This window comes from Coregonus lavaretus (genome assembly GCF_964263955.1).
Source record: "Coregonus lavaretus genome assembly, chromosome: 2".
In the NCBI taxonomy this organism is placed as follows: Eukaryota; Metazoa; Chordata; class Actinopteri; order Salmoniformes; family Salmonidae; genus Coregonus; species Coregonus lavaretus.
The window spans coordinates 36,051,668-36,123,756 of NC_139989.1; the positions used below are offsets into that span (position 1 = coordinate 36,051,668).

Consider the following 72,089-nt stretch of genomic DNA (forward strand, 5'->3'; position numbering starts at 1 on the left):
CAATTACCTTCAGAAGTCACATAATTAGTTAAATAAAGTCCACCTGTGTGCAATCTAAGTGTCACATGATCTGTCACATGATCTCAGTATATATACACCTGTTCTGAAAGGCCCCAGAGTCTGCAACACCACTAAGCAAGAGGCACCATCAAGCAAGTGGCACCATGAAGACCAATGAGCTCTCCAAACAGGTCAGGGACAAAGTTGTGGAGAAGTACAGATCAGGGTTGGGTTATAAAAAAATATCCAAAACTTTGAACATCCCACGGAGCACCATTAAATCCATTATAAAAAAATGGAAAGAATATGGCACCACAACAAACCTGCCAAGAGAGGGCCGCCCACCAAAACTCATGGAACAGGCAAGGAGGGCATTAATCAGAGGCAACAAAGACACCAAAGATAACCCTGAAGGAGCTGCAAAGCTCCACAGCGGAGATTGGAGTATCTGTCCATAGGACCACTTTATGCCGTACACTCCACAGAGCTGGGCTTTACGGATGAGTGGCCAGAAAAAAAGTCATTGCTTAAAGAAAAAAATAAGCAAACACGTTTGGTGTTCGTCAAAAGGCATGTGGGAGAGATGGGGGGTTGAATAGTTTTGCACACTCACGTTTTCTGTTTTTTTGTCTTATTTCTTGTTTGTTTCACACAAAAAAATATTTTGCATCTTCAAAGTGGTAGGCATGTTGTGTAAATCAAATGATACAAACCCCCCCAAAATTCATTTTAATTCCAGGTTATAAGGCAACAAAATAGGAAAAATGCCAAGGGGGTGAATACTTTTGCAAGCCACTGTATGTACAACTGTTTTTTTTACACTAAGTTTGTTGTTACAGTTGCTATGCTAAATTGTTTTGACCCATATTTTTAGTTTTTGAATTTATTTTATCATTGTCATTATAAAATGTAGAACTATTGTGATGTAAAAGCATAAAAAAGTGAATGTAATCAGAATTTAATGTCTACACATCAATCTTACTCTGATGACAATCTGTGGGAGAAGATAGTCCCCCACACTTAGGAAAAAGGGTTCCAAAAGGGTAACTTCTCTGACTGGCGCAGACATTATTACCACCGCTTCATATAACATATAGGCCTAACCAACCACATCCACAAACAGCTGCTGTACAAAATGTTCTAAAATGAGAGGAGCACAGCAGTTTGACTCAGTGCGCAGACTCGCACTCACACTCACACACATACACAGACGCAGGCACACCCATACACACTTTCCAGGAATGTACCCTATCCAAGAAGGGGAAATCAGTTTGACAGTGATGGAATACACATCTGCAGAAGAAACGCATTATGAAACCATCCCAAGTTACCTGCTGTTGAAATAAAAAAAAAGGAAATGTTAAAAAATATGGTATGGCGATTTAATTTTGTACTGTACATACTGTACATATAACTGTATAGTGTATTAGCAACAACTGAAGGCACAACATTCAAATTCTGTAGATTTGTAGTGAGTCCCACAAAGACCCTAATTCAACACTCATGAGGTGCCTTTGAAAGCAGTGACTGCATCAGAGAAACAGTACTTGACATAACTCAGGTCTATATCTCCATGCATGGCTGGCTCCTGGCTCCTACACTTGTTTTTTCTCTTGAAGAGACAGTTACATAAAGCTGGGCCGTGCTCTCCTCTCTGATTGGTTACAAGGGCGCCGCCTGACAGGGGTCAAGATGTATTGCTTCCTGCAGCAGGCTCTCTCCATCCCGCCCCCATGTTCTCTGATAGTATGTATATGTTTGACTGTTCTAGGAAGAGCAGACTGTAGAGCTGAAATGCTGAGACTGACTCTGGATCAGCACAGCAAGTCGCAGCGTTGACCTTAACTCAGTCATAAATGCTTACGCTGGCCAGAAGGCTGCTTATTTAGCAGTTATGACTGACCTTAGTTGTGAAGTACAGTATCGAACTACTGCCACAGTTGTTGTTCTTTCATGTCTTCGTTTTTTAATCAAGACAACAAAGAAAAATAACTTCATGATTTGACATTATTTATTTTACATAATCACTTTCTTCATAAAAATAAGACATTCGAAATGTACTTTTTGTTCAATTCAAGTATAATACAAACCAAACTAGCCTTCTGGCTTGATTAGAAGATACTCAGTTGACTGGGTGAACTATAACTAGGTATGTGCACACCTGGACCAATAGTGTTCATACTATTGCAAAGCAGGACAAACTGTCACTACGTTGGTACCAGTAACAAACTTCTATAGAGCAGTCGTCCATCTTAGGAAATGCATCTCCACATTTTCTTCTACCTGCTACATCAAGCTATTCACACAGGCAAGGAATTCCATCCAACACAATTACAAACTATACATTCGGCTGTCTGTACTTGCTGACATTTTGTTGCAGCTAATGGAAAGAAAACAATGTTGCGTATACATTTTCCTCACTGACCAATCCACACAAAAGTAGGTCCATATACAATAATGGATTTTTATACCAGACAAACAATGACTAATTGGCTAATATTTGTGAACAATCTGTTGTCTACATGCATTGGCACTTATCAAGGACATCAGAAGGACATTATAATGTTTGATGTTTGAAATGTGGGCCACTTGGCAATAGGCACTCATGAACTTTAATACATGTTTGACATACTATGTGATACAGTCGAATAGTTATGTTGCTACAACTTCAACCTTCATAACAGGTTATAACCGGACATAGCTGCTCTGACTAACAAAGGGAGGTGCCAACAAGGCTAACCAGACGCTGGCTGTCACCATGCTTTACAACACTGATAACTGCTAAGTAACACCCCCTTTGTGTGTCCTCCATACTCTGATAAGGATTTGAAATGATACGACCTCCACTGAAACGATCCTCAAATGAAGTGGCTATTCTTCACAGTGAATCCCATCAACTTCACCTAAACCTTCAAAACTCTGAAATTGTCGATCCCATGTTCTACTGGAATGACAAGATCTCCCATTTGCGCCTTCATTTTTCTCCTTCTCTGACCATCTATCTTTGCCAGGATCTATTTTTCACGCCTCCCCTCCTTCACTTTCAGGCTCCCCTCCTTCACTGTCAACCCCAAATCCAACTGTTCTAAGTGGGGCAGGAGGCTCCCGCTAAGGGCCTTGGTGTGGGATGGAACATACTGATCAAACCACTCATAATACTGTATAGCAATTTGGGGAGCAGGGTAGTTTTAGATCTACAATCACTTGCACTTTGGAAGATGGCCTTTCTAAGGCACTGGTTCAGTCCCCTCTCCCTGAACCCCCCTTCCTAGGAACACAACTTTAGTGGGGACAGGAAGTGAGTGGGCTTCCCACTTCCTGAAACAGGAAACCACTAGGGGCTTTAAAGCTGTGCAATCAGAGGCTTCTTCCCTTCTTGACTTCCTCCAGGATTGGTTGCGACGTCTTTCCCCCACCACCACGTCAGCATTAGGTCCCATTTAGATTTGGCCCTTTTTCTCTCTCCTTAGGGCTTAAGGTAATTGAAAGGTCAAAGTTCACTTGGCGACTCTGTATATGGCCAGGTCTAGTGGTTCCTTACTGGGAACACACCAGTCATCTGCCTCCAGGTTGACTTTGTAGTGTTTCAGAGCTGTCTTGTTGAATACAGGAAGCCTCTCCACTGAATCTGTGGACAATGCCTGAGGGAGAGAGTGGGAGATAGAAGATAGAGTTAGCGATTAGCATGTCTAGGGATGTGACAACTTGACAGGTTATTAGTATCTGAGGTGTATAAGGAGGGAGTAGATAGTTGCCTCTTACCTTCATGTGAATGACAGCGTCGGTACCATGACCCTCCATTGAGTATAACTGCAGGTCTCCCTGGAAGTAACGCGCGTAGAGGCGCGAAATGGGAAGCCCATAGCCAAAACCAGCCTGGAGGGACACACAATAGGGGAAATGTTATGGCTAATGAAAATAACTATTGGCACTGTTAAAAATAGGATATTTGGCCTCAAAGTACAGAAATACTGCTAAAGAAAACAAGGTTATCTAATTGTAAGTATTGCTTCTGTGCGGTTTCAGGTTCTGTGAGGTTATATAAGTAGATGTGTGTGTATCACTCACCAGTGGGGCCCGGTGATTGTCACCGAAGTCCGGTCTGGGAGCTGTGGAGTACATGTAGCTGAAGAGCGTCTCGATCTTTCTTAAGGGGACACCACCACCCCTATCCATCACCTAGAAAGAAAGAAAGAAAGAAAGAAAGAAAGAAAGAAAGAAAGAAAGAAAGAAAGAAAGAAAGAAAGAAAGAAAGAAAGAAAGAAAGAAAGAAAGAAAGAAAGAAAGAAAGAAAGAAAGAAAGAAAGAGAGATTAAACTTAAACTCAAACCCATTTATTGACATTATCTCAAATGTTGTATTTTTCAATCTGGGTCTACTTAAGTAGCGCTATCACTGATTAACACTACATATTGGGCAAGAATACATGAAAAAATGCCTATGATATAAACCTGGGATTAGAACATTGGGCCAGAGAGAAGAAAATGCTGAGGTCATTAGGGATAATCAAGGCATCTAGTGCAGAGGTGAGGAGATGGACCTGGTGGTGGAGGTGGATTATGAGGGGATTTAGCTCAATTCATTGAGACAGCCATAGTTTCACATTCACCACTACTAAGATTCTAATTGGGGGAAAGGTTAACGATATCAACCAAAAGCAGCTTTAGTTAATCCCTTACTAAATATGGCTTTAGATACCTGTACTTTGTCCAATCCTGTTAATGAGAGCATGGCTCGGTGGTTCTGTATTAATCATTGATAAGAATGAAGCCTTGGATAACTCAATCAAGGCTGTACTAGGGGGTGAACTAGGCAGAGGGCACAATAGAGGAGAGGTAGGATATGGCACAACATTACAGCCAGCATCATCTTTCTCTTACAAACCGTTGGGTTGTTTCAGCTAAGGATTTGTAGTGGTTATGCAATGAGGGAGTTTCAATGAATAACAGGATTGTTTTTAAGGTTACATAGGCCTATGTGTTGGTTCTATTTTGGGTTTGTTGTTTCAAGGAGTTTAACTGTATTAGAAACGTTCAGTTTTAGATATTGGTTCACCAAGTTTCCAACAGTTCTACACTTTGCCCCAATTCTCTCATCATCACGATTCTAATTCCTGCAAGGCTATATGAGCACTGTGATTGGTAGTCTGCCCTGTCACTCACCTTGATTGACAGGTCCTCTCCACCAAGGGCCACCATGACTCTGATGGGTGGGAGGTTGTGGCTGACTTCATGGGTCTCAATTGTAGCTCTCATGGCATTCTGGGGGACATCAAAAGAGAACGTTCAGGTATTTGGCAACACATCAAATCTGACCACACACCATCATACTTTGATATTACTGTACTAAAGTCATGCAGCCAATGTCCTCCCTATCATACACTTTGAGTTTTAAGATATCATTATATGGACTCACCTTGAAGAGCTCAAACAGCATGTGGTAGAGATGGGAGGGGATATAAGAGATCTGTATTGGCTCTCTGACATTGTTGGCTGAAAAGGAAATGATAACAGACTATGAAGTCTGCATAATTGCATCTGTTTAGTTCCCTATTAATAGCTTATGTACTGCATGTGATGCCATTTAGCTTTTAAGATAATGTGTTATTTTATTTTTTCAAATTCACATTAAGGGTGAGGGTGTGTGTAGAGGCCTGCTCTGCTTACTGTTCATCTCCCTTAGCTCCAGCTCAGGGGCCCCGAGGTAGTACTGCTCACAGAGCATCTTGGCACTCTCAAACGCATCTGGAGAGAAAGAGACAAGGAAAGAAAAAAATGTAATTAGCTGTTTCCAGCTCTCACTCTGCAAACAAACATGAACATGATAGCCAAATGGAGGTAGAGCCACTCTTTGTGAGTTATCGGCTTCAAATAAACAGAATAAGCACATCAAACTGGGTATTTCTATCCCCCTACCACCTCATGTTCACCTCAGACCAATTGAATGAGTAAGCCCCAAAGACTGGTTCTCTTACCTCGAATCACTTCAGTGACATCACACAGGGAGTCAATGCACCCGATGGTGTTGGGGTGGGCTGGGTTGGTGTTCCCGTTGAAAACAAGAGCTGCAGAGAAAAAGGGGTCAAGGGGAGGAGAGGAAAAGGGGGGAGAGTTAGAATGTTATGTGTGGTGGACCAAGTCCAAAATGTTTTGGTGAATGATTGAAAAAGGCAAGACTGGGCAGGAGAGGACCGGCAAGGCCCAGTTCTGTTTGGACAAATAGTGCTGAGGTGGGTGGGGAGAAAAAGTTGTCCAAACCCTAAGAGCAGTTTGAACCTGTTTTTCATTGGTTTCACAAGAGCTGACCACACAAAATACTGTACCCATAGCACAGCATGGCTACTACTTATCCTACTATAGTCGGAACATTCTAGGGGCAAAACAAGTAAAGTGAGATCTTTATTCTCTTAACAACCATATTTTCCTGTCCTATAGTCAGGCCTCCGGGCTGAGACTGTCAAAAAAGTATATCTCAGCATGTGCAAGTACCTCTGTCAGTCTTTCCATGCCAACCCTTGTATAACTGGTTGCCAGCACAATTAGAACACTACTTGGATGTGTGTCAAGACTAACAGTGTAAACATTACTCTCAGCTTCAAACGGCTTGCTCAATGCCAGGGCCAAATTGTTGCATTGCATTCTGCTTGAGTTGCAGGTTCAGTTAAGGGGAATTGGATTGGTCAAGGCCAAACTGATTTAGGCGAATCCCTTTCAACCATCAGGAACAGCTATTTTCTAAGAATTGCTCCTCTGGAATTGGTGAGAGGTTGGCAAGTCCCAAAAACACTTCCCCTAAACTATGTTTGAAAATAAACAGATAGCTTTAAATGACAAGCTTATTTTGAACTGATCAATCAGGAATGCCTGTGACCTCAGAGGCGGGACTTACTGTGCTGGTTGATGAGCATGCGGATGGAGATACGGCTCATGTAGAATCGGTCCAGGAAGTACTGGATGTTCTGGCTAGTGACCGGGTCCTGGTCGAAGTTGTCTTTGTACTCGATGACGCCCTGCGCCATAGTGGGTACCACATCATTGTGCCTGTTCCTAATGGTCTCCAGGGACTCAACAAACCTGGAGAGAGGGAGAGAAAGGGGGCTGTCAATCTGTCTTTAACAATCTCCACCCCAAAAATGTCAATAGCCTGCTAGTTTTTCAGAGTTCGTATTGGATGATTAATATATGCCATTTAGAAGACGCTTTTATCCAAAGCGACTTACAGTCATGCATACATTTCACGTACGGTTAGCCCCAGCGGGAATCAAACCCACAACCTTTGGCATTCCAAACACCATGCTCTACCAACTGAGCCACACAGGACCACAATATGGAGGAGTTAGCAGAAGCTGGTGCAAACTTACGATTGCAAGACACTGTGGTCCTCTGGGCTCTTGTCAAGGAAGTCCAAGATCTCCATAAGGCTTTGGATGTACCTAGAAGAGAGGGAAGGAAGAGTTAATTTAGTGACCTTACTATTGCCACGTTACAATCAAACAGGCATATTGTCAACATTTGTTTACATACTGAGATAAATAAAACATTGATTCTCAATAGTAAAGCAAAAGGCTATTGGGTCTCAGGCTCTGTCAATAGAGACTGTTAGTAGATATGGAAGGTACTTTTGCACTGGTCATTTTCCAGTTGGCTTTTGGACCAGCTAGGTGCCATTCCTGCATCCCTGTCCCTGCATCGCTCTGATACCAGGACACCCCTCATCCATCTTGCATTGCTTGGCACATTGTGTGTGTGTGTGTGTGTGTGTGTCTCAATATGTGTCACGGAGGCTCTCCGCACTGCTAAAGCTAACTCTCTCTCCTCTGCTCTTATCCTTCTAGACCTATCCGCTGCCTTTGATACTGTGAACCATCAGATCCTCCTCTCCACCCTCTCCGAGTTGGGTATCTCCGGCGCTGCTCACTCTTGGATTGCGTCCTACCTGACAGGTCGCTCCTACCAGGTGGCGTGGCGAGAATCTGTCTCCGCACCACGTGCTCTCACCACTGGTGTCCCCCAGGGCTCAGTTCTAGGCCCTCTCCTATTCTCTCTATACACCAAGTCACTTGGCTCTGTCATATCCTCACATGGTCTCTCCTATCATTGCTACGCAGATGACACACAATTATTTTTCTCCTTTCCCCCTTCTGATAACCAGGTGGCAAATTGCATCTCTGCATGTCTGGCAGACATATCAGTGTGGATGTCGGATCACCACCTCAAGCTGAACCTTGGCAAGACGGAGCTGCTCTTCCTCCCGGGGAAGGACTGCCCGCTCCATGATCTCACCATCACGGTTGACAAATCCATTGTGTCCTCCTCCCAGAGTGCAAAGAACCTTGGCGTGACCCTGGTCAACACCCTGTCGTTCTCCGCTAACATCAAAGCGGTGACCCGATCCTGCAGGTTCATGCTCTACAACATTTGCAGAGTACGACCCTACCTTACACAGAAAGCGGCACAGGTTCTAATCCAGGCACTTGTCATCTCTCGTCTGGATTACTGCAACTCGCTGTTGGCTGGGCTCCCTGCCTGTGCCATTAAATCCCTACAACTTATCTAGAATGCTGCAGCCCGTCTGGTGTTCAACCTTCCCAAGTTCTCTCATGTCACCCCGCTCCTCCGCACACTCCACTGGCTTCCAGTTGAGGCTCACATCTACTACATGACCATGGTGCTTGCCTACGGAGCTGTGAGGGGAACGGCACCTCCTTACCTTCAGGCTCTGATCAGACCCTACACCCAAACGAGGGCACTACGTTCATCCACCTCTGGCCTGCTAGCTCCCTACCTCTACGGAAGCACAGTTCCCGCTCAACCCAGTCAAAGCTATTCGGTGCTCTGGCACCCCAATGGTGGAACAAGCTCCCCCACGACGCCAGGACAGCGGAGTCACTGACCACCTTCCGGAGACACTTGAAACCCTACCTGTTTAAGGAATACCTGGAATAGTATAAAGTAATCCTTCTCCCCCCACCCCCCATAAAAAATAAATTTTAAAAAAGGTGGTTGTCCCACTGGCTATCATAAGTTGAATGCACCAATTTGTAAGTCGCTCTGGATAAGAGTGTCTGCTAAATGATGTAAATGTAAATATGTCCATGTGATTCCTATACACACAGAAGCAGTATATCTACTCCACTGACATTATCATATGCTGCTTAGGACAGCACTGTGAGCCTCTTCTGTCCAACTAAATCAATTCAACATGAGCCTTCATTTCTGTAAAGCTCTGCACAAGGCTTTCCTTCCAGCCTGCCAGTCCACATTAGGACAGGAGCTGCATGCTAATCAATAAGATGGCGAAACTCATTATCATTCAACAATAACAAGCCAATAGTCACCTGCAAGAAAGCACATGAGCCTTATTTGGTTTAAATCAGTCTATTAGCAAAGGGAACCTAGGGTAACCTTAAGATGTATGTTTACATATTACTCGATGTGTAACTGCTACAAGCATCCATGAATAAGAGAACATAACAATGTAGTGCTTTGTTTCGTCTATACTCCATTTCTATCTATTCCTATGAAGGCTTGTTGTCAAGGTACATTTTGAACATCAGATTAATTACTTGTAACTCTCACTTTGGGTGTGGCTCATTCCTGTTTGTGTGTCTGGGTTTAAAAAAAACTTACCATTCCCATTCTAGCTACCCCTATTCGACCTCCACACAACAAGAGATGGAAACCCAGCGGTCCCAGCCCCTCTCCTCCACCAATCAGAGGGCAGTATGCCAAGAACATTCCACCCCCAGCCACTCCCTTTACCCCTCTACAGGGAAAACAAGATTACATATCAGGGCAATGCAATGTCTTCTTTATATAATGGGAACCTACTATCTATTATGTGCTAGTTATCAAGTTGACATAATAAATTATAATACCTGTTTACTACAACTGTTAGATTATTAGATGATCAATCCCATTGACTAGATGTGTAATTACAGCTATGTGTACATGTGCATTGGAATGGTGATCTAACTATGGACACTAAATCAAGTTGTTCACCTCAGGAATCTGTGAAGTTTGTTTTTAATGTTTTTCTTTGTTAGAAAGTCTTTCTCAGGTTTCAGTGTGATATACCCTATTCCCAGCAAAGTTAATTTAAAGTAATTCGACTCCAGCAGAGGCAGACCGTTACAATTACACAGCAGTACACAGCTACATTTGGAACGCTATGTTCTCCCGCAGCCATGGCAAGAAAAACATCTTCCCGTTTAAAGCTGGGGCGCGCACACTGGAGACACGTTTCATTATTGAGCACATATCATCAACATCCTACAGAGCTGCGCACGCGTCGATGTGCTCATTGTGTTGATCAATTGACACTTCTGGTCAAAAACTTCAGTCATACCAAGAAAATACACCAAATAATACCATACAGAGTCAAATCATGTTTTAACATAGAAGTGCAATAAAATAACATGATCAAATTGAGTTAAGGCATTCCAATGCACATTCTAAAACATCAGATTTCTGCCGTTAATTTTTTTCTGTAAAGGTATTTTGTGACTTCCTTCATCAAAACCCAAAGTGCAATATCATTTCATTGGCTATTACACAAGTGCAGTGGTACAGTTTGCACTTGAAGTTCCCCTTTCGCACTCTAGAGTTCGCGGAGCTGTCGGGGACGTAGGCTATTGTACTTTTTTCCCCCTCGTTTCAACTTTTCATGCCAAGACAGCCGTTCGCAGAAAACTACGAGGGGAGGGGAGGGAACTGGGACAAAGTTCACAGCGCGAGTGAGTGGCGCACAGCTGGGACACTAGAGCTATGCTGGCCTGTCCTGTGCATTGGCCAAATGGCCATAACAACAATGTTGCTTAATCAAACCCCAGGTATGTACGCTATGCTGCAAACAATAAACACTTTTGTGCTGACACTGTGCCACAATATATCCCGATTATAGTATATTATAGGGCGACATTATAGGCTACTGTCCCGTTAAAGGTTTACGTTTTCTCACACAAAGCGTGTTATGTAATATATTTCCGGATAGGCTCCTGATTGCTCTAGCTCTTACCAGCGTTGCACGAGCTGCACGGATGGTGTGGTCAACAACCGGTCCGGCAAGAGGTTGAGCTCTTTCATGATGTTGGACAACCGGACGGGGAGTTCTTGTCTGAGGAAAGCGAAGGATGTCTTCTCGCAGGCATTTGTAGAACCTGGAGATGGTGGGTGTCAAAGTTAGATAGGCTAGAGTAAAAGTGTTTGAGGATATATCAAAGCAATTGTGTAATAATAATAGCTATTATTATTATTTATCCTCATCATCATCTGTGCATGCCAAACTATGGCCTATGCAGACAGGCTTCTGCCTATTCCTCCAGTATCTCATATTGTTACTGAAAACAATGGTAACGTTGTAGCCTACATTTAAATATTATGATTGGCTAGCTGGAACAACCACGTTTTTAAATTTTGCCAGGTAGTTTGTTGGCAAGCAAGCCAATTAACCGGTTTGCAAACCAATATTTGCATTGGTTGATACGTGTTCAGTACATGTGTCTGCTGCTTGTGGTCAAACTTGAACCAGCCTTCATCCGCAGGTAGTATTGTTTGCACATGAGACAAGTCAGTGTAAACATATTGAAAATGTTCATCTAAGTAACATATTCAGTGTTGTAGCTTAGATGTAGATTACACCCCTATGTCGTTTAGGGTTTAATTACAATGTTCTTTACAGTTGCTACCATGTGCTATTCTGCAAGCCAGCAAAACATTCAATGACATCTCTCTCTCTCTATCAGTGTGCGCGATATTGAAATTAATATTGAAACATTGTGTCGCTCCAATTCTTTGCAGTGGAACATTATGACATTGGTATTCAAAATTATGCTGTTGAGTTTGTATTCGACTCACCAAAATCCAAGAATTGCTTCATAGACAAAGGTGATGGTGAGAATTTGGAGAAATGGTCAATATGCTTTGGCACGTTGGCCAAAGCAGCGTTCTTCATCAGGAATCTGACAAACTTCATTATGCAAGGCAAATACAAATCCTCCGATAGTAAAGAAAAATAGAAATGTCCGTTCACAATACAATATGTATAGCTCCTGTCAGGTTAGGTCTGTCTCGAGTGTTTAGGTGCAATGTTGATTTTCTGAAGATTGCGATAGTCGAGGTCGTCTTGAAGTAGATTTCTCCAGCCAATAGCATTACTTTATGCGCAGGGCTGGCCAATGAGAGTGGGCGGTGGGTGCGCAGTGCTTGGAAACCCACCCCATAACATACTGTCAACAACCCAACAGTGACATAATGATGGTATTGACAGATTGTGTGTGCCTCTAATTTACATAACCTCTGTTCACAGACAATTAACCTACTGGTGGCCTACGTCTGTCGCCTGTCTGGAAATAATCTCTGCTATGCTGTTGACGACCTCAACAAGGTGACGTTCAGGGATGGTAGCCTACTGCTGTCCAGAAAACAAGGGCTCAATTTGAATGTTACTGTGAATGCAGGGCATAGGTCATTGCATTATAATTGATAGCTTATTTTAATATTTTCACATTCCTGTGATAATTTTACTTGGAAGCATTGTCACCATGGCATCAACCCAACAAAACAGGGTAACTTGTTTGATTTGGATCCCCATTAGCAGACAACTAGTCTTCATGGGGTCCGACACAACGAAAAAAACATTACAGACAAAAATACTTTACATGTTTACAGTAATGGCATCAATACTTGGTCAAGGAGCACTGAACTTCACACACCCTCCATTCACACCTCCATTCCAGTCAGAGAGGGGTAAAAAAAAGTCAAGACCATCACAACAAGCTTACATGTTTGGTGAACTAGGCTATGCAAAAACTTCCTAAGGAATTTGAGTCATTTGCCAAAAAAATTAAGTACATACAGTTGAAGTCGGAAGTTTAAATACACCTTAGCCAAATACATTTAAACTCAGTTTTTCACAATTTCTGACATTTAATCTGTCTGTAAACAATTGTTGGAAAAATTACTTGTGTCATGCACAAAGTAGATGTCTAACCGACTTGCCAAAACTATAGTTTGTTAACAAGAAATGTGTGGAGTGGTTGAAAAACAAGTTTTAATGACTCCAACCTAAGTGTATGTAAACTTCCGACTTCAACTGTGACTACTACTTTTTTTCTTCTTTTTTTTCTGCTTGTTACCATCTAGAAAATAGAACAATTATTCCCTTAGACAATACCAGGCAAATACCATCTAAAACAGGACTGTAAAATCAAGTGGTGCCATTGTATGCTATAGTAGTAAACACGCCACCATAATCATTTTATGGTGTTCATTCACAACAAGGTGAGAGTTTATGGAGCGGGCATGCCACTGTTTCCATAACAAGGTTAAGAATACAATATAGAAATGACAGAGCATGTGTTTCCATCAACAAGGTGAGGTACAGTACAGAACATACAGTGCATTCTGAAAGTATTCAGACCCCTTGACTTTTTCCACATTTTGTTACGTTACAGCCTTGTTCTAAAATGGATTAAATAAATACATGTCCTCATCAATCTACACACAATACCCCATAATGACAAAGCAAAAACAGGTTTTTAGATTTTTTTGCACATTTATTTAAAATAAAAACAGAAATACCTTATTTACATAAGTATTCAGACCCTTTGCTATGAGACTCGAAATTGAGCTCCGGTGCATCCTGTTTCCATTGATCATCATTGAGATGTTTCTACAACTTGATTGGAGTCCACCTGTGGTCAATTCAATTGATTGGACAAGGCACACACCTGTCTAAATAAGGTCCCACAGTTGACAGTGCATGTCAGAGCAAAAACCAAGCGATGAGGTCAAAGGAGCTCCGAGACAGGATTGTGTCGAGGCACAGATCTGGTGAAGGGTACCAAAAAATGTCTGCAGCATTGAAAGTCCCCAAGAACACAGTGGCCTCCATCATTCTTAAATGGAAGAAGTTTGGAACCAACAAGACTCTTCCTAGAGCAGGCCGTCCGGCCAAACTGAGCAATTGGGGGAGAAGGGCCATGGTCAGGGAGGTGACCAAGAACCCGATGGTCACTCTGACAGAGCTCCAGAGTTCCTCTGTGGAGATGGGAGAACCTTCCAGAAGGACAACCATCTCTGCAGCACTCCACCAATCAGGCCTTTATGGTAGAGTGGCCAGACAGAAACCACTCCTCAGTAAAAGGCACATGACAGACCGCTTGAGTATGCCAAAAGTCACCTAAAGACTCTCAGACTACGAGAAACAAGATTCTCTGGTCTGATGAAACCAAGATTGAACTCTTTGGCCTGAATGCCAAGCGTCACGTCTGGAGGAAACCTGGCACCATCCCTCCGGTGAAGCATGGTGGTGGCTTCATCATGCTGTGGGGATGTTTTTCAGCGGCAGGGACTGGGAGACTAATCAGGATCGAGGGAAAGATGAATGGAGCAAAGTACAGAGAGATCCTTGATGAAAACCTGCTCCAGAGCGCTCAGGACCTCAGCCTGGGGCGAAGGTTCACTTTCCAACAGGACAACGACCCTAAGCACACAGCCAAGACAATGCAGAAGTGGCTTCGGGACAAGTCTCTGAATGTCCTTGAGTGGCCCAGCCAGAGCCCGGACTTGAACCCGATCTAACATCTCTGGAGAGACCTGAAAATAGCTGTGCAGCGACACTCCCCATCCAACCTGACAGAGCTTGAGAGGATCTGCAGAGAAGAATGGGAGAAACTCCCCAAATACAGGTGTTCCAAGCTTGTAGCGTTATACCCAAGAAGACTTGAGGCTGTAATCGCTGCCAAAGGTGCTTCAACAAAGTACTGAGTAAAGGTCTGAATACTTATGTAAATGTGATATTTCAGTTGTTTATTTTTAATTAATTAGCCAAAAATATAAAATCCTGTTTTTGCTTTGTGATTATGGGGTTTTGTTTGTGATTGATGAGAAAAACAAATGATTTTAGATTTTAGAATAAGGCTTTAACGTAACAAAATGTGGAAAAAGTCAAGGGGTCTGAATACTTTCCGAATGCACTTTAGATAGAGAGAATAGATAGAGAGAGAGAGAGAGAGAACAGGCTTGGGTCGATGGTCAATGACAACAGCAGCAGTGAGGGACAGGATTCTATTGGTTAGAGTGGGCTGCTTATACCAGAGGCAGAGGGCTCGTAATGAGGACTACTGGCTACTATTCTGAACCTTGTGTGGTGATCTTTCCGGCGCCCAGAGCTGCAGAGGCATCACCCAAGTGGGTGCTACACAGAGTGGAAGAGGAGAAGTCCAGTGGCTATAAGACAGGATGGTTCCCAGACTTGCCCTCTACAAGATCATCAGCAGACTTCATCACCATCATCTACCATCCTCTGTCTAGCTCCCTCCGCTCAAGCCATGAACTGACCCTCTCGGAGGATGCAGCTTTCAAAGGCTTGGCCTCTGTTGGTTGACAAATCATGATATATTGCTTGTATGTTTTTTTGCTCTTGAAGCGCTTTGAGATTGTATGAAAGTGTAATAGATTATTATTAATTTTCACCAGCCAAATACCACTATAGTGTGTGAGCGAGTGACAGAGAGAGAGATAGAGAAAGACAGTGAGTCTGGGGATTCAACCCTCTTATCAGAGAGGGTGTGGGCATGATCGTCCAAGGAGATGGTGATGATTAATCCTAATACAGCATGTAGACATCAGGGCACAGTTAATCCAGTTGACCAGGACTTGTCTTTTGATGTAGCTACATAGCTATGTTTACTCATTGGCTAGCTTGTGAAGGGACGTGACTAGACCAAGAGACAAGGAGAGGAAGAGTCTGGGTTATTATGTGTAATTTAGAATGATTAGTTGTTGTGGTAATGTATTATAAACACAGGGCAGTGATCCAGGTAATCTGACCAGTAGACATGATGGACCATGCTCAAAATACAGGATTATATAACAATCAGTTGGATTCCATCCTGGTATTGGTGGGGTCAGTGCACCCTGTGCAGGGCATAGTATACTGCCCCGCTGCTTTGACAGTATTAGCTGTATAGCCTACTAGTGTGCTAACCATATAGCCTGGCCTACAATAGTGTCCTAACCATCTAAAGTTCACCAGTGTTGTCAAATATACACTAAAGGGGGGGAAAAGGACGTTCATATACAGTGCAATCTACACAATGTTGCTCAATAGGTTAGAAATGTTGTGGGCCCAAACAAGAGAGAGCGATATGAATATGTTGATTACATAATACAGTATATATCAGTATGGAGAGCACTAGATGCCTAATGTCCTCAGACTGAATTGCTTTACAAGCACATAGCACAATGGCCCACTGCCAGTCAATGAATACTCACTTTTCCAGGCCAACAAGCAATGCACCAACCTGTTGCTTTCCCTGTGGCCTGCGGGGAAAATGACAAAAACATTAGATCTGAGTGAACAGCTAGCATTAGACTGATTATATCACTATGCATTACATCACAGACCACACAGCATTCAGGAGAAGCAATGATTATGTGCATGGACATCAGACATTCTATGCTATATACAGTATCGAAATAACATTTTGTAGATGGTTATTTCAACCACTTTGTAAAGACATAACATAATAATGCAGAATACATATATAAATGTTAACTGTTTTGAGTAGTAATAGCTAATACTATGGACGATTGATGACCACCGTTAGATGAGATTACTTTATTAGTGTCACGACTTCCGCCGAGGCTGCCTCTCCTCCTTGTTCGGGCATGTTTCGGCGTCCGTCGTCACCGGCTTACTAGCTGCTGCCGATCCATTTATCATCACTCCACTAGTCTTGTCTAATTAATCACACACACCTGGTCCTTATCCCCAATTAGTCATTGTATAAGTGTTCCCTCTGCTTCCTTGCCTGTGTGGGTGATTGTTTGTTGTGAGCTGTGTGTAGCTCGGTTGAGCTACCCTTACCTTGTTGTTGCCAGGGTAGATATTTCCCCTGTGCCTGAGTTTTGTTGTCGCATGCTTGCACAACTGTTTATCGACGGAATAAACTTTTTGGATGCGTATTACTCTCCTGCGCCTGACTCCTTCTATCACACGCATCACAATTAGTCCTTCATCATTGAACACCACCCTTATCCTCTTGCTATAGAAACAGTTTTGTACTGGACCAGGGTTAACTGGAAATAATGTCAAAAGCCCAATCGTCTGTTCCTACGAAAGCTACTTCTCACAGTGCATCACTCAGCAGCACACATTTCAACACGTTTAATTGTCAAATTTACATTTTTTACATTTTAGTCATTTAGCAGACGCTCTTATCCAGAGCGACTTATAGTTAGTGAGTGCATACATTATTATTTTTTTCATACTGGCCCCCCATGGGAATTGAACCCACAACCCTGGCGTTGCAAACACCATGCTCTATCAACTGAGCTACATCCCTGCTGGCCATTCCCTCCCCTACCCTGGACGACGCTGGGCCAATTGTGCGCCACCCCATGGGTCTACGACAGAGACTGGATTCGAACCAGGATCTCTAGTGGCACAGCTAGCACTGCGATGCAGTGCCTTAGACCACTGTGCCACTCGGGAGACTTAGGTGATGAACAGAAACAGGTATTAATAACCTGTATTAATATATTAATACAATATGAGTAACCATGTATTAATAGACTGTAAATGGTGTACACTTATTAATCACATCTTGCTTGGGAAAGATTGGCCCAGTACCCTGATCTCTCTTCTTAGAAAGCCCCTCTCCCTCGACCTCTCACCCAGTAAAAACAACCCCCTCTCCCCCTACCCAGCCCAATATAGTTTGTTGACATGGAAAAGACTAGTTGTGGTCCCAATCTATCTCCTTAATGCTGAGTGCAAAGCAGAGATGCATTGGGTCCTGTTTTAACAATCTTTGGTATGGCTCGGCAGGGGATCGAACTCCCAACCTTCGAATCTAAGGGCGGACTCTCTAATCATAAGGCCACTAAGTTGATCTGCTAGTAGGCCTACATGTAAACCCATATGAATGTTGAACTCTGCTCTAGTGACCTTCTGCATGTAAGAACTGATTTAGGATCAGCTTAGCCTCAAGTTCCTGCGTTCGCTTTGAGCGTCTGTGCTTGTGAGACAATCTCTCCAGTACTAGCCATACCATTACCAGCAAACAATGACCTTAACACTGGACTATACAGTATTCAGATGATGTACAATATATGCAAGGGTACTATCAACATCATTGATGACAGGTCTGTGAATTATACTGAACAAAAATATAAACGCAACATGAAACAATTTCAACGATTTTACTGAGTTACAGGTCATAGGAGGAAATCAGTCAATTGAAATACATTCATTAGGCCCTAATCTCTGGATTTCACATGACTGGGAATACAGATACGCATCTGTTGGTCACAGACACCTTTAAAAAAATGGGCCTCACAATGGGCCTCATGATCTCTTTGTGGTATTTTTGTGCATTCAAATTGCTATCGATAAAATGCAAATGTGTTCATTGTCCATAGTTTATGCCTGCCCATACCATAACCCCATCACCACCATGGAGCACTGTTCACAACGTTGACATCAGCAAACCGCTCACCCACACAACGCCATACACATGGTCTGCGGTTGTGAGGCCAGTTGGTTGTGCTGCCAAATTCTCTAAAACAACATTATGGTAGAGAAATTAACATTCAATTCTCTGGTAACAGCTCTGGTGGACATTCCTGCAGTCAGCATGCCAATTGCACACTCCCTCAAAACTTGAGACATCTGTGGCATTGTGTTGTGACAAAACGGCACATTTTAGAGTGGCCTTTTATTGTCCCCAGTACAAGGTGCACCTGTGTAATGATCATGCTGTTTAATCAGCTTCTTGATATGCCACACCTGTCAGGTGGATGGATTATCTTGGCAACAGAGAAATGCTCACTAACAGAGATGTAAACACATTTGTGCACACAATCTGAGAGAAATAAGCTTTTTGTGCATATGGAACATTTCTGGGATCTTTTATTTCAGCTCATGAAACATGGGACCAACACTTTACATGTTGCGTTTATGTTTTTGTTCAGTGGATAAAACAAGGTCGCCATCTGCTGGCTATATTATATTTCGCATGCAGGACATATACCACTGAGCGGCTGAAACTTTGTAGTGCTGGCGGCTGGGAGAGACAGAGAGAGAGACAGAGAGAGAGAGACAGATAATATGACATTTGAAATGTCTTTATTCTTTTGAAACTTCTGAGTGTAATGTTTACTGTTAATATTTATTGTTTATTTCACTTTTGTTTACTATCTACTTCACTTGCTTTGGCAATGTTAACACACGTTTCCCATGCCAATAAAGCCCTTAAATTGAAATTGAGAGAGACAGAGAGAGACAGAGAGAGAGAGAGAGAGAGAGAGAGAGAGAGAGAGAGAGAGAGAGAGAGAGATTAAGTCAAGGTGATCTATGGCCTGAATGGATGAATGGAGTCTGAGAGGTGGTAGGGAAACCAGTCGACAGACCATGGCAACACTGTGCAGTCAACAAAAGCCACCATCTGCAATGGTTGCATTCTGTTAGAAGTTCCAATTGATTTATTCCCTGTGAGCAGATACATTAGGGACACTGTAGCATGTAATACATTTTCTACAAAAGTCCATATCTATTTTTCGCACAGTTGACACACAAAGAAGGTCCAGAACCCCTTTCATTTCAAAACCTCATAACTTTGCAGATCTGGATCAGAGAGAATTTATTCTCATAAAAAGAAGCAAGCTCCATCACTCAATGGGGACAGCATTCAAATTCTTTGCCATAATTGAGATAAAATGAATCATCAATCTATTTATACAACAATCTAATAAAGCTTCGACGTCAGCACTTTGTGTCAGAATATATATATATATATATATATATATATATATATATATATATATATATATTGTTTTTCTGATGCAGGCAGTTATGCAACCAGGGACGCAAAGAGATCCATGAGGCGAAGAATGTAACAATTGAACACTATCTATATTATATGTGGATGTCGTGCTTATTGTTTCCTATCATCTTGTTATATTCTTGACCATAAACTCTCAAATGTCGGTGATCTTATGATGTGCTACTCCTTAGCCATATCTGAACGCCCCTCCAACCCATTTCACCGTCTTCCATTGGTAAAAACTGCTCGGTTCATCACAGAATGGGAGTGTAAAGAGGGGTGGGGGCGTCACAAGGATCCACAATCCAACCATTGTCGATGTAAACCGCAAATGAACGGTGGCGTTTTGACCCCCTTTCTCGCAATGGGTTTTTCACAGCATCTCACGAGGAAACGTAAGTATATCGTGGTATTTGTTTGACAGTGTTAATTGTTGTACCTTTGTAGAGTCTTTTTTTAATTAAACAGGTGTTAAGAAACGCTCACGGCAACGTTTTATTTATTTATTTGTTATTTAAAAAAAGAGCAAGATATGACGAGGAAGGGCAAAGCGCGAGTTCATTGTTTTCGTTGGGCGAGATGGAGAGAGCAGCGTCGCTGTATACAGCCATGTTGTAGACTAGGCTAGCTACTTATTGCACTACAGCGTGAGAATGGCAACGAGCACTAGTGTCTTGCCGCAAGGAGAGAAACGATATAGATGCTCTATTGTGAGTAATCACAGGAAAAGTGTAGTCTACACAACCACGAATAGCATACGACGTGGTTGTTGCTAACGGAGATATTCATGCACGTGATTAATTGTTGTGTTTTGGTAACTGTCTTGACATAACTATATTATTGTCCTAATGTTGATGCATGTGGCTTTGAGAGATGGGCACTACGGTACATTGGACAGTTCCGGACTGGTTTAGCAGCGTAGACAAACTTGCGCTGTTCACTTGCTAGTGGACTGAATGCTCATGTTGACAATGCTTCAGACCAAAATGGTTGTCTCACTTATACATTTATTTAGAAATACAAACGTAGCCTACATGCTGATAACGAAGTTACCTTGGTAACTATTACTATGAACCACCACTATGATAACAGGCACTAAATGCATTATACACAGGTAGGTCAACGGAAGTTTATTAAAATGAAAATGTCCTTGATCAAACATGATGCTTGACATTTTTGTTCAGTTATGTAAACACCATGCGTAGGTCTTTCAATGACCTAAGTTGTCCTGTTTTTACATTGAAATGTCCCTACTATGACAGACCATAACCATCGTATATGTGCCATTAACAAATACAGCTGGACGTGCATTTGTGGAAACAAACAGACAGAATCCGTTAAATCAGAGTAATCGATCCTTCTGTGCATGGTGCAAAAGCGCGGCTCACCGGCCACCGCGGGTAATTGACTGTCCATTAATCCACCCAGCGAAACAGTCAGAGGCTGTTAGCGAGAGGAACAGCTAACCGAACCCGCAGCGAATAGCATCTCCAGATGCTTGACATTCGGCTTCTGGGCATAGCCTACCGGTAACTACAGTATCTGGGGGTACTGGTGAATTGGAGAGTGACGTCTCGGTATGAAAGTTTTACTCAGTTATGATACTAGTAAAGGTTATGCTAATCTTCTTAAGTCTATTTTAGTAAGAAATCAGGTTTGACTAAAAGTAATGGCTTGATTTTTGTAGGCCCATTCATTTATTCGATGGATTTCAATTATGTATTTTGATACAGCTGTTTATGGAAACGTTCAAGGTTAAATGTCTGGTGTCTTGCTTAAGGTCTAACATCACTTACTGTCCCACCTGGAATCAAGTACTCCTGAGTGGCGCAGTGGTCTAAGGCACTGCATCGCAGTGCTAACTGTGCCACTAGAGATCCTGGTTCGAATCCAGGCTCTGTCGCAGCCGGCCGCGACCGGGAGACTCATGGGCGGCGCACAATTGGCCCAGCGTCGTCCAGGGTAGGGGAGGGAATGGCCGGCAGGGATGTAGCTCAGTTGATAGGTTCGATTGTGGGTTCGATTCCCACGGGGGGCCAGTATAAAAAAATATGTATTCACTAACTGTAAGTCGCTCTGGACAAGAGCGTCTGCTAAATGACTAAAATGTAAATGTAAATGTAAAAGTAGGCTATTTGGAACCTTCTGTTCTCTGACCATTAAAACCTTCCATTCCAGCAGCAACAATACCACAATGATGATTTAAACATGTGCACATAGTGATATTGAACATTGATCTTTCAAACCTACAGCTTTCTGAATGCATTGTCACCCATTGCTTTTCAGTGTGTAAGTCAAATCCATTACTGGAGAAGACAGTACAGATAGGCCTGTACAGCACTTGAGGCATGATTAAGCATGCTTGTGGGCCGTTGACAGTGATAATGATTATAATGTAGTCTATTATGTAACATGTTCCACCAGGTTTACTGTAAGAGAGGTTAAGGGTGTGTGTTCCAAATGGCACCATATTCCCTTTATAGTGCACTACCTTTGACTAGGGCTCTGGTCAAAAGTAGTGCACTATATAGTGAAAAGGGTGCCATTTGGAATACAACCTATGTTATGTGGAGGTGAGACACCTCACCCACCACCAATTACACCCTGTTATCAACAGCCAGCCATGTGAAACAATGCCCTAATGCTACATTATTTGTTGTGCCTTTTGGCTGTATGATTGTATTGGGTTTATTTAGTTTGGAGCACGGCATTCAATTGGGGCTTGGTGTAATGTGAAGGTTGATGGGAAAGGTTAGGACTCAAACTGTTTTCCCCTTCCCACCCTTTCCATTGGTGGCTTTCGGTACATCACCAGTGTGTGTGTGTGTGTGCGTGCGTGTGTGTATCTGACGTATAGATGCTTTTCTGCACAGTGCTACTGTGGAGTAGGTCGCTGGCTCACTGTACCCCACTGGGACAGCTCTGGGATATGACTCTCTCTCGACCCCCTCTGTCTCTCTCTTTCTCTCTCTGTTTTTCTGTCCTGTCAGAACTAAGTTATCCATCTCCCACTCGCAAAGTGCATAGGCAACATCTATTTAAGCTGTTGACCGTGTGTATGTGTGTGACGCCTCCCCCGAGTACTGGCATCAGTTCTCCCCTCGCATATAGGACGGTGCCAATCCTCAAGGACACCCTCTATCCCTCCGTCCTCTTCCTCCCCCTCTCCTTTTTTTTGCTTCATCTCTTTCTCCTCTCATCCCTTCCTCACATTATATTCTAAATTAGGCAATACATTCCTTTCTTAAGACATATTGTTTTCCTTCCATTGGCTTGTCTTTGCAAGGTCCATGCACATTCTAAGGGCTCGATTCAATCCGTAGCGCTGAAGTCCTGCGCTACAGTGCGCTACAAATTTAAAGGCAATGTTTCTGCGTTCGCGGCGACTGCATTCATGGTAAATGCTGCAGATGTCGGCTCAATCGGAAATTACCTTTAAAGTTAGTTGATACATCCATTTTTGGACTTATAAATTCATGATATATACCCATTGATTCTTGAAGAATATAACTTATAAATGCCTCATGAGCTTAGTTCAACTGTCGTACCCCATCAGAACCCCAAATATAAGCTTGTTTTACTCCAATGTTTGTAAACAATGTAAATGTAAACAAACACTCTATATCCTCAAAACTTGGTTAAAACTATAATTTTGATATCATGGATGGTCAGTACTTGCATCCATAGCTCTGTGTATGAATTTGATAGTGGTTACATTCCTCCAGGCCCATCCATCAGCTTTTTAACAAATCAGAGGTGGGGTAACTGCTTTGTTATTGTTTCAATTAAGGATTCTATCTTTAAAGTGTCCAGTGCCAGTCATGTACCTTTTTAAGTGTCAACCTTTGGTAAAATTCTACATACACTGAAGTGGCCATTATGCTGTATGCAGCTATCCATCTATAAAGTACAAGATTATAAGCAGCAAGGATATAACCAATTTACTAGAGCAGAGTTCAATGTTCTTCTGGGGATTACGTGCAGCCCTACCTGAAGACCAACTCACTGGCCTTGTGGTTAGAGTGTAAAAATAGGACCCGATCTCTGCGTCTGCATGGCACTCAGCATTAAGGAGATAGATTGGGGGTAAGGCCCTGCGATAGACTAGCGCCCTGTCTGGGGGGTGTACTTGTACATCAAGCTGCCTCACGCTACAGAAACAGGAGATAGGCTCCTGCTCCTATGAGCCGTTCTGGCTCGCTCGTGTAGCTAGCTTACAGAATCATAGTGCTAAACTAACACTGAACCAAAGCGTAGAAGCATATTGAATCGCTACAGTACATTGAGCTAGTGTTTGCTCGGGGCATCCATTCTGGCTGATATCCGGAACATTAAAATATGAATTAGCCATGTGACGTTGACATATGGGCTTGTTCTGATTGGCCCTGGGGTGAATGGGCTCGCTAGCAGCTCCTGTTTCACTGTTGCTACTTTGTCCTCTGCTTTCTCAACAGAGAGAGGACGTGTGTGTGTGTGTGTGTGAGTCAGTGAGTTGATGCATGTGTGGGTGTGTGTGTAGGTGTTAGTAAATGCATGTGTGTGCGTGTGTGTGTGTGTACTGTGTGTGTGTGTGTGTGTGTGTCAGTGAGTGGATGCATGTGTGGGTGTGTGTGTAGGTGTTAGTAAAGGAACGATGCTTGACCCTTCTCGGCAGAAGTATAAACTGTCTTTAGGCTAGGATACAGTCGAGGTAGATATAAAAACCACATGCAACCAAAGGAGACTTAGAAAAGAGGAAAATTGTTAGAGGTGGATATTTAAATAGTTTCACATGCATAGAGCCACAAACCACATGTAAGCACATACATGATGGATGGGTCCACAGAACAGTTTGGGCATCCCTGACTGTCAAGTGTTTTGATATTCTGTATTATAAACAACTCTTTGCTCCTGCCTCAGTTAAAAACCTGAACAACCAACAAAACCACATTCATAACAGACGTTATTGTAATGCTCTGGTGTACAGTAGATCTAACCAACTCATTACTCCAGTTGTCATCAGTCTTGCACCCACGCAGCTGTCCCTTCAAGAATCAATGGGTATACACTGAGTGCACAAAACATTAGGAACACCTTCCTAATATTGAGTTGCACCCCCTTTTTCCCTCAGAACAGCCTCAATTAATTGGGGCATGCTCTACAAGGTGTCGAAAGCATTCAACAGGGATGCTGGCCCATGTTGACGCCAATGCTTCCCACAATTGTGCCAAGTTGGCTGAATGTCCTTTGGGTGGTGGACCATTCTTGATACACACGGGAAACTGTTGGGTGTGAAAAACCCAGCAGCGTTGCAGTTCTTGACACACTCAAACCAGTGCACCTGGCACCTACTACCATACCCCGTTCAAAGGCACTTAAAATATTTTGTCTTGCCCATTCACCCTCTGAATGGCACACACACAATCCATGTCTCAATTGTTTCATGGCTTAAAAATCCTTCTTTAACCTGTCTCCTCCCCTTCATCTACACTGATTGAAGTGGATTTAACAAGTGACATCAATAAGGGATCATAGCTTTCACCTGGTCAGTCTATGTCATGGAAAGAGCAGGTGTTCCTAATGCTTTGTACACTGAGTGTATATTATTGATTTATAAGTTCAAAAATGCATGTTGCAATTGCAGATTGCTCCTTTAACTCGAAAAGCGGCATGTCTCCAATGGGTGAGTTGCGTGGGCATTACAGAACGCAACGGTACCGCCCACCTGGACCATTGTGGCAGCTGCAGTTCAGAACTCCAGGGACAAGGGTGGTTGGGTGGGGAAGCAACTGGTTTATGTCTGTTAACATAGTTTCAATGCGATCCAATACAACTTTTAGTATTATTCATCCGAGAAGGGGCAATTGTGCTGGGTAAGACTTTGTATAACAAGGTCCCAGATTGGTTTCTAGTGGTCTCTTTCTTTTTGGGGTATACTGATGTTATAGGAGGGATGTTGACCATGTGGGTACTCAGAAACTTTGAAACTGTGGTACTTGTGTGAAGTCTAAGCTGGAGAGCCTTTCTTTCATTGGGCTGTTTCCATATCTATTCATATCTCTGCTATGGAGATGTTAAATGATGTTGAATCAGAAATGAGAGATGCAGCTGGCAGAACAAACAACATTAAAAGAACACCGCTCTCTCGGGTTTCCTGTAATTGTAAATACATGAGCCAAGCTGAGCGTAACAACAGACTATGATTCAGCCCTGCAGCCTTTGCAGGCCAGGGGATTTCAGCATGATTATATGTATGGATGTATGCATAATGTATATGTGTTGTGTCTGTTTCTGGAGAGGGGAAGGGATGGGTATAATAGTTCAGGGGAAGATACATAAATGTTCTATATGGAGTGGTATGGATACTATTATATTAGTTCTACAGTGTTGGACACCTCAATGTGTTTTGGACAGGGAAACCTTCTACATACACAAGCGTTGGCTGTCTGTACATGTGACAGTTGGTTTGGCCTACATCCAGGCTACAGCACCCAATGACGCATCTATATATTTCTTTAGTTGAGGATTCCAGATTTCCCAACTGAGTGGGGAGGAGGAGCACTAGAAGGAATAAGGTGGTTTTTATGTTTCGGGATGTGGGATGGTATAGCAACCATGGCAACAGCCAATCAGATTTAGCCAGTGGCAGATGGAGCGGGCAATGTCTAGCCTAGCATAGACTGCGGACAGACTCTGCTGAGCAGGGTTGGCACACGCCCCCTTTATATGCCCCGTCGACCATGGCTCTCACTCACGCCAGGGCCCGTCGCTCTGCCGTTTGAGCCTCATTAGCGCCCCCTGCTGTGAGAAGGAGAGTGGCTGGCGGAGAGAGGGTAGCGCCAGAACGACCACAGCCTGCTGTTCTCTCAGAAGGCCTGGGGACAGTAGTGTGTGTTCACTGAACTGGAAGAGGCCTTATGGGTGGCGCAGCCGCCCTGTTGCCTCTATGCTGCTATGAAGTGATATCCTTCCTGTTATCCTAGCATTCTATGCTAGAGGGTGCTGTGGTCTGTTTACAAGTCAACTAACGTTAGTCACAGTGTGGTTTGACGTTGTTGTTGAAGTGATTGTTCTTCACTCCAAAATCCTAGTTTTATAAGATACTTTGAGACTTTAAATGTGTCAACGCAATCTGTTGTGTTTGTGTAGATCCAGCTATAAGTCTCAATCCCACATTAATTGGAAAGAGAGCATTTTCTGATAAAAAATCAAACACAGACAAAGATTGTTCTGCTTTGACTGTGGGTATTGCAGTTCGTAACATTAGTATTACAGAATGACTGGCTCTAATTACTTACCCTCCTTCTTCCTGTGTGTCCCCTCAGGTAGCCACTGACCTGCCTGAGGGATGGAGTCTCTCTTCGGGGGCGAGCTGGGCCTCCTGGGCGGGGGAGAGGGGCTGAGGGAGGATGGCTGCGGCTTGGGGTCGGGGGTCAACTGGTCGGCCTCACCCATCCAAGATGACATGTACCCCTCCCACTTCGCCCTGGCCGCCGCCTACCATGACATCAAGACACGATTGGCCAGCCTGGAGCGAGAGAACAGCAGCATCAAGAGGAAGCTGAAGAATTATGAGGTCAAGGTAGGTTGACTGATCCGTTCATGACAGAGGCTATGTCCCAAATGGCACCCTATTCCCTTTATGCTGCATTACTTTAAAGGGAAGTCCTATGGCCCAATGGGGCCTGGTCAAAAGTAGTGCACTATTTAGGGAATAGTGTGTCATTTGGTTACACAGACATTGATTGGTCAGAGAGTATACACAAACTGATGTCCCTTTGTCCCAATGTCCCTTTTTTGAATATTTTTTAAAGGCATCCCCCCTTAAAGGGATAGTTTGGGATTTTGGCCCTTTATCTACTTCCCCAGAGTCAGATTAACTCTGGATACCATTTTTATGTATCTGAGTCCAGTGTGAAAGAAGATGGAGGTAGTTTCGCAAGAAAATGCTAACTAGCCTAGCACAAAGACTGGAAGTGCTAGTTATTTCCATAGACTTCCAGTCATTGCGCTAACGCTAGTTAGAAATTGTGCAAATGCTAGATAGCAACTTTTTCTTCAAACTGCATGCAGATACATAAAAATGGTATTCACAAGTTCATCTGACTCTGGGGAAGTAGATAGAGCTTCATTGCCAAAATCACGAACTGTCCCTTTTAAAGGTATCAATGATTTTACATGACTGAATTGGTAAAAGCTATTCTATGGAACCTGTGCTTTCACCTATGTAATTGAGTTAGATCAGGGGTTACTTCCAGTAGAGGAGGAAGGAAGGATTGATTTTCAAAGTATTGAAATATTCAGGCATACCTGTATGAGGCCATTATTCAGTTGAAACTCACCAGAGTACAGTGGAAAAGGTTACGGTAGAGGAAGGTTATTATCTAACCTCTAATAATAATCTGACCTCAATGCACTAGTGTACTCTTATTTTCATCTCCTTTTTCTTTTTTCATCTCCTATATTTTGTGCTGTGACACTCCTTGTCCTATTCTCACGGTCTTCCTTTGATCTACTGCATTTCTTTCTCACCTACTCATCTCATTCACCTCCTCTATCCTTCCCTCGCCCCTATTTAATCTTTGTACCTCTCCCCTCCTCCTCTCCCTCAGTTCCCTATGATCAGTGAGTTTGAGGAGGAGAGGACCCTACAGTGCTGCTCCTGTGAACCCAAGGAGACCAGCCTACTGCAGTCGGAGACCACCAACCTGCAACAGAGAGTCAACTCACTCACACAGGAGGTAAGACACGGAGGAAGAGAGGGGAGGGGAGAGGAAGGAGACAGAGGAGAGGGAGGAGAGTGGAGAGAGAGGAGAGAAGAAGAGAGGGGAGAGGGAAGAGAAGAGAGGAGAGAGGGAGGAGAGGAGAAAATAGGTATATGGGAGAGAGGGTGCGGGGTGGGAGGAACTGCACATCCAACACATTTTCCTTTCTCCTACACCTTTCCCTCCCTTTCAGCTCCAGAAGAGTAAAGAGCGAGAGGAGAGACTGGAGGATGTGATTCAGGCCTATGAAAAGATCCACATGGAGAAGAGTAACGTTCAGAGAGACCTGGACAAAATGGTGAGAAACAGTAGGATACAGTGCCTCCTTCTGGACACCATGAGTAGTACTGGTAGAGCGATGGGGGAGGGGACATTATTATGGGCTAAAGCATTATAATGAAATAGAATCCTTTACATAAAATCCAAACCTTTTGGTTTCCATCACAAATAAAATCAAACAGTATTTTGACCATCAGTTTTCCATCAACAATGTGCCTCAGAGGTGTGTGTGTGTGTGAGAGAGATTGTACCGCTACCTGCATACGCGCACGTGTATATACCCTATATCCGTGTGTGTGTGTTTATGTATATACTGTGCATTCACGTGTGTGTGCTCTCTATCAGACGACACTAGCAGAGCAGCATAAGGAGCGTATCTGTGGTCTGGAGTCAGCTCTGAGGCAGAGGGAGGGGTCCCTGCAGAAACTCAGTGCTCAGCAGCACAGCAAGAACATTCATTACCTACAGCTACACACCAGTCTGGACGTGCCTCGCGGTGAGTGTGCGTGCGTGTGTGTATGTATGTTTGAGTGAGTGTGGGCGTGTGTTTCTGTGTATGTTTCTCACTGTACCAGGATGTCTACTACAGAGCGGAATGGGCGGGGTCCGACCCTGCAGAGCTCTCGTAGTCTGGACGCCATGTCCGACATGAAGCTGCAGCGGTTGGAGGCGGAGCTAGAAGGGGCGCAGCAGCAGGCCCAGGGGGCATGTCAGAGAGAGAAGGAGATGAAGGAGGAGCTACAGAGGCTGCAGACAGAGATCAGAGAGCTGCAGCAGGATGTACAGAGACAGGTCAGATAGTGGCACACACACCACAGGAGGTTGGTGGGACCTTCATTGGGAGGATGGGCTTGTGGTAATAGCTGGAGCGGAATCAGTGGAATGGTATCAAATACATCAAACATAAGGTTTCCATGTGTTTGATGGCATTCCATTTGCTCCGTTTCAGCCATTATTATGAGCCGTTCCCCCCTCAGCAGCCTCCACTGACACACACGTCTGTCTCTGTCCAGCAGGAGGTGACCACACCCTGTGAGCACTGTGACGTGGAGTGGATAAAGAAGGCAGGAGATGAACAGTGAGTGACAGCTGCCCATCTAATACTCCTGCAATGTAGCTATGTCAGTAGAATAACCAAGTGTATGTCCCAAATGGCACACTATTCCCTATTTAGTGCACTACTTTTGACCAGTGCCCATTGGGTGTAGTGCCCTATATATGAAATAGGGTACCATTTTGGACGCAGTCCTACCATTGAAAGATGATCAATGATTGTCCCTCCTTCGCAGGGTGAACCTGGCGTTGGCCTACACTGAGCTGACAGAGGAGCTGGGTCGTGTGAGAGGTCTGGCTGTCAAACAGACTGAGATCCTCAGGAAGGCATCCCACGATCAGATGGGTCAGTAGAACACACATGTGAATATTAAAGATTGTGCTCATATTGATGTAGAATTGCAGTATGCCTGATGAGGGTGCCAATAAGGACACTAATGTAATAATAATAATAACTGCCATTTAGCGGATGCTTTTATCCAAAGCAACTTAGTCATGTGTGCATACACTTTACGTACTGGTGGTCCTGGGAATTGAACCCACTATCCTGCCGTTGCAAGCGCCATACTCTACTGGCTGGGCTACAGAGGCACCAATGGACTATAATAACCATCTCATTCTCTCTCCTCCAGTCCTAAGACACTCCCCAGCCCCCCAGCGTCGCTCCCCGGCCTCCCAACGCCCCTCCCCAGACCGCCTCCACCCTCACCCCTCTCCCTCTCCTCCCCTCTCACCTTCCTCCCCCCCTTCTGGCCACACTTCCTACTCCCCCGCTGGCCTCTCTTACTCACCCACCGGCACAGCCTCCTATTCCTGCCGGCCAACCAGCCAACGGCTGCGTGCCCGCTTCCAGGGGCGCCGCAGCTACTCGGAGGTGGCCGACTCGTCTGCCCACCAGAGGCCCCCGCCTAGGCTGCTCCGTGACCCGGTCGCCACCCTGCCCAAGCCCAGGAACATGGGGGAGTCTGGGGCCTACTCCCGCCCGCCCAGGGTTTCCCTGGTGGGGCTCCCCCGGCCGGCCTCAGCCCGTGGAGCTGTAGGAGGTGGTGGAGGAGGAGGAGGAGGAGGAGGAGGAGGAGGAGGAGGAGGAAACAGCCTGAGCAGTAGTCCCCACCACCATGCCCTGGGGCTGGGCTTCCCTCTAGCTGCAGAGGTACACACCACATTTGTATATATTTATTTTAATATAACTTATAATATAACCTTATTTTATACATTTTTAAACCCACCACCACCACCTGTTTGGATGACAGTTTTATTAGGGAGTAACATTTTTAAAACAAAACATTTTTATCCACCAAGGGGCGCCACTTCTGTCATTTGGAGGATCCCCTGGCCCCCACCCCACTGGTCACCCCGCCCCAGTCGTCTGACGATGAGGAGGAGTGGAGGTGCCCATCCCCGGTCTCCAGTCCTCCCAGGACACTGGGGGCCATGGGGGTAAGCTCACGGGAACCTCCTCCCTGCCCCTCCTTCTTGGCCCCAAAGGGCCCGGCTAACTTCACCTGCCACCTGCCAGGGTACCTGAACGCAGACCATGCCCAGTCCTGGCCCTCCATCAATGTGAGTTGTTGCTGCTAGAGTTCAGAGCTCAGTAGTGTATCCCAATAGCAGTAATAATCAGAGCCTCCTTACATGATGTGCAAATAGAAAACAGGCTCTTTAGTCATTACAATGAGTACATTTACAATGCGTTTACCTTCGAGTTGAGTGTTTACACATCCTAATGGGTGCGGTTTTGTGATTGGCTGCATCCTAACCTGTGCTGTTTTGTGATCGGCTGCCTGCAGTTGTGGATGGAGACGGAGGAGAACGACGCCCGGAGCTGCCCGCTGTGTCAGCTGACCTTCCCCACTGGTTACCCTGACGACGCCCTCATCAAACACATTGACACGCACCTGGAGAACAGCAAGATCTAACCGTTCCCCCCCAGACACAGATCAACTTACCCTGCCAAACTCTAACCTAAACCATTACCAGGAAAACACAAAACTGACCTTAGTGTCCAGAGGCGACTTCGTCCTACTCCAGTCTGCTTCTGCTTTGAGTCATGACTATCCACCTGCTGAAAAATATGGGATTTACAATGGGCTCACCCTCAATAAAAATGACAGCATCACCATTGCGGATCCCCTTTGCAATATGGCACTCTAGGGTAACAGACTGCATCTACTGAATCATCCATCTAAATGTAGCGGTGATACTGTCAAGCCCCTAGTCGTTTTCTAAACTGGAAAGTTTCCTTACCTCTGTATGACAATGTTAGTTTAGGGCTATAACCAGGGCCAGTGCTGTTTCTAAATGCTCCCTTTCTCTCCCATGTTATCAGGTATGGTCTTTGACATGGTTACCTCGCACTGTTTTTAAAACCATCAATAATGGGTCACACCCCAACTACATGCTTGATCATAAATTACTCTCCATCAAACCAGAATGAACTCTTCACCCAGACTTTCAGGGCATATTCATAACTGAGGTACACAGCACTTGTTTTAGAATTTAGTTCTAATGGAATTTGAAGAATTTTCTTGAATCTTGATGAAAACCAATCTTTAAATTGATGAATGATAGTATCTCACGTGTCTTTGTAAAATGAAATGAAATAACATGAAGTCCAGGATGACAAAGAGGATGGTGATAATAGCTCAAAATAGTTGAGCTAATGGCAGTGTGTCAAGGACCCTAAAACAGGGATAGGATGGACCACTATAGGTACCGCATAAGAAACTCCTTTGTATGTTGACATTCAGGGATTTATGATATTTTACCAGTGAATAAAACTAGGGTAATAACAGGCTGAAGATGGTCTGGTTTGTAGGAGCTGTACAGTGATTCCAGGCTGTTCTCCATGGATGATTTATGAATCTCAGAATACTGAAGCTTTACATGCAGTCATCCCTGATACATGCCTACAGGTTGTCATTACAATTCACAGCAACACATTTAATTCCCAACGGATATGAATTGGACAGATCCAGAACATCAGCTGATTCAACTCAGCCAGTTCTCAAATTCGCACAGCAATCAAGATGATCCAAAGACACTGGAGGGGAATCTACCATCAGTATGTTGTCTTACGTCAGTTCAGTCGGCACTGATCAGTCGGTTAAGGGACAAGCGTCGCGCAGTAGTGACGCCACCCGTCGGAAGACAATGCCATTAGTATAGATACCATAGAAGGTAACACTGCAATCAACCACAATAAAACTGCTGGATCGCTTCTGGGGAACACCAAGACACTCCACCAATGAGATGGAACAGTAAAAATATAAATAAATATGCCATTTAGCAGACGCTTTTATCCAAAGCGACTTACAGTCATGCGTGCATACATTTTTTTTTTTTTGTGTATGGGTGGTCCCGGGGATCGAACCCACTACCTTGGCGTTACAAGCGCCGTGCTCTACCAGCTGAGCTACAGAGGACCACAGTACTGGGATACATGAATGGCATCAGAGATAAATGAATGACATTTGAATATTGACATAAACCCATGTTCACACATTGCATTTCAACACACTACAGAATTCCTTTTCTGAATCTTTTTTTCCTTCTGTAGAATCATGACACTTCGTTTACTCTTTATAGTCATCTTTCGGGTTTCCTGTAATGCAAATAATAAAAATCTAAATGTTAAAATGATATAACTGGTTGAACCTTAGCTTAACTCAGTCTTCAATGACTAGTCTGTTAAAAAGCAACTTTTTGGACTGGGTTCCACACTTCGATTCAATTCATTATAGACTTAAACTCATAAGGGGACATGTATACCTATAGGCATTTTAAATTACCTGCATCAGGCAATAGTAAAATCTCTATCCTTCCAGTTAAACAACTGCTTACAATAGCTGTGATACTCATTGCAGTGTCAAAGAAAAACAATCATTTTTTTGTTCAGTATTTATTTGAAAATGGACTAGAACACAATTAATTTTGGATGATTCCCGCTATAGCCCTCCAACTGTTTTTACACTGAAATGTAACAATGGTTCTCTTTTCCTCAAAACCCCCTGTTGAAACAGCCATAAAAATACTTCATAGTATCAACCTAAATCAAGGTTGAAAAGATAACGATCAATAGCATTAAACTCACTCTAGATAAAGAAATACAATAAAAAAAACTAGAAGGGAAGCAGTGAAAGGGCTAGTGCTAAATAGATCCCTGTTCTCTTTAAAACAGGTGAGGGAGGAGGATGTGAGCCATTCAGTGACTCATACCAATGTGTCATTTAAAACAAGTCCAAAGATGTACAGTACAACTCGACATGACAACTAAATATACAAAAACACAGTAAGGCCCATCGAGAGGGCATGAGGTAGCCCTTCTTACCCATAAAACCCAATTAATCCACAGCAGTCTTATAAACAATCCCCTGCCCGGTTAGTTCCCCTTTATAGAGTGAGCATTTGATATCACAAATTGACTGAAACACATTTGCATATAGACCTAAAAAGTAAATAAGTAAAAGTGTTTAAATATATATATTAAAATTGACAAAAGCATCATGCATTTCTATAACATTCAAAACGCTATGTTGGATCTCAGACCACTAATGCAGTAAACTTGGCAGTTAAAAATGCATGAACCAACTTAAATCTGGTTATTTTCAAGGCAGTTTACATTTGCGGACACCAGAGCGGTTACTGGTGTGTGGAGGATCAGCATCAATGTGGGAACATCAAAGACTTGAAGGAAAAGATCCAAAGCGGTCCTCATCTACTCGATGTTGACATGTCCTCTCTCCATGGCAGACAGTCACCCTGGAATGATTCATCCATGCAGCCAAAACTCCCTTCCCACCTCTCCTATTCCCTCTCAGTGGAACTTTAGTATCTGCATCCAGTAGAGTCATTGGGCTGTAATAGTCTATGATGAAGCCAAAATGACAGGAGGCTCTGCCAGGTCTACTCAACACCACAGATCCAAGTTCTCAGTGTTGGCGAAGCCTGGTTGCTCGCGGATCTTCCAGTAGGTTCCGTTGCTCAGCCAGATCTCATTCCCTGCCGCATCCATCTCTTTCCTGAAGGAGGGAAGAGTATTTACTTTCTAGTGCAAGTTAACCTTTAAAAAAAGGGCATCAATAGAGGCCTTCAAGGAAGCACAGACACTGCATGAATACACGTCATGTCAGTGGTCACCAACTCAAGTCCTGGAAAAGCTACAGGTGCAGGCTTTTATTCCAACCCTGTCCTAACACACCCGATTCAGCTAATCATAAAGACCCTGAGTAGCAGGGTTGGTGACCACTACCTTGCCATTTCTACAATAAATGCTCTTTGATTGCGTAAGGCAGGAAGGGATGGTTGGTGAGACTCACCTGAAGAAACGAGGCACGTGCTCCTCTCCCTTCTTGGCCAGCTCCTTTCGTCGGTCCCTCTGTTTCTGCTCTACTTCCTCCTTCTTTCTGTCAGCCCCAGCTACATCTCCCTCCTCCAGGATCCTATGGGGAAAGAATACTGGAGAGATAAGAGATTCAGCTACACTCTGCATGAGAGCTTCAAATGTGTTAACAGGGTCAATTGTGTGTACAGTACCATCTCACACAACTACATTGGATGTGGCGTCACATCAATGCAGAACACAGCTCTCTGGCATTTGAGGAAGTTAATGTTACTGAATGATACCACCTACATGACCTACTGTACAGGACCCAGAGTTTTTCCTGGTTACATCACATGTTCAAGAAATACTCCTAGCCCTACTTACAATGCATTTGACAAATCTAATTATGTGTACATGGCTAAACATCCTCTATGTATGCATTACTGAGCAGGCTGAACGGTGGTCTCACCTCTGGTCTGGCCTATAGCGAGTGTCTGAGGGAGGCAGGACCTTCTTCAGTTCAGGAGTAAGCTCATTGAGCTCCCTGGCGTAGCGACCGAAGCCGTAGTACTGGAAGTGGTCATCAGGCTGAGTGTCTGGAGATGGGAGAAACAGGGTACTGTATGAGGCCATTGTGCTGGTACTATAGAGTGGATTACGGACTCATGGATTGAGGAAAACATAATAATCTTGCAAGATTATCACAAGATATAAATAATATGGATTAGGGAAAATATAATAGGCACAATGGTGTTGATTACACAATTTTATAGGATAAACTATAATATTGAGATCGTATTAGAGATTAGGATTATCGTACATAGCGGATAAGAGATTATTCAAGTAATAGCAGTACTCACTGGGCTTCCAGATGCACTGTGGGTTAGGCAGGGTATCACAGAAGATGCCCTCGTGCCACAGCCCACCGAAACGGTGGACCACCTCTCCCGCTCGGTTCAGAACCTGGCCCTGCACCTCGTTCTTACTGGTGTCGGAGGTCCAGTAGCGGGACTGCAGGAGAGAGAAAGGGGGACGTGTCAATGGCAACTTAGTAGGTACTTCCATATGTAAAGCTTTGAAGATTTCACAAAATGTCTAGACCCCATTCAGACAGTTTAGCGTTTATTTGATGCATTATGGGTCACCCTTCAATAAAGCTTTATGTTCTGTGGGCACCGGGCAGGGGTTTCACCTTGACAAAGGAGATCTTGCAGGTGCAGATGTCACTCTTGGTGTTTCTGATGGTCACCTCTCCGTAGTGCTCCAGCCACCTCTGCTGACTCAGGACGTTGTGGACGCAGGTCACCGCCTTGTTCCACTCATAGTGATCTCCATACCTAGAAGGTGGAGGGAGAGAAAAAAAACATGGGATTAGTACAACTGGATGGAGACGTGCACTCTTGAAATTAATGGACACTGGAGTCGGTTTCAATACTATGAACCTTTCATTGAATAGCACACAGTAAATTATACTTTCAAACATGTTACAGCTAGTAGAGCTCATTTGGCAAGCTAATGCCTTTTCAAATCAGCTCAATCAAAACACTGTCCTTAAGCTTGCACTTTGAACAACGGATCACGTTCCTTCTTTATTTGGTCAAATAATCATAATGGAATTAGCATAACACTCACTTTGGCAACTTGACATTCACTGGACCAGAGGAGATGATCTCCAAAGACTTTCCCCAGAACTTGTTCTTCCATCGCTGGTCTTGCCAGAAGGTGAAGTTCTCAGACTCGGCGTGCACGGCAGAGCAGGGCGGGTGGTGGCTGACCTGGGAACAGAAAGAAACCATTAAATAACAGAATCTTCAGTGGAAGTCACCCTGGAGCAGTTTTAGGGGTTACTTGCTTTGTAGATGGTATCTAGGATGATTCTGGGTCAGGATTATTCAAGTCCTACCTGCTCAGCGACGTAGCGGAAGCCACGTTCCTTGCGGTGGCTCTCGTAAGTCTCTCCCAGCACGGGGTTGAAGGGCTTGTAGCGGTTCCGCCAGGTGGCCCAGGCATAGCCGGAGATAGAGAAAACTCCAATGTATAGCTTCATGAAAAATAAGGGATGGGAAAGTGGATGAGTGAGATTACACCCATCAACAATATCAAATGGCACCGGAAGCAAACTGCTACCCCAAAATCGACAAAAGGCTTACTATATGTAAGAACCATGATATACAGTATTTTACATGCTAACTCTGAAACTTACATTGACATTCATTGTTTGTAGTTTATTTTGCACCGATTCTCTTGCACTGGCTCTAATGCACACTCAGACTCTACCCACACACAACAGACTTTCACATACGCTGCTGCATGCATGCATATTTGATTTTTTTTTTCCCCGCTGGATTAATTTTAATCACTGGACTTTGATCACCGGATATTCGGCCAGTCAGCACTGCGCGTTATCGACCCAGAACATATCAGTTTTTCCGCAGGAATCACTGGACCTTTAACTCCGGATTCTTCGCTACCAGCTGGCTACAACAAAACGGACGTAGCACACGCTAGCCGTGGCCTCTTACTCACTAGCACTTCACCACCGGACCTTATGATAACTCAGCTATACAGCTGATATCTGCTGGACTGTTCCTTTTTACGGTACTACATCCTGTTTACGTTTAGCCTCAGCCCAAACATGGTTAGTTTATTGTTGTTTCGGTTATTTCTAATTGTACTATATCACTGTAGACCCCCCAGCCTAGCTAAACCTGCCTTAGTTAGCTCCTTCGTCCCTCCACCCATACACTCAGAGACCGATTCAATTGATGCCTCTAGAGATACTATCTCTTTCAGTGTTACCCAACGCTTAGGTTTACCTCCACTTTACTCATATCCTTCCATATCCTTGTCTGTACATAATGCCCTGAATCTTTTCTATAACACCCGGAAATCTGCCCCCTTTATTCTATGTACCCAACGCACTAGAAGACCAGTTCTTAAAGCCTTTAGCCGTATCCTTATTCTAGTCCTCCTCTGTTCCTCTGGTGATGTAGAGGCTAACCCAGGCCCTGTAGCCCCCAGTATCACTCCTACTCCCCAGGAGCTATCATTTGTTGACTTCTGTAATCGCAAAAGTCTTGGTTTCTTGCATATAAATATCAGAAGTCTACTTCCTAAGTTTGAGTTATGCACTGCGTTAGCACACTCTGCCAACCCTGATGTTCTAGCAGTGTCTGAATCCTGGCTCAGGAAGGCCACCAAAAATTCTGAAATTTCCATCCCCAACTATAACATTTTCCGTCTAGATAAAACTGCCAAAGGGGATGGAGTTGCAATCTACTGTAGAGATAGCCTGCAGAGCTCCATCATACTATCCAGGTCTGTGCCCAAACAGTTTGAGCTTCTACTTCTAAAAATCCACCTTTCCAGAAATAAGTCTCTCACTGTTGCCGCTTGCTACAGACCCCCCTCAGCCCCCAGCTGTGCCCTGGACACCATATGTGAATTGATTGCCCCCCATTTATCCTCTGAGTTTGTACTGCTTGGTGACCTAAATTGGGATATGCTTAATACCCCAGCCATCCTACAATCCAAGCTAGATGCCCTCAACCTCACGCAAATTATCAACGAACCTACCAGGTACAACCCTAAATCCTTAAACATGGGTACCCTCATAGATATCATCCTGACTAACATACCCTCTAAATACACCTCAGCTGTCTTCAACCAGGATCTCAGCGATCACTGCCTTATTGCCTGCGTCCGTAACGGGTCCGCGGTCAAACAACCACCCCTCATCACTGTCAAACGCTCCCTAAAACACTTTAGCGAGGAGGCCTTCCTAATTGACCTGGCCCAGGTATCCTGGATGGATATAGATCTCATTCCGTCAGTAGAGGATGCCTGGTTGTTCCTTAAAAGTAATTTCCTCTCAATCTTAAATAAACATGCCCCATTCAAAAAATACAGAACTAAGAACCGATATAGCCCCTGGTTCTCCTCAGACTTGACTGCCCTTGACCAGCACAAAAACATCCTGTGGCGTACAGCATTAGCATCAAATAGCCCCCGCGATATGCAACTTTTCAGGGAAGTTAGGAACCAATATACACAAGCAGTCAGGAAAGCAAAGGCTAACTTTTTCAAACAGAAATTTGCATCCTGTAGCACTAACTCCAAAAAGTTTTGGGACACTGTAAAGTCCATGGAGAATAAGAGCACTTCCTCCCAGCTGCCCACTGCACTGAGGCTAGGAAACACTATCACCACCGATAAATCTACAATAATCGAGAATTTCAACAAGCATTTTGCTACAGCTGGCCATGCTTTCCATCTGGCTACCACTAACCCGGCCACCAACTCTGCACCCTCTGCTGCAACTTGCCCATGCCCCCCCCGCTTCTCCTTCACACAAATTCAGACAGCTGATGTTTTGAAAGCGCTGCAAAATCTGGACCCCTACAAATCAGCCGGGCTAGACAATCTGGACCCTTTCTTCCTAAAACTAGCCGCCGAAATTGTTGCAACCCCTATTACTAGTCTGTTCAACCTCTCTTTCATAACGTCTGAGATCCCCAGAGATTGGAAAGCTGCCGCGGTCATCCCCCTCTTCAAAGGGGGTGACACTCTAGATCCAAACTGCTACAGACCTATATCCATCCTGCCCTGCCTTTCGAAAGTATTCGAAAGCCAAGTTAATAAACAGATCATCGACCATTTCGAATACCACCGTACCTTCTCCGCTATGCAATCCGGTTTCCGAGCTGGTCACGGGTGCACTTCAGCCACACTCAAGGTCCTAAACGATATTATAACCGCGATTGATAATAGACAGTACTGTGCAGCCGTCTTCATCGACCTGGCCAAGGCTTTCGACTCTGTCAACCACCGCATTCTTATTGGCAGACTAAATAGCCTTGGTTTCTCAAATGACTGCCTCGCCTGGTTCACCAACTACTTCTCAGATAGAGTTCAGTGTGTCAAGTCGGAGGGCCTGTTGTCTGGACCTATGGCAGTCTCTATGGGGGTGCCACAGGGTTCAATTCTTGGGCCGACTCTTTTCTCCGTGTATATCAATGATGTCGCTCTTGCTGCTGGTGACTCTCAGATCCACCTCTACGCAGACGACACCATTTTGTATACATCTGGCCCTTCATTGGACACTGTGTTAACAAACCTCCAAACGAGCTTCAATGCCATACAACAATCCTTCAGTAGCCTTCAACTGCTCTTAAACACTAGTAAAACTAAATGCATGCTTTTCAATCGAACGCTGCCAGCACCCGCCCACCCGACTAGAATCACCACTCTCGACGGGTCTGACCTAGAGTATGTGGACAACTACAAATATCTAGGTGTCTGGTTAGACTGTAAACTCAACTTCCAGACTCACATAAAGAATCTCCAATCCAAAGTTAAATCTAGAATCGGCTTCCTATTTCGCAACAAAGCCTCCTTCACTCATGCTGCCAAACATGCCCTCGTAAAACTGACTATCCTACCGATCCTTGACTTCGGCGATGTCATTTATAAAATAGCCTCCAACACTCTACTCAGCAAATTGGATGTAGTCTATCACAGTGCCATCCGTTTTGTCTCCAAAGCCCCATACACTACCCACCACTGTGACCTGTACGCTCTTGTTGGCTGGTCCTCACTACATGTTCGTCGTCAAACCCACTGGCTCCAGGCCATCTATAAATCACTGCTAGGCAAATCCCCGCCTTATCTTAGCTCATTAGTCACCATAGCAGCACCCACCCGTAGTCTGCGCTCCAGCAGGTATATCTCACTGGTCATTCCCAAAGCCAACACCTCCTTTGGCCGCCATTCCTTCCAGTTCTCTGCTGCCAATGACTGGAACGAATTGCAAAAATCTCTGAAGCTGGAGACTCTTATCTCCCTCAATAACTTTAAGCATCAGTTGTCAGAGCACCTTACCGATCACTGCACCTGTACACAGCCCATCTGAAATTAGCCCACCCAACTACCTCATCCCTATATTGTTATTTAATTTGCTCCTTTGCACCCCAGTATCTCTATTTGCACATAATCTCTTGCACATCTAGCATTCCAGTGTTAATACTATTGTAATTATTCTGCACTATAGCCTATTTATTGCCTTACCTCCATAACTTGCTACATTTGCACACACTGTATATATATTTTCTGTTGTATTTCTGACTTTATGTTTTTTTTTTACCCCATATGTAACTCTGTGTTGTTTTTGTTGCACTACTTTGCTTTGTCTTGGCCAGGTCGCAGTTGTAAATGAGAACCTGTTCTCAACTGGCTTACCTGGTTAAATAAAGGTGAAAAAATAAATAAAAAATAATAATAATATACAGTGGGGAGAACAAGTATTTGATACACTGCCGATTTTGCAGGTTTTCCTACTTACAAAGCATGTAGAGTTCTGTAATATTTATCATAGGTACACTTCTACTGTGAGAGACAGAATCTAAAACAAAAATCCAGAAAATCACATTGTATGATTTTTAAGTAATTAATTTGCATTTTATTGCATGACATAAGTATTTGATCACCTACCAACCAGTAAGAATTCCGGCTCTCACAGACCTGTTCGTTTTTCTTTAAGAAGCCCTCCTGTTCTCCACTCATTACCTGTATTAACTGCACCCGTTTGAACTCATTACCTTTATAAAAGACACCTGTCCACACACTCAATCAAACAGACTCCAACCTCTCCACAATGGCCAAGACCAGAGAGATGTGTAAGGACATCAGGGATAAAATTGTAGACCTGCACAAGGCTGGGATGGGCTACAGGACAATAGGCAAGCAGCTTGGTGAGAAGGCAACAACTGTTGGCGCAATTATTCAAAAATGGAAGAAGTTCAAGATGACGGTCAATCACCCTCGGTCTGGGGCTCCATGCAAGATCTCACCTCGTGGGGCATCAATGATCATGAGGAAGTTGAGGGATCAGCCCAGAACTACACGGCAGGACCTGGTCAATGACCCGAAGAGAGCTGGGACCACAGTCTCAAAGAAAACAATTAGTAACACACTACGCCGTCATGGATTAAAATCCTGCAGTGCACGCAAGGTCCCCCTGCTCAAGCCAGCGCATGTCCAGGCCCGTCTGAAGTTTGCCAATGACCATCTGGATGATCCAGATGAGGAATGGGAGAAGGTCATGTGGTCTGATGAGACAAAAATAGAGCTTTTTGGTCTAAACTCCACTCGCCGTGTTTGGAGGAAGAAGAAGGATGAGTACAACCCCAAGAAGACCATCCCAACAGTGAAGCATAGAGGTGGAAACATCATTCTTTGGGGATGCTTTTCTGCAAAGGGGACAGGACGACTGCACCGTATTGAGGGGAGGATATATGGGGCCATGTATCGCGAGATCTTGGCCAACAACCTCCTTCCCTCAGTAAGAGCATTGAAGATGGGTTGTGGCTGGGTCTTCCAGCATGACAACGACCCAAAACACACAGCCAGGGCAACTAAGGAGTGGCTCCGTAAGAAGCATCTCAAGGTCCATGAGTGGCCTAGCCAGTCTCCAGACCTGAACCCAATAGAAAATCTTTGGATGGAGCTGAAAGTCCGTATTGCCCAGCGACAGCCCCGAAACCTGAAGGATATGGAGAAGGTCTGTATGGAGGAGTGGGCCAAAATCCCTGCTGAAGTGTGTGCAATCCTGTTCAAGACCTACACGAAACATATGATCTCTGTAATTGCAAACAAAGGTTTCTGTACCAAATATTAAGTTCTGCTTTTCTGATGTATCAAATACTTATGTCATGCAATAAAATGCAAATTAATTACTTAAAAATCATACAATGTGATTTTCTGGATTTTTGTAGATTCCGTCTCTCACAGTTGAAGTGTACCTATGATAAAAATGACAGACCTCTACATGCTTTGTAAGTAGGAAAACCTGCAAAATCGGCAGTGTATCAAATACTTGTTCTCCCCACTGTGTATGTGTATGTGTATGTGTTATATATATATATATATATATATATATATATAAATAAGCATTTCATGGTAAAGTCTACACCGGTTGTATCCGCCACGTGACCAATAACATTTGATTTGAGAAAGCAGACCTTGAGACCAAGACCGTTTTTCTGATTTCAACTATGCAATTCTACAGGCGTAACAATTCACTTGAAATCAGGACCAACACTGGTATTGCAGCACAAACCTATACTTGAGCTGCTTCTTTTTAAGGTCAGGCATGTGGCGGGCCGCCTTACCATCCTCTCGAAGGGGTCCTCTGTGAGGTTGGCGATGTCCAGAAGCTCAGAGTACTCCAGCTCTTCGCTTACCCTCTGCAGCAGGTTCAGAGGTTCGTTGAGGCCACAGGGCATGGACACTCGTGACAGGTCCTTGCCAATGTTGTTGTACAGGATGGTCATGATGCCAATGTGGCTGTTGTCGACACAGTTGGCGGGCAGGACGGTGCGGCGGCCTGTGTTGGTGGGCACGGTGCTGACCATGTCTGGGGCTCTGGACACGCTAGTGCGGTAGTTCAGGGTGGCAGAGGCTGCCAGGGGGAGAGGGCGTACGACAAAGGTTAGATGGAATTCTATGCATTTTCTATTAAATCTCACGTTTATTTTTTTACGATTACACCTGAGCACTTAGGGCAAAATCCCAACTTGAAAGCCTGAACTCACAAGAGCCATCCCTTAAAGGGAGGGTCAGATGAACTCGTGGATACCATTTTTATGTCTCTGCATTCAGTTTGAAAGAAGTTATCAAATCACGTTAGCGCAATGCCTGGAAGTCTATGGGAATAGCTAGTATGCTAGCTGTTCATGTAGACTTTGTCATTGCGCTAACACTAGTTAGAATTGGCTGGCAAAACTACAGGTAACTGCCAAAATAAAGGAAACACTTGAAGGTGAAGGATTCTGGCGGCTCTTATGGTGTGGGGTGCATTTTCCTGGCATGGTTTGGGTCCACTCAACACCTTAGAGGGCAAGGTAACAGCCAGTAAATACACAGCAATTCTGAGTTATCACCTTCAACCTATGGAAGCATTTCTATCCTGATGGGAGTGGCCTCTTCCAGGATGACAATGCCCTCATCCACAAGGTACGAGTGGTCACTGAATGGTTTGATGAGCATTAAAAACGATGTCTACCATCCGGGACACTCAAATTAGTATGTTATGTTTGGTATGGTTACATTTACATTTTAGTCATTTAGCAGACGCTCTTATCCAGCGCGACTTACAGTTAGTGAGTGCATACATTTTTCATACTGACCCCCCGTGGGAGTCGAACCCACAACCCTAGCGTTGCAAACGCCATGCTCTACCAACTGAGCTACTCAAAAGGTTGCGAGTTCAAATCTCATCACAAACAACTTTAGCATTTTAGCGACTTTAACTACTCCTAAACTTAACTTTAACCCCTAGCCTAGCTAACATTAGTCAGCAAGCTAACATTAGCCAGCTAAATAACGTTAGCCACCTAACTAGAAATCGTAACATCATACGTTTTTCTAATTCGTAACATGCCATACGAAATGGGGGATGGATTCCACAAATGAATACATACCATACGAAACGTAACATATCATACTAAATGGAGTGTCTTGGATTTACATACAGAATAATATGAAATGCTCTGACACCAGGTTGAATTGAACACTTATGGTAGATTTTGGAGCGGCACCTGAGACAGCGTTTTCTACCACAATTAACAAAACACCAAATTATGGAATTTCTTGTGGAAGAATGGTGTCACATCCCTCCAATAGAGTTCCAGACACTTGTAGAATCTATGCCAAGGCGCATTGAAGCAGTTCTGCCGGCTCGTGGTGGCCCAGCGCCCTATTAAGTTTTTTACTTTGGCAGTTAACTTCATACTGGACTCAGACAGAAAAATGGTATCCACAAGTTTATCTTAAGTAGATAAAAGGTCAACAACAGACATGTTGGATGATTGAATGTATACCACAGAGTGCCAATGTCTCTTGTTTCGCCCTGCAGCCACTTGGCTACCATTTGAGCAGGACTGCCCAACCCTGTTCCTGGAGAGCTACCGTCCTGTAGGTTTTTGCTCCAACCCTAATCTAGCACACCTGATTCTAATAATTAGCAGGTTGATAAGATGAATCAGGTTAGTAACACCTGGGGTTGGAGCGAAAACCTACAGGAGGGTAGCTCTCCAAGGACAGGGTTGGGTAACCCTGCATTAGAGGACCACAATGGAAACAAATCGTTTGACTCAGCAATCTTTGGTACATGCATTTGTTGCCTGGTGTGGTTTTTTTATGCATTTTAAATTGTCAAATCAAATCAAGGCTTCATTGCTAAAACGTCCCTTTAAAATGTCTGAAGGCCCAAAGCTGTCAAGTGAAGGACGATGGTGAAAGGGGAGGCTAAATTAAGTAAAGACATGACATTAGAGTCTCGATTTCTCCATCATCCAAATTATAATTGAATGTTAGATTGAGGTGGAGGGTATGAAGTTTAAATAATAAAATATCTATACAGATTAGACAACAATACATTTGTTAAAGTGGCACCAGTCCCACAAAACCCAAGAGACACCTCAGCAGGACAAAGAGGAACAAGATTAAGAGTCATTATAAAATCATAGTAATAGAATGAGTAGACTATTGGGATGTTTCTGGGTCAAATCAATATGGTTGCATGTACAACATTGAAAAATATACCTTTTTAAATAAATTATGCGCATCAATTAATTAAATGATCCATATGGGACTTCCAATATGGCCGCAATTCACCACCACTCCACCGATACTTCAGTTTGATCAGTCCCAAAATACCTTTTGTTTGCGGTTGGTCCGGTGATACTACCACTGCAGGCGAAGTGGAAGCTATATTCAGAAAACGTAATAAAATAACATTTGTACACAGATGACATATATACACCCAACGTTGGTGTCAGCCGAGTTTATAAGTATAACTACCTAGATAGAGCTGGGCGATATGGACAAAAATCCATATTACGATATAATTACTGAATTATCACGATAACGATAAATTGAACGACAAGTTAACACCATTAATGTGCACCAGTTACTTTTTTTAAATATTACCCTTAAAACTACTACTTTGAATGTTGTGGCCATCAATTGTCCTGTTAACAATAGCAGACATTTCATTTCAAACTACACATTCCTCTAGTAAAGGCTACTTATCGTTATAATCGATATCAGTAAAACGTCCTCGGTTCGGTCGGTATATCGTCCCAGCTTTACTAGATACTGCTGAATTTAAAACAAATCAAATGCATATTGTTATTTATTTTTCAAGACAAAACCTCAAATGGACCACATAGACCAAACTGCATTCTCAAGGTATATTAGGACTGCTCAAACAATATTATAGAAGACATCTTTAGTGCGTCCGTTCTAGTCATTCTACTTCTATGACCACATTTGAACAGTAATATCCAAAGAGTGGCCGCTCACCATGGACCTCGTCTGGCTCAGAGTTACTGGTGGTGGTGACGTCACTCAGCCCGGACTCATCAGACTCCTCTTCTCCGTTTTCTGAGGAGTTCTCACAGACGATGACATCTCTGGCGTCATAGTACTCGGCCATGGAGTCGGCCAGCGAGGGGGTGCGCTGCACAGAGTGACCTGTAGAGGGCGTCTTCTCAGCATTCTGAGGAGAGGGGGAAGAGGAAGATTATAGTTAACAGGAAGCATACAAAATGAACAATTCTTTCAAATGGATAAAAGTAATGTCAGTCATTTCTTACAAAAGAGAGTTAAGGAAGAAAACTGTGCTCATTTGATATAGAATCCCATGCATACAGGCACAAACACAGAAACAGAAAGACATACAGTACACAGCCAGACACGCAGAGACATTCAGAAAGAAGTGGCAGCCTGCCTCTTGTTGAGTGGGGGTTGGCAGCTTAAGACATACCTGGTCCTGACGCACAGTGCTGTAGGACTCCTTGGAACCCCCCGTGGAACCAGAGGAAAGGGACAGGGAATGAACTTTGGTCTGGCAAGACTGCACCTCCAGCTGGATACACAAAAGTGTGACTTATTAGTATACTGTAGAGAATTGTATGAAAAGCAAGCACAATATTAAGGTCATTTCCCATTTCTGAAACCTCCCATTGTCACATTATTTATCAACCTTGGTCCACATGCAAGTAAGTGGGACAAAATGTACAGTGTGAACATTTGGTGGAAGTTTTCCCTCTCGGATTTCCTCAGAACTCGGTCAGCTTTGTCAGTTCCATCCAGCACAAGACAATTTATGCAGCGTTCTATCCTAGTTCCGTTTTCATAGTAATTTGTTTAGTTCAAGAACATCGAGTAACTCGCATCAAATAGATTAGTTTGTGGGAGGTTTTAGTTGTTTCACCAAGAGAAATCTAACAATTTCCCTCTGTTTGAACAAGTGTCTTTACATTTGAAAATGATTTTGTTGTTGCATCCAGGCAGGCTCAAAACAGGGAAACAGGGAGGAGTGGTTCTGCCCCTGATGGGCACTACCTAGAGTACCTAGATGTCCCAACCCCAAACAGCCCAAACCAGTTCTGGCTGGTTTCACACACCTGAACAACAGCAGGCTGAGATGGGAATTTATTTTGGAAGGAGAGAGCGAGAGTGAAAAGAGGTGTGGCCCATAGAAACCTCTGCTGTGTGTGTTTAAAACAGAGACCACAGTGTTATTGACTAAATGTAAAATCAGCCCCGTCTATTGTTCGCTAGGTCTCTACCTGTTCTTCTTACTTCCAAAATAAAAACTAAAAGCAATGTAGGTCTCTCCTTTGGAGTCATTAACAAATCGGTTATGTTCTCAGTGTATAGTAGGATGTACGTTTCAGTGTGTGTGTGTATACGTGTGTCCGTGTCCAGGGCAGGCCTCTTACCTCAGCCAGTGTGCTGCACAGGGTGGCCAGTTGATTGGAGGTGGATAATCGTAGGTCTGGACCGGTCCAAGCCTGTCGGATCCGCTCACGTTCCAGCGCAAGCACCTCGTGGATGGACTTGAGAGACGCATGAACTGAGAAGATTACAGCAGACAAATGTCATTTTCATTTGATTTCATGTTTCATTCATCCATACCAACATAAATCCCTAAGTAACTAAAGTAAGTAAATTATTACTGGATTGCAGTGGTCTACATAGGTAATTTATGTTGCAGAATCAGCCTCATTATGCCAGATCGACACATGACATTCCTATGTGGGACGTTTTTAACCTTACACCCCATCGAATGAGCCCCCAAACCTTGTAACACCCCCCGCTTACCCCTATGGGACACAGCACAGATGTCCTGCTGGATCTTCTTGGCTTCAGGAGAGGTTATGAGAGGGTTGGAGAGCTGAGAGTACACATAGTCTGGGATGGACACCACCGAAGGGACTCCCACACTCAGGTGGTTGGATGATGTGCTCAGGTGGCTGGAGGTAAACTGAGGGAGGAGAGGGGGGAGGAAAGTAGGGGAGAGGAGGAAGAGGGGAAAGGATGTGTAGAGCCATTTTTTTCATCATGTTTGAGTGATGCACGCACATGCTAGCATCAAAAAGCCTTGTAGCTGTATCAGAATAGCTTTACATTGATGTCGGGACCTTGACAAACGTAATAGTGAGTGAGTGAGTGATGACTATGAACACAAGACTGATGGTTATAATTATGCTCAAAAAGTACATTATTCTCCTGTCTTTATCTAGCTCTATTTGTGATATTTTACCATGCCTGTTGCTAGCTCGCTAGGTAATCATTCCTCCGATGACATATGCCATGTTGTAGACGATAACCAACTAATTACAACAGGAAGTTGTCCTTCACTTCAATTTAAACAAGCCCCTTTGATGCCTAACTGTGCACGAAATGTTTCATGACGCGGCCGGGAAATGAGTTTATATAATTGTAGGTTACTAGCATTACTTTGTAGAATCTCCACAATCTCTATTGTTGAGTTAATGTTTTATTCTCGTCTTTATTTATAGCTGATGAGATGCGTTTTTCTATACTATAGTGCAACCATCAGGTTGTTTATTCAATGTGTCAATGTGTTTGTACTGGTCCCTAAACCATAAATGAAAATGAAAAATGAGAGGGGTCATGCAGGAACAGTGGGTGAAAGTGGAAGAGTTAGAGGATTCTGACACAGAAATGTCCAGAAAACTTTAATATCCAATGACTAATGTATTGTACAGCGGGTATCATAAGTATTGAGCTCCTTGGATTTCTTCACATTTTACTGTGTTACAAAGTGGGATTAAAATGGATTTAATTGTTGTTTTTTGTCAACGATTGACACAATACTCTAATGTCAAAGTGGAAGGACATCTTTTTTATTAATGAAAAATTAAACACTAATATACCTTGATTAGATAAGTCTTCACCTCCCGGAGTCGTTAGAAACAACTTTGGCAGAAATTACAGCTGTGGGTCTTCTTGAGTAAGTCTATATGAGCTTTGCATACCTGGATTGTGCAATATTTGCCCATTATTCTTTTCATAATTCTTCAAGCTCTGTCAAGGTGCTGGCGATCATGGCTAGACAGCCATTTAAATCTTACCATAGATTTATGTCAAAACTAACTTGGCCACTCAGGAGCATTTACGGTCTTCTTGGTAAGCAGTGTAGATTTGGCCTTGTGTTGCATGTTATTGTCCTGCTGAAAGGTGAATTCCTCTCCCAGTGTCTGGCATAAAGCAGACTGAAGCAGGTTTTCCTCCAAGTTGTTGCCTGCGTTTAGTTCCATCCCATTTAATTTTATCCTGAAAAACTCCGCAATATTTGCCAATGTCAAGCATACCCATACCATGATGCAGCCACAACCATGCTTGAAAATAAGGAGGCAGTTACTCAGTGATGTGTTGGATTTGATCCAAACATAAGGCTTTGCATTTAGGCCCAAAAGTATATTCCTTACTTTAGTATTCTGTATATTTATTTGTATTCATATTTTCCCTCTGTCATTTAGGTCATCATTGTAGAGTCACTACAATGTTGATTCATCCTCAGTTTTCTCCCATCACAGCCATAGAACTCCAGTCTAAATATTAACCAACATCCTCATGGAAACATCCCTGAGCAGTTTCCTTGCTGTCCTTCAGCTCAGTGCAGAAGGACGACTGCATCTTTGATGTGTCTAGGTGGTATAACGCATCATCCACAGCTTAATTATTAACTTGACAATGCTTAAAGATAAATTATATTCAATGTCTGATTTGTTATTGTTACCCATTTACCAATCACGGCCATTCTTTATGAGGCTTTCGAAAAAGCTCCCTGGTCTTTGTAGTTGAATCTGTGTTTGAAAGTCAGTACTTGACTGAGGGACCTTACATATGTTGCATGTATTGGGGACAGAGGAAAGGGGTAGTCATTCAAAAATCATGTCAACCCTTATTATTTCACATAGAGTGAGTCCATGTAACTTATGTGATTTGTTAAGCTACGTTTTACTCCTGAATTAATTTAGGCTGGCCTAAACAAAACAGGTGAATACTTATGCAATAACTATATTTTAGTCATTACATTTAATTAAATTTTTAAATTGTATGATTTTATTTTCACTTTGACAAGAGTATTTTGTGTACATCAATGACAAAAAAAAATCAAATTAAATCTATTTCAATCCCACTTTTTCATACAAAAAAAAAAAATAATAATAATGATACCAACTGTATAGGACATGAGAACATACCATGCCACGGGCTTCGACTCCGGACAGGGTGCGAGTGTGACCAAATATCTTGTTCGTAGTCTTCCTCTCCTTCTTGGCCTTGGGGATATTAAGTGTCAGATTCTGAAAGACAGGTAGAATAGATACATGCTCAGAATAAAGAACAGCCAACCACTAAATTAATATTCCAATGTCTCGCTCACCTCAGAATTACAGGTGTGACATTTTTTTCATAGAGAACTGACCATATACAGCATGTGCGGTTGTGGAGTAATGGTTAGGGTGGTGACCTTACCTGCATGTTGATTCGTCGCTCTAGGTCACTGTTGGAGATGGGTTGCTGGCCACTCTCCAGCCAATTGAGCCTCTGAATGAGCTGGGCCAACTCAGTCAAGTCAACCTGAGAACGAGCAAGCTCTGTGGGGGTCAAGGGTCAGAGAAGGTTATTAAGAAAGCTTTGGCGCGAAAGCTTGGCTCTGAAAGTAATTGGATATTCATTTAACGCTGAACTATGAAGTCATAGCCTTGATTCCCTAGCTTCACCATGGCAGTACCTTACCTTGGGAGCAAGTATCGGACTGGTGGGTCTGCTGGAGCCATGCAGCCACCTTGCCATTGACCCCTGGGGCTGCTGTGGGTGGAATGTCCATCTCAGCCTGGTAGACAGAGGCAGAGCTGGCGTAGTGAGGGTACTGGAACAACATGATTTGGGGACAGAGGGAAAGAGAAAGAAGAGTAGTCAACTGTCAGTCAAAGCCCATTTGTATAAAGTCCTCGTTCTATTCAGAATATAACAATCTATTTTGGTGACCAGAATGTATTTGGTGGTCTGCTACTTGCAGTGCTACAACATTGAGTCATGCCCCGGTTTCTCTGTTCACTCACCATGCCTGGCATTGCGGCTTGGTTTCTCTGGGCTAGACTGGCCATGGCTGGCAACAACGTGCTGTCGCCCATAGTGAGGGCATGGAGGACTCCGTGGTGGACGCTCAGGGCCTCGTTCTTCTTGAAGACACGATGGGCACACAGCTTGGTCAGCCATATGTAGAACAAGTCATTGCTCTTGGCCTAACAGGAGAGTGAATTTGACAATATTACATTAAAATGGGGAACAAATACAATATGCTACTTCTTATGGATTTAATGGCAGTGAAACTGATATAGATGGATAAGAAACAGATGTGAAAAGGAAACCGTTGAGTGTGAAAAACCCAGCAGCGTTGCAGTTCTTGACACAAACCTGTGCGCCTGGCACCTACTATCATACACCGTTCAAAGGCACTTACATATTTTGTCTTGCCCATTCACCCTCTGAATGGCACACATACACAATCCATGTCTCAGTTGTCTCAAGGCTTAAAAATCCTTAATTAACCCATCTCCTCCCCTTCACCGACACTGATTGAAGTGGATTTTAACAATTGACATCAATAAGGGATCATAGCTTTCACCTGGATTCACCTGGTCAGTCTATGTCATGGAAAGAGCAGGTGTTCTTAATGTTTTGTACACTCAGTGTACCTTGAGGTGGTATAAATAGTCTCCACCGTCCAGATCGATGCGCTTGGACTTCTTGTTGATGGACATGACAGCGAGGCTAACATCCAGGGAGCCATGGAGCTTTCCTCTTCGGATCTGACGAGTAGAACATTACAATGGATGAAAACCCCTCACTTTATTGTCAAATATGTATATAAACAAGCATTCCGTAGCCTATAACCTTTACAATATGGCGCTGACCGATTTCAGAAAGATTGTACTCGTTACTTGGATTTGTGTTTTTGGTAGTGTATTGTGAATACATACATCCTGCTGTGTCTTGGAGTACTTGAGGATCCCTTTGTCCAACAGGAAGTACCTCTGAAAGAAGAGAGAGAACCATATTAGACAGGGGTGTATTCATAAGTGCACACCAGTAGCAAAACATTGTGCAACATAAAAAAACAAACACTTTGCAATGAAAACAAGTTTATTTTTTGAGGGGTTCAGATTAGTTTGTGAAACCCTGGATTAGTCCCTTACAGCAGAGTTTCAGCCAATTACTTCCGTTTGGTTAATAGTGAATACACCACATGAAGTCAGAAGTGAACTAAATTGGCTTGCCAACTGCGCTTCAATTGGCTTGCCAAGTACAGCCTTCACATTACCTTGTGCCAGCCCTTCATAGGGTACTTCCTCCTCTTCATCAGGAAACCCTCACAGATACCAGGGATGCTCATGTCCAGCCCTGACCCGATCCCTGAACCCATGTCCATGTGGTCATCCAACACCTCCCAGTGCCTGGAGTTCTGTGGGCGTGGGTCCATAAATAACTTCATACTCACAAAGTGGGTTTCATGCATCCATCCATATACATATTCGTGGTGGTTATATACATCTTTGGTTGCACTATGGTGTAGAGAGGTGACCCATCAGATACAAAGACAGGCACACCCCACAACTCAGAAACTACCTGGCGGAAGTTGCGTGATGACCCAGCGCTGCCGTTCCTTGAGTGGCCGGCCTTGAATCCTCCAGCGGGAGACTTGTCCAGATTGCTCATCACTGATTGGCTGCTGTTGAGTGAGGGTGGGCACACCCAAGGGTCCATAATTACGATTGGACGAACAACGTCGCTAAAAGTAAGTCTGCTTTTCGGAAAGGTTCTCTCTCATTGGAGGAAACACAGCTCTGTGGAGACAAAGGAACAGTAATGTGAGGAGACATCAAAAAACGTGCCGCCATTTGACTGGTTTCACATTTGGCAGCTTCATAAGTTTGAACTGTCCCATTTTCAACCCTGAGCAATCAGATAAGTATAGACTTAAGGAGGAAGACTTCAATTCTTGACATTCAAGTGTCAGGAACACACTTCACGTGTGCTGCCCCTGCTGCAGTTTGCCATCGGATCACGAGAAGAACTTTCACATCATCCACCCCAACCCCCTCACAACGTTATAGTTGGCTTGGCCTTATAAAAAGACCATGGTGGACAAACCGGTAGTAGACAAGGTCCAAGAATACTGAACAAAGAATATGACAATGCAACATCCAAAATGATTCACAGATACTACTAGCAATTTTCAAACACACTAGTATTTTCAAAAACACGCTCATATTTATAATTTCAGTCAAAACTATATTTTCCTGAAAAAGCTTAAATTAGAGACCAAACCAGCAGCATGTGGGATTATCAAAAGTAGCAAACAGATACAACTCTACAGTAAAAAAAGACAAACGTTTATTTTAAAAAAGACCAATTTACATAATGATTGGATTTAACTACTAGTATTCCAGAGTTAACCTATTCCATGGAAGAATGTCTTCAGTCCCTTGATAGCATCCAACACAACAGTGACTACAGGAAAAGGAGGGCCGAACGCCCCCATTCACATCGACGGGGCTGTAGTGGAGCGGGTCGAGAGTTAAGTTCCTTAGTGTCCACATCACCAACAAACTATCATGGTCCAAAAACACCAAGACAGCCATGAAGAGGTCACGACAACACCTTTTCCCCCTCAGGAGACTGAAAAGATTTGGCATGGGTGCCCAGACCCTCAAAAAGTTATACAGCTGCACCATCGAGAGCATCCTGCCCGGTTGCATCACTGACTGGTATGGCAACAGCTCGGCATCCGACCACAAGGCGCCACAGAGGGTAGTGCGTATGGCCTAGTACATCACTGGGGCCTAGCTTCCTGCCATCCAGGACCTATATACCAGGCGGTGTCAGAGGAAGGCCAAAAAAATGGTCAAAGACTCCAGTCAGCAAAGTTAGACTGTTCTCTCTGCTACCTCACGGGAAGTGGTACCGGAGCGCAAAGTCTAGGTCCAAAAGGTTCCTTAACAGCTTCTACCCCCAAGCCATAAGACTGCTGAACAATTAATCAAACGGCCACCCGGAATATTTGCATTAACACCCCCCATTTTGTTTTTACACTGCTGCATTCGCTGTTTAAGTCTTATGGCAGAGTATACTTTTTTTTAAAGAATGTCTTCGGTTGGGTAATTGGTATTACCGAAAATAAATACTTTAAAAAAAACTTTGGGAGCCATGCCATTCTAAAAGAGGTTTATTCTACATGTAAGATTTATGGGGAGATTGTTTCATTTAATTAGACCTGCTTCCATGTTGCTGAGTAATGGGATGAAGTTATCTTTATATATTTGTTCATTTTATATCCTGAGATTTTAGTATTCCGAAGAAAAAAAAATGTACAGGGGGGGGGGGGGGGGGGCATTGAATTATCAATATTAGCTGAGTATATCAGGAGATCGTCGGCAAATAAGTTTTGTTTATATTTATGTTTCCCATTACCTGTTACGTTTGGGTCCTGTCTAATTCTTTCTGCAAGCAGTTCAATTGCCAGTGCAAACAGGAAGGTGGAAGAGAGGACATCCATGTCTCATGCCCCTTTCGAAGGCAATTTCTTCAGATAATATATTAGTGTATATTTTTGCTTTAGGATATTTATATAATATTTTTATGAAATTTATTATTTAAGCTGGAAAGTTTAACGCTTCCAAAGTTTTGAACAGAAAAGGCCACACAAGCCGGTCGAAAGCCTTTGGCATCAACAGCCAAAGTCTACTTTTTTTTGTTGTGTATTATATTGAAACATGTTCTTGTATTTGTTTGTGTCTATTTTCAAACCCTGTTTGATTAATATGTTAGCAAAATTCGGCATGACACGCTAACAAAAAATTCTGAACCGACACATCCATGCATAACTGACCAAATTATGAAACAAGTATTGTCATTTTTTTCGTAAAGTGAGTGTGGAAGAGGTGAGAGAATTATTGTTGTCTATTAACAATGACAAACCACCTGAGTCTGACAACTTGAATGGAAAATTACTGAGGATGATAGCAGACGATATTGCCACCTCTGGAATCTAAGCCAACAGGAAAGTGTGTGTACGCTGACGATTCATGTTCTCTTTTAAATCCACAACTTGAATCCCTCCACAGCCTCATATAGGATCTAGATACATTTTCTAACATCTCTTGATTACAACCAAATTATGATAAATGTAATATATTACATATTGGATCACTAAAATATACAATCTTTACATTACCATGTAGTTTACCAATAAAATGGTCTGATGGTGATGTGGATATACTCGTAATACATATCCCAAATGAAATAAATGATCTCACTCCAATACATTTTAATAGAACGTTAGCAAAAATAGATAAGATCTTGCTACCATGGAAAGGTAAATACCTGTCAATTTGTGGAAAAATCATCCTGATTAACTCTTTAGTATTATCCCATTTTACCTATTTGCTTATGGTCTTGCCTACGCCTAGCGAACAGTTTTTTGAATTATATGAGAAAAAAAATATTCCATTTGATTTGGAACGGCAAGCCAGACAAAATTAAACGGGCCGATTTATATAATGAATATGAATTCGGAGGACAGAAATGATTAAATATTAAAGCATTAGACCCATCAGTCATACAAAAGTTATACTTAAATCCGAACTGGTTCTCTGGCAAATTAGTAACATTGTCTCACCCAATGTTCAAGAATGGCCTTTTCCCCTTTATTCAGATTATAAACTAGCACTTTCAGTTATTTGAAAAGGAAATTTCCCAAATATCACTATTTCTAAAACAAGCCATAGAAAGTTGGTTGCAATTTCAATGCAAACCTCCAGAAACGACAGACCAAATAATGCAACAAATATTGTGGTTAAACTCAAATATACTGTTGAAGTCAGAAGTTTACATACACCTTAGCCAAATACATTTAAACTCAGTTTTTCACAATTCCTGACATTTAATCCTAGTAAAAATTCCCTGTTTTAGGTCAGTTAGGACCTCCACCTTATTTTAAGAATGTGAAATGTCAGAATAATAGTAGAGAGAATGATTTATTACTTTCATCATATTCCCAGTGGGTCAGAAGCTTACATACACTCAATTATTATTTGGTAGCATTGCCTTTAAATTGTTTAACTTGGGTGAAACGGTCGGGTAGCCTTCCACAAGCTTCCCACAAAGTTGGGTGAATTTTGGCCCATTCCTCCTGACAGAGCTGATGTAACGGAGTCAGGTTTGTAGGCCTGCTTGCTCGCACACGCTTTTTCAGTTCTGCCCACACATTTTATATAGGATTGAGGTCAGGGCTTTTTGATGGCCACTCCAATACCTTGACTTTGTTGTCCTTAAGCCATTTTGCCACAACTTTGGAAGTATGCTTGGGGTCATTGTCCATTTGGAAGACCCATTTGTGACCAAGCTTTAAAACTTACTGACTGATGTCTTGAGATGTTGCTTCAATATATCCACAATTTTCTTTCCTCATGATGCCATCTATTTTGTGAAGTGCACCAGTCCCTCCTGCAGCAAAGCACCCCCACAGCATGATGCTGCCACCCCTGTGCTTCACGGTTGGGATGGTGTTCTTTGGCTTACAAGCAACCCCCTTTTTCCTCCAAACATAACAATGGTCATTTTGGCCAGACAGTTCTAGTTTTGTTTCATCAGACCAGAGGACATTTCTCCAAAAAGTACGATCTTTGTCCCCACGTGCAGTTGCAAACCGTACTCTGAGTGACAACCAAATGAGATGCCTAGATTCAGGCTGGACATCAATAATGAAACTGTCAACTGTGATAGCTTTGCGCTGTTTGGGTAATGTAGTTGATGACTGCATGTTTAAGGACACAACTCTCAAAATGGAAGTAAGATTACCGACCTTGAAGCCATACGATAAACAGATCAGTTCTTAGAGAAAGGATTTTCTTGTTTAAGGTAGAACATTGAAGTTCACAGATGCCAAACTGAATTGAAGACAATCCTGAATGCTTTGTATTCAACGTCACCTGGCTGGGACCTCATCTCAGTTAGTCCTACAGGCTAAATAAAAAAATCACCCTTTATTGCCTAGCCTGGTGATGATGTAGATAGATTCCATTGATGGAACAAAGATAAGTTCCTGTTAGTTACAGACTTAATTTTGGCAGCTATATTAGATTTAGTCTTAAAATAACTTTTAGTCTTATTCACATTTTAGTAATTTAATCCTTTGTTCGTTTTAGTTATCAGTCGACAAACTCTTGACAATTTTTGTATAGTTTTAGTCAGTCATTTTAGTCACAAACAAATTCAGCAAAATAGCATTTGTTTTTCCAATCGGGAAAAAGAAAGCACAACTTGCATTTGCAGACTGCGAGAGCAGCAAAACAGATGAATAACAGTGCACATTGCAAAATATAGCTTCTAATAATAATAATAATAATAAATAATATGCCATTTAGCAGACGCTTTTATCCAAAGCGACTTACAGTCGTGTGTGCATACATTTTTTTTTTTTTTTTGTGTATGGGTGGTCCCGGGGATCGAACCCACTACCTTGGCGTTACAAGCGCCGTGCTCTACCAGCTGAGCTACAGAGGACCACGTGATAAGAGCAAAAATGGCCTATAGGAAAACAAAGATGATGAAATAAATGGTTGTTTCTAATTGAAGTAAGTTACAATTAGTGTCCTGGCTGAGAGAGGAGTAAAGTGACCTCCCGGGAAGTATGTGTGGGAGAGCCAGCTTTGCTCAAGCAGCTCACGCAACAGAAAGACGTTATAGGCAAATAGGTAATAAGAGGATTGCATGAAATATTCTGCTAAACCATGCATGCTTATGATTGGACAAAACAGATGAAAAGGAGCTTCCATGTCAAATTGAATGTACATTAGTTTCACGTGGAATTCTCATTTCGTTACATGTTAACTAAAATGAAAAGTACATTTGTAATTGTTTTCTTCCAGGGCATCTCTTCTTGTTATCGTCATTTGTTTTTGTCAGGAAAAATAGGTTGAGTATTTTTCATGGAAGTTGACTGAGGGGGCATCAGAGTACAAAACCCCCCAGAAAAACTCCAATATCCTTCAGATTAGATTCTGCTGATGAGGCCATTTTGATTACAGTAGCTCCATCAATTGGTGGCGCACACAAACAACTTTCAGACTATATTGTCTCATTCTACAAGGAGTAATATGAGTTGCCGTTGCTGATTATTTACATGAATTCTGCTATGAATTGAGAGACCAAATTTGGCATGAAAATTCTGCACAGTTTACAGTGAGTCAACTGAAACTGCACTCAAGCCCTCTTGGGTGGCTTTGAAATAATACACCCATCAAACAATGGCATTCCTGAATCTCTCAGACCAAATGACTTGTCATCATGATTCTGGTCAGCTTAATGCTAAGTCATAACTAGGCTGGTGTATGAAGAATGTTACAGGGACTGACGTATACAATAAACGGTGGAATATGTCGTTCAACCAGAAAACAAGACAAAGTTACTCCTTTTGAGTAAGATGTCAACAATGTTTCTCAGCCTTTAAAAATAGTCGGACTGAAAATGTGGTCATAACACACACAGAGACAGACAGAGACACAGAGAGACAGACAGAGACACAGAGAGAGACAGAGAGAGAGACAGAGAGAGACAGCGAGAGAGAGAGAGACAGAGAGAGAGAGAGAGAGACAGAGACACCGCATCATGTGCTGGAGGCGTAGGGTGATCGGACAGGTTCCTGTGCTCCGACAGGAATGTGACTGAGCTGCATGCTGCACCAACACATGGGGGCACAGGCAGGGCCCCTTACAGCCTCAGTGACACTGCTGCTGCTACTGGGACACCAGGGATTTTCCACCTTCTAGACAAGGCAACTACTCTAGAGCCATAGATCTAGCTGCCAACTGAGTTCAAGGTTTAGAAATCTATGGTTCTTTAAGGTGGGATGCTTTTTTTGGCGGATTTCCAACATAAGCATTTAAGCTTCAGTAAGGCTGGGATGCAACACTCCTAAATGCTTACCCTGGCTGGCCATCTGTAAACCAGTATGTAAACCATAGACATTCAGCATTACTCATATCATACATTCTGATGGAAGTATGGACTGTCACCTTTATCACCTACTAGGGCAATAACAGAGTGACTGACAACCTTCCTAAACAAAATGATCTAAATATGCACTAAAGAGCCAGAAATGTGTTAATAGCCAACATATTCATATTTCTAAAAGTAAATATATAAGTGCAATACAAATGTTACCATTTTACCATAGAATGTTACTAAGACTAGGACATGGAAGTTCAAGTTCTAAATCAGTTGTTTCAGTGCAGAGTGTAACAGGATAGATACAGGTCCCGTGTAGCTCAGTTGGTAGAGCATGGCGCTTGCAACGGCAGGGTTGTGGGTTCGATTCCCACGGGGGGCCAGTCAGAAAAAATTTATGCACTCACTAACTGTAAGTCGCTCTGAATAAGAGCATCTGCTAAATGACTAAAATGTAAATGTAATACAGGGCTGGATTAAGAAATCATAGGCCCCGGGGATTAATACTTTTTTATAGCCCCCATTCACGGCACACCATCATTTTCTGTAAACAAATCCATGCACAGCATCATTTTCTGTAAACAAATCCATGCACAAAGCAAATCTGTGCGTTGTAAATTGACTGTTGAAGAAAAATACCCTTTATAATAAATCCATAATGACATTTGCAATGTGGCTACAGTTGACCAGAGGCGTTTTTAGGATTTCCACACATGGGGAACATTTGTTAGAAGGGTCGACATTTTTGGGTGGCCTTCTAATACGCATTTAAATGCAATTCTGTCATTTCCATGACAGAAGACATTAGCTGAATCTATTTTAATCCCACACAAATGACCAAAATGAGTGGCAACTCTGACAGATCAATCTGGACTTGAATAAAATAAATAAAAAAAAACAGCTCAGGCCAATGAAGCGACACAGATTGTACAATATCAGGAGGAGAGATAGATATCCATCTACTGTATATAGATACACACACCTTTCCACCCATTCATATTTTATAGGCTACAGTAGACTACTAAATACAGCTTCCAGTGGCACACTGACTCACCTAATGATGAAGATGAAGCCATAGGCTACTACTCATGGTGACGGCCGATGCGCTACTCTTGGCATTAGCCTATCTCAAGATGAGCTACTTTGAAAAACAGCGCTGCTGTTCGCCAAAAACATTGGGAGTTGAGAGGGAAAAATATTGGTTCTACAGACAGATTAGTCTTCTCTTTTCAGCGGTAGGCATTTGCTTTTGAAACTGTACGTTTTTCACGCAATTTTATTTTTTAATTTGCAAAAGACAGACAGCCGCAACCAACCATAGAAATATAATCCATAGATGGCAGTTCCCATTCAAGTCAGGACTGGCAGCCATTGCTAGCGTATGTACCCATGAGTTTAACACTCAAATTGCCAGGGTAAGAGGTGACCTCTTGGAGGTCCAAAACCCTTCTATGGATTATATGTCTATGGACACAATCCAAATTGCGGCCTTCCCGACTGTAGGCAATCAAGAAAATAAAGGAAACACTTGAGTAAATGAGGGATACAAAGTTTGTGTTATGTAGGTCTGTTGCAGTCACGAAATTTCTTCAGCCGGTGATTGTCAAGCAAATAACTGTCGGTCTCACGGTAATTGACCATTAATTAACATAAAACACATTTAGCATCTCCTGGCTTCCACACATAGCCTACAAGCCACTGATGCTGACCTATGGAATATCTACATTTTCAAAAGTGTAGGTCCCGTGTAGCTCAGTTGGTAGAGCATGGCGCTTGCAACACCAGGGTTGCTGGTTCTATTCCCACGGGGGGCCAGTGTGAAAAAAATGTATGCACTCACTAAACTGTAAGTCGTTCTGGATAAGAGCTTCTGCTAAATGACGTAAATGTAATAATTCCATGTAATATAGCCTACACCTTCACAATAAATCCATTATTTATTTTAGACAGTTCTAAAGAAGCATGATATGAAGAAAATGGAGTCTATTATGGAAACCCCTAAAAGGGGATTATTAGGAAGAGAATATGTATGGTTGAGAAAAAGAGGAATGAAAGAGACAGTGGGAGAGCATGAGATGATGTTCCTGACTACAATTGTATCCTATTTGTTGCTCCGCTCCTCCCTCTCCCTCTGTTAGTCTGTTCCACTAGGTCAGTGAAAGTGAAGGAAGTGATGTGTAGAGTCACTAGTGAAAGTGAAGGAAGTGATGTGTAGAGTCAAGGGTCAGCAGCAGAAGGCAGGGAGGAAAAGTTAGAGATGATATGAGGGATAGAGATGTGGAGCGAGGAGGAAGAGGAGGAGAGGAGAGTGGAGGGAGAGGAAAAGGAACATTGAGAGGAAGAGGAGGAGGAGGAAGCAGAGGGAGAGCACACCTGACAGGGAAGCCTACGTTTCCATGGAGTGTGTCTGTGCCAAGTCCCACCATTCACCCTTGTACCACACAGCCAGGGCCTAAAATGACAGTGGCAGGGGTTTTGGAGTTGTTTTTGGAAGTGGTAGGAGACTCTTTAAATCTGGTGTTCAACACCAACCTGTCCACCACCACATCCAATTCACTGAATTGTTGTCAAGTAGCCTACTATTTCTACATTTTGTGTCAGGCTTAGTCTGTACTAAATGTTATCTACATTTTGAAATGGTCTTTGAATAGTTGTTTGCATTTTTACAGAAGTAGGAATCGTTGTCAATCAAATAGCCTACTTTGTGTGGGTTTTGAAATACTTTCAGAATATTGTCCTTTGGTAACATTTTGGATACTTTAATTATTTATATGTTTTTTAAATATTTAGAAGTATAATATATTATACTTGGTACATTGAGAGTAATTTAGTAACATTTCCTACAATTTAACCCTTTTGACACATACCAACAAAATGGGTGTGATCATTCTACAGTGGTTCCTGCAGTGTACACTCAAACCGGTGTGATTAGAACGCTTATTTAGAACGTCCAGCTTCGATTGACGCATCAGTCAGCGTTTGAGCTGGCCACACTTTTTTCACAGAAACAGTTTGCACAAACACAGTCCTTACAAAGTTATGTCCTGAATGTGACCAGTTTATTTTTGGATGCACTGTTCAGACATTCACAGAAGTAGCGACAACATACACAATCATCCAAAATGGAAAATGTAGGCTACATTAGTCCTAGCGCTAACTGAGGAAAGATTGACATAACACAAGCGGTCATATTTAGCTAACTCTTGGCTGACAGAAACAACAATATGAATTAGCTAATAGCAACTACTATTTACAATTCATCACATCACGGGTGAACTCACCATTGATCTAAATAATTGAGTAAAACACTTTCTAAAAATAGAAAGTAATCCGAAGATGGGTAGTTTGTACACGCCACCATGTAATTTTTTTTAGCTTCAACCAAAAATAAGAGGAGACTAGATGAGTTTGATCTGTTTGCAGTATGCATGATGAAGGGGGTGTGTCGTCTATTATCATTCACTTCCCTTCATTCACTACCGGAAGTTTACTCGAAAGATGAGTGAACCATTCAGTCACCTCATTTCATTATAACATCTTTGGTCTGACAGACGTTTACGTGATACCCAGAATGCATTGTATAATGTCAACAAACATAGCACCACACAGCTTAGCGCATCATACTCAGTACAACCTTCAAAAAAGTATTTTACACACATCATAGGTGTACATTATAATCTATGCAATAATCAGAATGCATCATTTGTCACCAGTACTTGAAAACATTATGATACAGTAGAAACAGGATATACAGAAAATAAGGCACTTCCTTTAATAGGAACGTACACGTCCAAAGTTAGTATTTGTAAGGAAAACAACAAAGGCAATGCGAGCGCCAGCCAGAAAATGTGCCAGGGGAAAAAGTTTGTGTAAGACTGCACAAATGTCTGCATACTTGATCTGCGGAAACACTGGGAAAGGGCTTGGGCTCTCCTCGGAGAGAAGTTTGTCCGGCTCAGTAAAGCCTCAAACATAAATTGTCTATAACAGTGAAATGGGCTACTTCTATGTGAATTAATGAGGAGGCGGAACACACCTCAATTCAAACGGTTGTTAGAAAATAAAACTTGAAATAAACATTTGAAATTGACAAATTGACAAACAGCCTATAGATAATTAGCAGGCAGCGTGACTTGGTTTGAGGGCAGCGCAGGTTAACTGTCCTGTTGCGTAACAATCCCATTTTGGAACAGTGAGTGCATTCTGACATCACATAAATACATTTAAAAAACTCACGCTGGGGCGACCGTTAGAGATATTTGGAGCATACCCGTGAAAATGTTAACTACTCTAAGCTTTTTTGTTGTGTTCGTTTTTTGATAGTGAGTGTCTTTACACAATGGAATACCAAATTAGTGTTATTGACATGAATGTGGTATCATATCAAAGAAGAGGTTGTGCTCTTTTAAACTAAGTTAACTTGTAATTGTCATTTGTTTTTTAACTATGTCCTTTTGAAATGTGAGAAAAGTAGCTTTATCTTGAAAATCCTCAGTAATCTACAGCAGAATTCTAGAATTGTATTGGGGTCTAAAGTGTTATGCAGTTTATTTTGTATTAATCAGTAACCCACGTGGGCCCCTACCACCTCTCCTCATCTGAGGAGTAGTAGGGTGGCAGCAGGAGGCTGTTTATGTACACTCATTGAGAGAGGCTCCTGAATCCTCCTGTGGTTGGTGGTTGCAGTAAAAAAATAAAATCTATATATCTACATACATACATATATATGCATGCATACATACATACATACATACACACCTTTCATTTATTAGATTTTATTTTTTTGCTACCTCTTGGGCCCCCCCACGGGCCTGGGTCCAGGGGCTTCAGCCCTGTTAAACCCCTGCATTAAGACGGCCCTGGATACATACATTTCTATAAAGATGGTGAGCAGAAAACACAAAGGTGAGTGAAAAGCAGTGATTGAGATGTCTTGAAAATAAACATAGCCTAATTTTCACTAACTCAGGAGTCTTCGCGAGAATAAGCAACAATGTATAGCAAAAACAACAAACATTGGATCACAAGATCCTCATTGTATTACGCACATTGATGAAAAACTAGTTTGGCACCTGGATTTGTGCACGCTCGTGTCAACACACAAACGTTTTAAAGCCACAGATGGCTAATAATGTCACAACAAGGGGGGCAATTGGTGCTCAGAACACTAATTACAGTACTGTTGTGACTTTTGTACCATAGGAAAAGTTTGGCCTCAAATGTTGATAAAGATAAAAGGCAGCAGTCCCTTCAATTTCATAAATCTCATATGGCGGCACATTTTAAGTTCCAGGTGTCCAATCTAAAAAAAAATAGATTAGTTGTTTTACTTTAAAACATAGGCCTAAGTAATTTAAAGCAAAGGAAACAAACAAACACTCGAAAGTCGATCCGTAATTGATCAAACATAGCCTACTGCAATATCAAACTCAATGGAAGCGAAGCAAAACAAACATACCTAACGTTACTGTAGCCGAGAAAATGCAAACAATTATCCTATTAATTCTCGCAAATCAAACATTCGTTTCAACCAATCGAAGTTATTTGCATTATGTTAATTTATTCCCCATTGTCAATAAAATAACGAACAACTCACCTGAAAAACCGTGGATAATCCGAGTCAGTGGCCAGTATGAAAGGAGAGATTTTTCACATGCGAAATCTCTAGCAACCTTCCAATTTGCTTCCTCCCATTTGTCATATCGTAGCACCACGTCACTCAATCGTCAAAATCCGAGTGTCGCAGGTGAGAAAGGTATGCCCGATCCATATGCAGCGTTCAAAACAACTGCGAACTCGGAAATCTCCGACCAGTGCGTTCATGATAACATGGAATTCGAGAAAAAAAAACGAGCTCCAACCGGAATTTCAAGATGGAAACTCGGGCATTTTTCTAATGCTCCGACCTGAAGATCACTGACGTCATGATTTGACCTCGTTTTTTAAAAACTTCCCTGATTCCAAAACGCGGACTAGTTGTTCACCCCCCACTATTCCAAACTCCTGACGCTTCAGAGAAAGATGACATTAAATTAATAGGTCATCAATGTTGTGCCATAGTGCACTAATTTGTAAACTTGCAACATTATTTGATTGGCTTTGAATCGATTAGCCAGTACAATTAGCCTATTAGGCTATTGGGCTATTCATTTTATGAATTTTACGGTAGGTTATATTCACTAGTAATGTGTTTTAAATGACAATTGTCTACCAGAGTAGGCCTAATAAACCACGTTAGCAAAATGAAGTCACACACAGAATAGTATTTTTTTTCTTTTGTAAAAACATAGCGTTTGTTTGGTGTTGTTTATGGGGAAAATAAACCACCTAACTTTTCCCTATAAACAAAAATAAATAAATAGAGGAGAAGGTCCAATGTGTTATTATTTTTGGCATTTCAACCCTATCATCAATCACATCTGTATCTGCATACAAGATAGACAGTGACTCTTCACCTAGTAACCCCCTCCCCCCACCCACTAACTACTTCCGAGGCTATGACTGTTAATTGGGTGCCTGGGCCTTGCTAAACTGGTATGACCGACACCTCAATCATAAGCCCATGTCACTGTCAATGCCACCCAGCGCAGGGCCTAGAATGGGCCAATGAGAGTTGCCCTAGCAATGTGAAGGAATGTGAGGTATTCTCTCTCTCATCTCTCTCTCAGCCGTTGACAGGAGTATCGATGTTTAGGATGAGGCTCTGTTCTTTGGCAAAATCTAGAACACGTAGTACTGCTGAGTATGTGGTCACGTGTTGGCTACACACAGGCTTTACACATTCATGGACAAAATGTATGTATAGAAACTCAGCAACATTTTTATTTCTAAGAAAAATCCAATCGTACAAATCCAAATAACTTCACAGATCTTCATTGTAAAGGGTTTAAACACTGTTTCCAATGCTTGTTCAATTAACCATAAACAATTAATGAACATGCACCTGTGGAACGGTCGTTTAGACACTAACAGCTTACAGACGGTAGGCAATTAAGGTCACAGTTATGAAAACTTAGGACACTAAAGAGGCCTTTCTACTGACTCTGAAAAACACCAAAAGAAAGATGCCCAGGGTCCCTGCTCATCTGCGTGAACGTGCCTTAGGCATGCTGCAAGGAGGCATGAGGACGGAAGATGTGGCCAGGGCAATAAATTGCAATGTCCGTACTGTGAGACGCCTAAAACAGCGCTACAGGGAGACAGGACAGACAGCTGATTGTCCTTGCAGTGGCAGACCACGTGTAACAACACCTGCACAGGATCGGTACATCCGAACATCACACCTGCGGGACAGGTACAGGATGGCAACAACAACTGCCCGAGTTACACCAGGAACGCACAGTCCCTCCATCAGTGCTCAGACTGTCCACAATAGGCTGAGAGAGGCTGGACTGAGGGCTTGTAGGCCTGTTGTAAGGCAGGTCCTCACCAGACATCACCGGCAATAACGTCGTCTATGGGCACAAACCCACCGTCGCTGGACCAGACAGGACTGGCAAAAAGTGGTCTTCACTGAAGAGTCGCGGTTTTGTCTCACCAGGGGTGACGGTCGGATTCGCGTTTATCGTCGAAGGAATGAGCGTTACACCGAGGCCTGTACTCTGGAGCGGGATCGATTTGGAGGTGGAGGGTCCGTCATGGTCTGGGGCGGTGTGTCACAGCATCATCGGACTGAGCTTGTTGTCATTGCAGGCAATCTAAACGCTGTGCGTTACAGGGAAGACATCCTCCTCCCACATGTGGTACCCTTCCTGCAGGCTCATCCTGACATGACCCTCCAGCATGACAATGCCACCAGCCATACTGCTCATTCTGTGGGTGATTTCCTGTAAGACAGGAATGTCAGTGTTCTGCCATGGCCAGCGAAGAGCCCAGATCTCAATCCCATTGAGCACGTCTGGGACCTGTTGGATCGGAGGGTGAGAGCTAGGGCCATTCTCCCCAGAAATGTCCGGGAACTTGCAGGTGCCTTGGTGGAAGAGTTGGGTAACATCTCACAGCAAGAACTGGCAAATCTGGTGCAGTCCATGAGGAGGAGATGCACTGCAGTACTTAATGCAGCTGATGGCCACACCAGATACTGACTGTTACTTTTGATTTTGACCCCCCTTTGTTCAGGAACACATTATTCCATTTTTGTTAGTCACATGCCTGTGGAACTTGTTCAGTGTATGTCTCAGTTGTTGAATCTTGTTATGTTCATACAAAAATGTACACATGATAAGTTTGCTGAAAATAAACGCAGTTGACAATGAGAGGACGTTTCTTTTTTCGCTGAGTTTTATATATTGAAATACACACAGATTTACAACTCAATGCCATACATATATTATGTGGAAACAAACACGTAAAGCACATTTACAGAAATACACACGCATGTGTACAGTAGCCAATTTAACAGCACAGGTGAGGTAAAAGTCCAGTCTGAGTTAGACATTTCAGAAGATGTGATCTTAAAAGTTGTATACATGTATTATATGAGAAACGTATTTACAGTAATGTTTGGTTGTGAGAGAAATCTGATATTGCAGATTGAAGTCTGTCTTGTAAGACCCCACTGGGCACACACTGGTTGAATAAACGCTGTTTCCACCAACGTGGAATTCCTGTAGCCAGACTATACCACCTGGTTTAAAGACACGAGGTCCTCTGGTAAATAACAAAATACAACTAAACAATTCCAAGGCAAATCAGGTTCTTAAACATCAGGGGTGGAGCAAAACAGGTTCTTAAACATCAGGGGTGGAGCATGGGAATAAAAGACAAAGATAAGATGCAACAACAATATTTGATTTTCAGTTTTCAGATTCACAAAAAAGGCACAACTGTGGAATAAACATCTGTGCCCAGTGGGACAGTTGTACGGAGCTCCTGGAGCTGAAGATGGTGTATAGACCTAGGCCTGGTGACTATTGTGCCTTGTAAATCTTTACCTTTTATACCCATGCTCCACCTCTTATGTTAATGAACCTGTTTTGCCTTAGAATTGTTTAGTCATCTACCAGAGGACCTCACGTCTTTAAACCAGGTGGCATATTACGGCACAGGAAAGAGATATTTATGTGTATTTCCCCCACGTTACATTCAGGGGAGTGGGTGCTTATATTGTCCTCTTTCACACATGTACAAGTGTGTATGGATGTGTGAATTGGAAATGTGTTTTTTGCATTTCCCAACTCTCCCTGAGACACCCTCGGAGAGTGTGTTCACAGCCAGGGTCTGCCATTATCAACAGCAACCCTGGATCAATTAGGGTTCAGTGCTCAAGGGAACAACGACAGATTCTACACCTTGTCAGCTCGGGGATTCGAACCCGCTAGGCTATCTGCCACTTGCTACCTGCCGCCACATTCATGTATACTGTACATGTGTTTTCCCTCAAAAACCTGCAAGAGCCTCCTTATGTAACAGCAACAGTAACTGATGGATGAGTCAACCTGCAATGGTCTGTCTCTTGGCCTGAGCCTGTGTATTGGAATGTATTGACTGTGTTGGCTTGTGTGAGTAAGCTAGCGTGAGTAAGCTATGATGTATGATCGGTAGTTGTTACTGTAAAAATGCTCAATTATAGGATAGAATTATCATGGAATGTGATATGATAGGCTTACATTTTTCATAGCAGTTGCATTTTGTTTTCTTGGAGCTTATGATTGAGGTGTCCTTCATACCGATAAGCTAACAGGGGTCAACCCATCCACTCACCTGTGACCTGACCTTGGGTAAGTGGCCATACATATCACTACTTGACCTACAGCATGCATTTTCTAAATCCTGACCTAAAAATTCTTGAACGTCCAACGTATACACACACACACACACACAATCACGTCATGTACTTTATAGATAAACGTGACAACACATCCATTTGGTAACCTCCATACCACAACTAGTTAGTGGAAGGAGTGTTGGTATCACCTTAAGGCCAGTCACTGATAAATAGCTACTGCATAGTTACTAAAGAAACACAAAGCCTAATACACATGTCTGTAGAGTTCAGTTGTTAATATGTGTCTTACATCTCTGTCAACTGACATCATTTTTCTACACCTCAACTGAAGATAAATTAACAGGTTGTTCAGTCAGTACTTTGATGTAATAAGTCCACAGGAAGAGTGTGCTTACAGTAAACTGCAGTCCTGACTCAATTAATGTGGTCCAAAAGGCTTCTTAACAGCTTCTACCCCCAAGCCATACGACTCCTGAACAGCTATTTGCATTGCCCCCCCCCCCCCCCCCCCCCCCCTCTTTTTACGCTGCTGCTACTCTCTGTTTATTATCTATGCATAGTCACTTTACCTCTACCCACATGTACATATTACCTCAATTACCTTGACTAACCGGTGCCCCCGCACATTGACTCTGTACCGGTACCCCCTGTATATAGCCTCCCTACTGTTATTTTACTGCTGCTCTTTAATTATTTGTTATTTTTTTACTTAACACTTCTTTTTCTTAAAACTGCATTGTTGGTTAAGGGCTTGTAAGTAAGCATTTCACTGTAAGGTCTACATCTGTTGTATTCGGCGCATGTGACAAATAAAATGTGATTTGATTTGATTTGATTTGATGTCTACAGCTTCATGTTTAAAACAACACATGTGAATGGTGCAAAATGGGGACTATTTACCACATACCATCTTTGGAGGAAGTTTGTGAAGGACCTATGCTCCCCAAAGATTAAAAGGGTATAAGTCAAGTAAGACGTACCATCTTTATTTTGGTGGAAGTTTCCTTTTGATAAGAGAGTGTACCTGTGCCACCCTCCCAATTGTATAGGGGAGAGTGGGGTAAATTCATCGATTTTTAACATTCAGCATCACTACATCAAGGGAAATACAGTATTCTTTCTAACAAAGATATCTACATATATTTCACGATGTTGTGTTTCCCTGGAAATAATCAGAATTAATTTAAACAGAACAGTTTTGAAAACATAGCTTGTCCCAAAAAAAGTGGTCTCTTGGCACAATTTACCCTGGGTATGGGGTAAGTTGAGCGTAGGGACAGGATAAATTGAGACGCCTTGGGGTAAGTGGGTGATGGTGTCCTGTGACAGTGCTGCTGGAAGGTCAAAGTTTAAATCAAGGAATGGGGGTGTGGTATATTGTATATTTTAAATATATGCCTACAATCAGATAAACACTGAACAAAAATATAAACGCAACATGTAAAGTGTTGGTCCCATGTTTCATGAACTGAAATAAAAGATCACAGACATTTTCCATACGCACAAAAATATTATTTCTCAAAAATGTCATGCACAAATTTGCTTACATCCATGTTAGTGAGCATTTCTCATTTGCCAATATTATCCATCCACCTGACAGGTGTGGCATATCAAGAAGCTGATTAAACAGCATGATCATTACACAGGTGCACCTTGTACTGGGGACAGTAAAAGGCCACTCTAAAACGTACAGTTTTGTCACATAACACAATGTCACTTATGTTTCAAGTTTTGAGGGAGCGTGCAATTGTCATGCTGACTGCAGGAATGTCCACCAGAGCTGTTGCCAGAGAACTGAATGTTAATTTCTCTACCATAAGAAACCCATTGTCGTGCCAACGTCATTTTAGAGAATTTGGCAGTACGTCCAACCGGCCTCACAACCGCAGACCACGTGTATGGCATCGTCTGGGCGAGTGGTTTGCTTATGTCAATATTGTGAACAGTTTGCCCCATGGTGGCGGTGGGGTTATGGTATGGGCAGGCATAAGCTACTGTACGAACAATGAACACATTTGCATTTTCTTAATGGCAATTTGAATGCACAGAGATACCATGACGAAATCCTGAGTCCTATTGTCGTGCCATTCATCCACCATCATCACCTCATGTTTCAGTATAATAATGCACAGCCCCATGTTGCAAGGATCTGTACACCATTCCTGGAACCTGAAAATGTCCCAGTTCTTCAATGGCCTGCATACTCACCAGACATGTCACCCATTGGGGATGTTTGGGATGCTCTGGATCAATGTGTACGACAGCGTGTTCCAGTTCCCGCCAATATCCAGCAACTTCGCACAACCATTAAAGAGGAGTGGGACAACATTCCACAGGCCACAATCAACAGCCTGATCAACTCTATGCGAAGGAGATGTGTCGCGCTGCATGACGCAATTGGTGGTCACACCAGATACTGACTGGTTTTCTGATCCACGCTCCTACCTTTAAAAAAACGTTATCTGTGCCCAACATATGCATATCTGTATTCCCAGTCACGTGAAATCCATAGATTAGGGCCTAATTAATTTATTTCAGTTGACCTGATTTCCTTATATGAACTGTAACTCAGTAAAATCTTTGAAATTGTTGCATGTTGCGTTTATATTTTTGTTCAGTATCGATCTCTCTGTTCAATATAACTTACCCTTCCATTTCTTTACTGTTGTTTCGATGTGCCAATACATAAGCAAGTTCTCTGCATTTGAGGCTACTAAGCCCATGAAATTGGTCCACAAG

General features: G+C 42.9%; 3 protein-coding genes and 1 long non-coding RNA gene across 4 annotated transcripts; 2 read left to right on the forward strand and 2 right to left on the reverse strand.

Annotated features, from left to right (window-relative positions):
- Window positions 1–1,993: 1,993 nt before the first annotated feature.
- On the reverse strand, window positions 1,994–12,098 carry LOC311149804 (pyruvate dehydrogenase (acetyl-transferring) kinase isozyme 2, mitochondrial-like). Its single transcript, XM_084187031.1, has 11 exons — window positions 11,856–12,098; window positions 11,017–11,158; window positions 7,361–7,432; window positions 6,889–7,073; window positions 5,975–6,064; window positions 5,667–5,744; window positions 5,416–5,492; window positions 5,163–5,261; window positions 4,069–4,179; window positions 3,763–3,876; window positions 1,994–3,641 (listed from the first exon to the last, which is right to left on the reverse strand). The coding sequence occupies exons 1-11, from the start codon at window positions 11,971–11,973 to the stop codon at window positions 3,498–3,500; spliced, it is 1,230 nt and encodes a 409-aa protein (XP_084043157.1). The 5' UTR covers window positions 11,974–12,098; the 3' UTR covers window positions 1,994–3,497.
- A 207-nt stretch (window positions 12,099–12,305) lies between these two features.
- LOC311149815 lies at window positions 12,306–16,973 on the forward strand. Its single transcript, XR_014615055.1, has 2 exons — window positions 12,306–12,384; window positions 15,171–16,973. It is a non-coding gene; the product is annotated as an uncharacterized lncRNA (long non-coding RNA).
- Window positions 16,974–20,077: 3,104 nt separating this feature from the next.
- LOC311147274 (TANK-binding kinase 1-binding protein 1-like) lies at window positions 20,078–33,542 on the forward strand. The gene is made up of 11 exons (XM_084183951.1): window positions 20,078–20,226; window positions 27,136–27,392; window positions 28,423–28,551; window positions 28,769–28,873; window positions 29,200–29,350; window positions 29,444–29,646; window positions 29,871–29,932; window positions 30,144–30,253; window positions 30,540–31,060; window positions 31,210–31,470; window positions 31,698–33,542. The coding sequence occupies exons 2-11, from the start codon at window positions 27,159–27,161 to the stop codon at window positions 31,824–31,826; spliced, it is 1,905 nt and encodes a 634-aa protein (XP_084040077.1). The 5' UTR covers window positions 20,078–20,226; window positions 27,136–27,158; the 3' UTR covers window positions 31,827–33,542.
- Window positions 33,543–33,802: 260 nt separating this feature from the next.
- Window positions 33,803–53,380, reverse strand: LOC311146939 (oxysterol-binding protein-related protein 7-like; the record flags this gene model as incomplete). Its single annotated transcript, XM_084183554.1, has 21 exons — window positions 33,803–34,928; window positions 35,226–35,348; window positions 35,700–35,826; window positions 36,091–36,241; window positions 36,423–36,567; window positions 36,863–37,005; window positions 37,134–37,271; window positions 43,399–43,688; window positions 45,947–45,979; window positions 46,595–46,790; window positions 47,058–47,159; window positions 48,019–48,152; window positions 48,401–48,563; window positions 50,812–50,913; window positions 51,086–51,207; window positions 51,350–51,482; window positions 51,676–51,858; window positions 52,312–52,425; window positions 52,597–52,650; window positions 52,938–53,078; window positions 53,240–53,380. The coding sequence occupies 21 exons, from the start codon at window positions 53,378–53,380 to the stop codon at window positions 34,817–34,819; spliced, it is 2,847 nt and encodes a 948-aa protein (XP_084039680.1). The 3' UTR covers window positions 33,803–34,816.
- Window positions 53,381–72,089: the final 18,709 nt, after the last annotated feature.

Excerpts from the sequence above, each read along its gene's own strand:
- LOC311147274 (XM_084183951.1), top strand. The coding sequence starts at position 27,159 with ATGGAGTCTCTCTTCGGGGGCGAGCTGGGCCTCCTGGGCGGGGGAGAG. Across the intron at positions 28,874-29,199 it reads AGAGAGACCTGGACAAAATG|ACGACACTAGCAGAGCAGCA; the intron begins GTGAGAAACAGT and ends GCTCTCTATCAG. Across the intron at positions 31,061-31,209 it reads GCTTCCCTCTAGCTGCAGAG|GGGCGCCACTTCTGTCATTT; the intron begins GTACACACCACA and ends TTATCCACCAAG.
- LOC311149804 (XM_084187031.1), bottom strand. The coding sequence starts at position 11,973 with ATGAAGTTTGTCAGATTCCTGATGAAGAACGCTGCTTTGGCCAACGTG. Across the intron at positions 4,180-5,162 it reads GAGAGGACCTGTCAATCAAG|GTGATGGATAGGGGTGGTGG; the intron begins GTGAGTGACAGG and ends CTTTCTTTCTAG. Across the intron at positions 3,642-3,762 it reads ACGCTGTCATTCACATGAAG|GCATTGTCCACAGATTCAGT; the intron begins GTAAGAGGCAAC and ends TCTCTCCCTCAG.